The following is a 72089-nucleotide window of genomic DNA, read 5'->3' on the forward strand; positions in this document are numbered from 1 at the left end:
TGTGAATGTAGCCTAAGGCTAAGTTCACACTACTGTTCAAACCTCCGTTAAAAAAAAGTAAAGAACGAGGGTTTAACGTTTCAGTTAAAAATGTAAATTTTATGTCATCTGTTATGGTCAGTTAGCCAGGGATCCGTTATCCATGCGTTTCTTTGATGGAAAAAATGACGATGGCTAATTTTTCTCCATTTGGAAAAAAAACATGGCTAACGGATTCCTGCCAAACTGACCATAATGGATGGTTATGGCTCATTACACACTACCGTTCCTTCCCTCTATGTTAAAAAAGTAAAGAATGGAGTTTTAACAGAGGTGTAACGTATTAATTAAAAATCTCAACATCAGATTTTTTACTATGAGAACTGTCAATCTGTGGAATAGCCGAGCTCAGGCGCTGGGCACAGCAGGGACAGCGGAGAGCTTCAAGAAGGGTCTAGATGCCTTTTTACATCTAAATAACATTGATGGTTATGTTATATAGAATTGTTTCCCCTAAATCTCTTCTTCATCCAGTCCCTTCCCTTCCTTGGTTGAACTTGATGGACAAGTGTCTTTTTTTAACTGTATAAATTATGATACTATGATACTATATGATCAATGTAAATTTTATGTCGTCCGTTTAGGACGTGATTCGTTATCCGTGTGTTTTTTTGGACGGAAAAAATTAGGAATACCTACCAAACTGACCATAACGTATGAGATAAAATTTACATTGATGTTAAGGGGATTTTTAATTGATACAAAATCATGGATTCACCCAACTTTCCTCTTAGGTTATCTGCATGTAAATCCATAAAAAATACATGTGACAAATCGTAATCCGCTTCATGTGCTTTCCAGACATAATTTTCCAATTTCCTATTGAATGCTGGTTTTATATTCATGAAACTTAGTTTTTTTGTGCCCTGGGGGTGTGGCCACGTCTGCCGGTGCACCAGTTTTTTTCTTTTTATGATGCTTTTCTTAACAAGAGATGGTGTAAGCAGGGATGGGCACCACTGGATGGCACAGAAAGGGGGATATTACTACACCAGGGGGTACAGCCACGCCCCTATAGCACTTAGCAGTTAATTTGCATAGAGATAAAAATTGACTTTTCTCTTAATGATTAGGAATCAGGAAAGGTATGTCTGAAAAGTTTATAGAGTGTCTTATACGTTGCTGATTTTACTTCTAGGGTGATTCTGGAGCTGGTAAATTCCCTTTAAGAACACAGTGACCTCTTCTCCGGCACTAGGATGGACGCACAAAGTTATCTTGGAAGCTGATAGATGTTCCTGTCCAGTCATGAGCCATAGCACCTACTTCCCAGGCTCGAGGATTGCTGAACGGGCCACAAGGGTCAATTAGCTGTTGACTCTGAGCTGACCCCTGTGTAGTAATGTGGTCAGTGACATTCATCCTCATTGGCTATTGCTAATCCAAACTTAATTAAGGAGAAATGACCAAATGTCGATGATTTTGCTCAGACTGCTATTTTCCAGGTGTAAACAAAATTTTGTATGTTTTTGACCAAAGGGGGTCAATGAGAAATGCCATCTGGTATATCTTCTGTCCCATCTGCAGTCATATCAAATTATATCAAAAATCTAATATATTTAGTATAATTTTATATCATGACTAGAGATGAGAGGACCCGACGTTCAGGTTTGGATTCGGTGTTCAACCGCCTGACCCATACATATTACCGGATTGGAGTCGGAATAGTCGATCCTGCATATGGTCACCCATAACAATTAGGCATGGTGAGTTGTTAGTGGTGTCAATTTACTGGATTGGCTGTTCAGCCGTCAATCCGGCAATATGTCTAGGTCAGGTGACCAAAAGCCGAACCCGATCTTGAACGTCGGGTATTCTCATATCTAATCATGAGCCAAGTTTTATGATTTTTAGGTAAGGGCTTCAGTGTACAATGGATGCCATGTGCTACCCCTGTGCATACCTACGGAAACAGAAGTCAATGGCGTAAAGAAGAAGATGTGAAGAAGATCTCATTGGCTACATGGGTTTTCATTGGGGTGTCCACCAATCTGGCAATATGTACAGTTCAGGCGGACAAACCCTAATACCTGAACAACGGGTCTTCTCGTCTCTAATCATGAGCCAATTTTATGATATTAGGTAAGGGCCTCAGTGTATAATGGATGCCACAGATTATAGAGAGATTGCAGCAATTGATTTCTGAGACAATTCCCGTCTTGGATGCCACATGACCACTTTCTCATTGAAAAACTTGCCCTTGATCCAATATGGCAGCTTACAAAATGGCCACCATGTTGCAGACTTAGCTATAAGATATATACTCCCTCACTTGCTGGGGGATTCAGGTAGGTATTTATATTTTGTTTTTGAAATAAAAGGGGGTCCTGAGACTTTTGACCCCTGTAGAAGGTCTACACATAGCCCGGTTGTGCACACGTCGGTGCACGGCAGAGGAGTAAGGGTGACCCCTCTCCATAGGAGATAGCAGCGCACGGCCGTACATACGGAAAAAGATAGACCATGTTCTATCTTTTTCTTGTGTACCGCCACCTTGTGTCCATTGCCATCCCCGCGATGGTCCTGTGAATGGCCCCAAGCCTCACGAACTGCACATTTTCTGTAAGCAATTTTTCAATTGTAGCCACAAAGCAAAAAATTATTGTAGGAATTTTAAATTATATTCAAATTATAAATTTAAGTTTTTAATTCAAATTTTGTAAGTTGGAAAATTGAGAATTTCCACAGTGCATTACACATTGTACGGTCTGTTCCAGAGGTTCATGTGCTTGTGATTGTCTTGTACCTCATTGACTCGCTCAGGAGATATCTCTCTGTAGCCCAGAGTCGGGTTGTCTTCAGAGTTTGGTGCCCTCTACCCTGTAGTGTTACATTTTATCTGTAGAGTTTGTTTTCATATGTCTCAATGTTTTATGGCTGGGGAAGTGTAGTATCGGCTGTCCTGCACTTGTCCCATAATTCTCTCGAGTTTATGGTGGAAGAGGCTTCTCCATTAGAGTGTGGACTACATTTTCATGTATAGAGAGCAATTCAACGCCTTCAGTCTGAGGTTCTTATTTCCATCCTACATTTGATTGTGTCCTCCTGTCAGATCCAACATCTGAGAACTTATATTTGGAAAGGCATTGATACAATAGTGCATCTTTTTCCAAGGAAATATGCAAAGAAGTGTTCCAGAATATTTGCAATTCACAACAGAATGTGAATGGGGTTTAAGATCCCCTATGTTTGCAGAGGAGATCGCCTTCTTCCAGGTTGTATTGGGTTTTCCAGTTGTGTCCCAATTCAATTCACAACAAAATTATCTGCAATATCAGACACAACCTGTGGTCAAGGGTGGCGCTGTTTTTTTTTTTTAAGTAGCAATGGTTTCCTAGTTACATACTTGGTCCTGCCAATCCATAAGTGCCGAATCCCGGGTGGAACCAGCAGGCAGAGCAGCAATAAAAAAGTTATAGGGGGGGTTTATCCTGGCTTACAAGCCATGATTCAGTCGCAATCAGCCAGGAATTGTGACTACTCTGCCCTCTACCCCAGTTGGACAGGGAGGGGGCAGTGCTAAATCATGCAGTGGGCCAAAATGGGGTGTTCCTGCCCCACTCCTGCACAGTGCCTATAGTCTTCATCCCTTCAGGCATAGGGTGCAATTTTACTCTAGGTCAGACAATGGGGCACATTTACTTTCCCGGCCGACGCAGTTCACCTGAAGTGCGACCGGTATGCACTGTGCCGCGATTCACTAAGATCATGCGTACGATATCCTGCAAGTGTCGCTTCCCCGCTCAGGTCCAACGGAGTTCACCTTCTTCTTCCTGGTGCATGTAAGTGCATTGTCTTGCGACACAATTTGAATGTTAAATCCTGCGCTCAGTCCGAATCAGTCGGATCGTCTGATGGCCCGCCCCCCGATTTCTGTCGCACGAAAGCCAGCGCAGCTGCGCCAAAATCCGATTGCGTGCAACACAATCCCCTGCTGAATACCTGTCACTGTGGGACAAATCCCGAAAACGTTGGGAGGTCAGACGAAAATGCAATCCGCGGACCCTTAGTAAATAAGCCCCATTATATACATTGTCCCGCCGGAGGACAGGGGCACCATCATACGCCGGGGCACTTAGCTCCAGAGCATGATAAATGTGCCCCAAAGTTTTCATATTTTCCAATTTTTGCACAGTAAAAAGTCATTTTTTGATTTTGTGTTTATTCCGAGAGTTTCAATATTTTTTCTTGCTCATTACCATAACTTCATGGGGGCTCGTAAATTTTTTTTCTGGATTTTGGGAGGTGGGATACAAAAATATAAACTATGTGATAAACTATGCAAAGGAGCTCCTTTTTTTATATGCAAGAAGGAAAGAAAGGGGAGACTCTTATCCAATCTCCATTAAAGGGGATGTGCCATTGTAAAAACTTATCCACAGGACAGTAATAATAATAATTATTGTCAAAGAATAATAATAATAAATATTGTCAAATCGATCCCTGTACCCAATGGGGCTCACAATCTAATCAACCTACCAGTATGTTTTGGAGTGTGGGAGGAAACCAGAGGATCCAGCGGAAACCCAAGCAAACACGGAGAGAAAATACAAACTCTTTGCAGATGTTGACCTGGATGGGAAATCCAAGTTCCAAGCGCTGCAAGGCTGTAATGCTAACCACTGAGCCACTGTGCTGCCCATACACACAGGATAGGAAATAACCATCTAAACTTTGAGAGTTCATTTGCTGGGTCCCCGTGAGAACAGGGGCACAACGAACTACCAGTGTGTATTCTCGACCCGCCTATTCTTTAATGGGTTTGCGGAATCCCCTGAAGTCCCAGAGAAGTCAATAGATTGTCACCTGTCTAAAGCTGCAATACCAAACACAACCTGTATAGAGGTGGGGCGCTATTTGTGAAAAAATCCTATATAACCGCTATAATGTCTCCTACATAAATTGTATCTAGCTCATACATTGCCAAGTTTAAGACTGGGCAATAAAATAGTTTTTTTGCACTTTCACTCTAAATCTGCCATCTTTTATTGTAACATAAAGTGGATTTCCCACTGACCTCCTAGCTGAAGAATGTTTTGTAGAGGGAAAAAGTGCAGAGGCTTCAGAAAATCCGATCCTGACAGGACGGGAAGTATCCGGGGAGCAGATGCTGCGTGTCACTGTACACAGCACTTTATTATTTCATGTCTGGGCTGATATCATTGCATGGTACACGCTGGTGCAGGGGGGGTACACGCTGGTGCAGGGGGGGAACACGCTGGTGCAGGGAAGGGAGGGGTCCTTTGTCCTCATTAACTATTTTAATGCCACGAATAATGTAAATACTTAGCACATTTATTGGAATTCCATTAACGACCTCTCCAGACCTAAATTCTTAATAAGCAAATTCTTTCATTTCATTTACATCAAATTGCAGGGATTTTAGTTGGCTGCGTTGTCTAGTTTAGAAAATCCATATGTAGGTAGGTGAATTTAGGGTTAATATAGAGGGCCCCACATATAGATATAAATTTACAAAAGCACAGACTGGTAATTTCCACACAAATAATGCAATACTGTACTTAGCCTGCGGGGGCGCTGTAGGGAGGTTCATCACTCGCTATAGAATTCCCCTTGATTACATTTCATTGCTAGGAGATCTGGTAAGCGCACATACGATCTGGAGCCTATCCTACTAAACAATGGCGGCCTGTGCAGGAAAAGATTGGGGAAGGGTCTCTTTAACTAGGATAAGACCTACAGTAAAGAATTTAAAACAGCCCCCCTCCCCCTTATTAGAGAATTTTAATGTAGCTATAGATTGTACATGGAATTTACATAGTGTCTGCATGTTATAGAGCAGGAAGAGTTCAGAGGATTGTATGTGGTCTCATATCTGCAGGCAGCATGTTATAGAGCAGGAGGAGCTGAGCAGATTGTACATAGAGTCCTATCTGCAAGCAGCATGTTATAGAGTCGGAGGAGCTGAGCAGATTGTACATGAAAGTAGCATGTTATATAGCAAGTGAAGCTCAGTAGATTAAGAAATATTTTGGTGTAAATAATGCAGTAAAATGTATGGCTGTTCCTGCGCTATAATATGCTATAGCTGATGCTATGTGAAATCTGCTCAGCTCCTTTTGCACTATAACATGTTATCTGCAGATAGGACACTATGTACAATCTACTCAACTCTTCCTGCTCTATAATATGCTGCCTGCAGATAGGACACTATGTACAATCTACTCAACTCTTCCTGCTGTATAACATGCTGCATGGAGATAGGACACTATGTACAATCTGCTCAGCTCCTCCTGCTCTATAACATGCTGCGTGCAGATAGGACACTGTGTACAATCTGCTCAGCTCCTCCTGCTCTATAACATGCTGCCTGCAGATAAGAAACTATGTACAATCTGCTGAGCTCCTCCTGCTCTATAACATGCTGCCTGCAGATAAGACACTATGTACAATCTGCTCAGCTCCCCCTGCTCTATAACATGCTGCCTGGAGATAGGACACTATGTACAATCTGCTCAGCTCCTCCTGCTCTATAACATGCTGCGTGCAGATAGGACACTGTGTACAATCTGCTCAGCTCCTCCTGCTCTATAACATGCTACACTATATACTCAATATTCAGCATGCCGGGGTCACTGTGAGTATGTTTATGTCATTCTCTTATCCGGCTCCTCTAATCCTGTATAACATATACATTTATGAAGCGTTAATGGTCTGCGAATGATCCAGAAACCACGTCACAGAATCCATGAGGGCTTTTCTTGCCATGAGGAGTCGCGGTATCAGTCAGTATGAATGTTATCTCAGTGTCAGCAGCGGAGACAAAGGGAATACAGTGTCTTACTGATGCGAATATTAGAAATGAATTACTCCGAAAAGAATGTGCCGATAAGAAAAGGAAACAGAGAAATATGAAAGAATCACTTCAATGCCAAGGACCCAGAACAATTCCCAAATAAAAAGTAGGGAAAAACCACCAAAATCTGCACCTGGCATTAATCACCGTGATGGGAAAATCTGTATTTTGTCATTTAGTAATTCATCTATTCCCAAAATGTACAAATTTTAGGAGACCCATTAATGACCTCACAGCATGTGACATTGCCCATCCCCCATTCCCGACCTACAAGATGCAGAGTTCATCCAGGCTCCGATTCCCCTATATCCAGTATATGTTATACTGCTGTAATCATAGGCAGAGCTACAGGGGGGCAGCGGTATAAGGAGGGGTACAATATAGAGAGCAGGACCCTCAAGTTATGGCTCCTGCTGTAATAGGGTCACCCCAGCAGGCAAGAGAAAGGCAACGGAGCAATCCAAATGGACTGTAGTATTGTCATCCAACCTACAGATACATAACCTGCAAATAGGACACTAAATACAATCATCTAAACTCCTCCTGCTCTATAACATGCTGCCTGCAAATAGGAGACTATGTACATCTGCTCAGATCCTCCTGTTCTATAACATGCTGCCAGTAGATAGAACACTATGTACAATCTGCTCAGCTCCCCCTGCTCTATAACATGCTGCCTGCAGATAGGAGACTATATACAATCTGCTCAGCTCCTCCTGCTCTATAACATGCTGCCAGTAGATAGAACACTATGTACAATCTGCTCAGCTCCCCCTGCTCTATAACATGCTGCCTGCAGATAGGAGACTATATACAATCTGATCAGCTCCTCCTGCTCTATAACATGCTGCCTGCAGATTGGACACTATGTACAATCTGCTCAGCTCCTCCTGCTCTATAACATGCTGCCTGCAGATAAGACACTATATAAAATCTGCTCAGCTCCTCCTGCTCTATAACATGCTGTCTGCAGATAGGACACATATAAGCTGCTCAGCTCTTCCTGCTCTATAACATGCTGCCTGCAGTCAGGGCCAGCATTAGGGGGACGCAAACTGGGCATTTACCAGGGTCCCCTGTCCTAAAGGGCTTCTATCATCTTTTATCATCTATCTATATATAATCTACTTTTTATGTCTGCATCTATAGATCTATCATCTATCTATAAATCTATCTTATCTTTCATATTTCTCTTCTATCATCCATCTCCCTATCACCTGTCTCTCTCCTATACAATTTTCCTACAGTCTCATATTACAAATACTTACCTACTACTGTGTTTAACAGGGTTCCAATTATATAACATTAACATAATTATTATATTATATCACATGCTGCCTGCAGATAAGAAACTATGTACAATCTGCTGAGCTCCTCCTGGTCTATAACATGCTGCCTGCCAATAGGACACTATGTACAATCTGTCCAGCTCCTTCTGCTCTATAACATGCTGCCTGCAGATAAGAAACTATGTACAATCTGCTGAGCTCCTCCTGCTCTATAACATGCTGCCTGCAGATAAGAAACTATGTACAATCTGCTGAGCTCCTCCTGCTCTATAACATGCTGCCTGCAGATAGCACACTATATACAATCTGCAGAGCTCCTCCTGCTCTATAACATGTTCCCTGCATATTGGACACTAAGTACAATCTGCTCAGCTCCTCGTGCTCTATAACATGCTGCCTGCAGATAAGACACTATGTACAATCTGCTCAGCTCCTCCTGCTCTATAACATGCTGCCTGCAGATAAGACACTATGTACAATCTGCTCAGCTCCTCCTGCTCTATAACATGCTGCCTGCAGATAAGACACTATGTACAATCTGCTCAGCTCTTCTTGCTCTATAACAAGCTATAAATTGGTGCAATGTTTTCATATTACCATTCCCCGTAGACATTATTGTAAACAAATATTTTATTAGCAAAGAAAAAATTAGCAAGTGCTGCTTCCTTTGCCATTTTCCTGAGCGCTTGTATCTGGCAGTGAGTTACTATGTTGCGCTCTGGGTGTTCAGTCACGTAGGAAATTCTGCTTGAAACTGAACGTTTAATTTATGTTTTAATGCTCTGATTCATTATTTTCAGATTACGTCTCTTAGACACTGATCTGGTAACACAGACAGCTACTAAATTTCTCTTTTAATATTGAATATTGAGACCTCCTCATGCACATATTTCATAAATCTCCAGAAAGGTCGACCAATGGGTCGGAAAAACCCCTAATCTTTTAATGGAACACGGATACTTTTTGCTTACATTCCTGTAATAAGTGATGCTGCCTTCCTGTATCGCTTCTTCCGATACTCAGAGCCGTTACTATCTTATCTTTCTGCCAATTCCTGCAAGTAATAATAAAATTCTTGCTGAATAATATGTCGGTCATCTTTTCCATAGAGAGTGTTAGTCATTCTTTACTAAGGAATAGTAAAACACTTGCAGGGTTTATACGAGTTGGTACATGGGATTTTGTATAGAGAGAAGTTTAGCAGGGTTTTGTACAAAGTTGAGACCAGACACCAAAACTAAACCCCACAGAGGGCGCTACATATAGGTTGTTTTTGTCTCTGTGTTTTCCCTTTGGTGCAAGAAGGGAACGTTAACCAGTTGTCACCTACTGTCCGGGGAACGATGGGCAAGTAGGTAGGGAAAGCAGGAAAGGCTCAGAGTCTGTGTCTGCCCATTCCTTTTGCATCTAATTGTCCACTCTCAATTAGCAGCAGGAATGTTAGATTTTTAGAGGTTGACATTCACTTTATGGGGGTTATTTAGTATACGCCAGGGCTTATGAGGTGCGTTTATTTCTACTGCAGACCCTACCTAAAAATTTGCAGGCAGCAATGAGTGTGCATAAATACATACATGAAAATTTGTCGGTAGCAGCGAGTGCGCCCCCACTCCCCTCCAGCCATCCATCTCCCCGCCGACCACATCCCCCCTACTAACGATCTGTAACTAGTAACCTAGTAACTACCCATGTTCCCCTGGCCAATCATAGCCATGGCTAGTAGCTATGTCTGATTGGCTCTTTGGCTGCCAATCAGGCAATTTGTCTGGTTCCCAAACTTGAACTGAAACTTTTGGGTCCACTTATCTATGACCCAAAGTGCTGTCAATCTACTATCGAGAAAATCTAAAGGTCAGCAGGAATGTCCTAATATAGTCTGCCTGATGCAGTATAAAATAAAAGAATGGTGTGAAAGCAATAAATGGTTTCTTTTCTATCTTGTGAGGAGTCATGTGGGTGGAGTCACTCTTCTAAAATGTTGCTACATTTCCAACATTACTAAAAAGTCCATCTGCTGCAGATGTTTAAAAACAAATGTATCCTTACTCCTATGTAATTTTACACTATGTTTTCAGTGCTATCTCCTTTTCCCAAATTGGAAAAGGTTTTTTCATATTCCTTACCCAGAATTCCCAGTGCTACATGCATGGCTTATTGAGACTCCATACACCTAAACATGTGGTCACCATTATGATAATGAATCCCTTCCTGACCTACGTCCATGGCCTCTTATCGAGCCAAAAAGTTCCCTATATTATACTGATAACAGTGCTGTATACTGTTGGGATCGGTAGTACACTATAATATTAGTGGTTTGGGCGGTAGCCCGGGCCCAAGCCTTCTAGAGGGACTTGGACCACCCAAATCATTCACCAAATTTTATATTGACAAGGACCTTCACCCATGAAATCCTTGTACATCTGTTCCTGCTCTCAATACACAAGTACACAAGAGCCATTTCTGGACCTTTGAAGGTCCTCCAGATTGAAGGCAGCAGAAGGGACACATCCTTCATTCCCCAAGAATCTGATTCTAGGACCAGATGTAGGAAGTGATTCCAGACTTGTAGGGGCTATAATATTCATACAGCCCAGGGCCCATGGCAGTCTTAATCCACCCCTGGTTGGGAGCCAACTAGTTTGGATCTTATCCCATCTCATGTCACCAGCCGGGCACCAATGTGGGTGGAGCCATAGCACTAGAAAATGTATTTGCAAATTCCTTACCCAGAATCCCCAACAGATCATTTGTAGCCTTTAAGACCTCGCACATCTGAAAAGGAGGCCTTCAAAGGCCAAGAATGAATAGTGTTTGTTAGGTATGTTAGCTACACATGGTCAAACCTTGGGGAGGGTCACTATACCTTTTAGGATCAGCCCTTTAATAGGCCTCTCCTTGTAAAGACTGAAGGATGACATTTATTTGCTTCGTGTTTAGATTCCCTAATTGTTTTAATAGTCAGTTTAATTGTACAATTATCTTCCTCACCTACGACAGCCATGTCTGGGACCCAATTAGTGACCATCCCTCCAGGTCACCCCCTAACCCTAAGTGAAATAAAAAGAGTCTAGACACCGACTGAATAGAAAATAAACTTCTGCGCTCATTTCTCATTCTACAAATGTACTACATGTAAACAGGTGATAAAATTAAAGGAAACCCACCCCAGACAAGATCAGTCCAGAAGAAACACTGATTGGAGGATTTATAGACCCAACTAAATAAACCGTAGCCAATCCTGATAACAATGGTTAACCCGCCACTACTATAAATAAAGGGGCAACTTCAATGCTTCTGTATATTATAAAGACATGGCTTTGTCTAAACCAGCCTTGACCTCTGGCTCGCGGAGAGTATATTAACCATCTCCCAATCTTTTGTGTTCCTCGCTCTGTCAAGGAGAGTTGTCTTGACTTTGGTTGACTCTGATGGATGGTTTCTCGAGGAACTTGAGTTATCCTTGACTGGTTACAGATGGCCCCAGTAAAAAATGATTCCTTCAAGCACACGCAGGCTTTATCAGTTCTTAGAGTTCATCTGGGACCACACTTCCTCGTCACTAGTCGGAGACAGCAAGCCTTCTGTTTCACCCTCCATATCTCATATTGTCCTAATGAATTCTTCTAACACGCTGGAGGCCAGATAAATTTACTGATATTAATGCTTTTTGGCAGGGGCGGTGGTGGTGCACGGTTACAAGGATGCTTAGGCTTTGGCTTGAGGAGTCGTTCAGTACAAACGTATTTTTCGTGATTAAGTTACTGCATTATTGCGGTATTTTGGGGCTTAATTCATGAGGTGGGTCCAGATCGCAAGCATCGGCTTAGACAATGACCATTTATCAAATCGGGAAAACAGTTGTCTGTCGGCACTTAATATGTCGACTCGTTCCATGTTTAGAGCATCAAATGAATCTTCAGGTTTCCCAGAGGTATCTTGTTTTATAGTTAAAGGGGTTGTCTGGTCTGTAAAGAACTATTTTAAATACCCTTAATTTAGTCCTAAGTTTATCAATGGGATTGCCACAGTAGGACCTTCGACTAAGTAGAGTGGAAGGTCAGTTACTGAGACAATTTTGGGGCAGATTTACTAACCCGGTCCATTCGCGATCCAGCGGCGGGTTCTCCGACGCTGATTCGGGTCTTCTGGCGATTCACTAAGGTAGTGCGCCCGATGTCCACCAGGTGTCGCTACTGCGCTGAAGTCCGTCAGTGTTCACTGGAGTTCACCAAGCTATCCTGGGTGCAGGTAAGTGCGTGCCGAGCGACATATTTTTTTTAAAAAATACGGCAGTTTTTCCGAATCCGTCGGGTTTTCCGATGGCCACATCCCCCCCTCCCCGATTTCCGTCGCGTGCATGCCAAAAACCTGCATGCCGATGCGCCACAATCCGATCGTGTGCGCCAAAAACCTGGGGCAATTCGGTGCAAATCATAATTTTCAGGAAACCCGATGAAAAAACATGATTTGGGCCCTTAGTAAATGACCCCCAGTATGTTCTGGAGGTCCTAACATATCTATCAGTATGGCCCATGTAATGCTTCACTTCACCTGTGATGGCGCTGCAGGGAATCTGTCACAATGAACATGAAATCTGACCTGCAGACAACATGATACAGAGAAGGAAGAGTTGAATAGATGGATATATAGTTTCAAGAATTAGTTTGACATGTATTAATGCATTTATTATCTGGGCTTGGGAATCAAGTGCTTGGTCCTTCTCACTGAATGATTGTCTTCCTTGTATAATTGCACACTTAGATATACTTAGATACTTAGATATTGGTTGATCACTGAGTAGGACTAACTCCTAAACCCAAATTGACCAGGAATTATCTCAATCTATATCAGGAAATGGACTTTTTCCCACCAAACCATATATATCAATCTGCTCAGCTCCTCCTGCTCTATAACATTCAGCCTGCAGATAGGACACCATGTACAATTGTCTCAGCTCTTTCTGGTCTATAACAAGCTGCCTGCAGATAGGACACTTTGTACAATCTTCTTAGCTCCTCCTGCTCTATAACAAGCTGCCTGCAGATAGGACACCATGTACAATTGTATCAGCTCTTTCTGGTCTATAACAAGCTGCCTGCAGATAGGACACTATATACAATCTGCTCAGCTCCTCCTGCTCTATAACATGCTGCCTGCAGATAGGACACCATGTACAATTGTATCAGCTCCTTCTGCTCCATAACATGCTGCCTGCAGATAGGACACTATGTACAATCTGCTCAGCTCCTCCTGCTCTAGAACATGCTGCCTGAAGATAGGACACTATGTACAATCTGCTCAGCTCCTTCTGTTCTACAACATACTGCCTGCAGATAGGACACTATGCAGAATCTGCTCAGCTCCTCCTGCTCTATAACAAGCTGCCTGCAGATAGGACACTATGTACAATCTGCTCAGCTCCTCCTGCTCTATAACTTGCTGCCTGCAGATAGCACACTATATACAATCTGCTCAGCTCCTCCTGCTCTATAACATGCTGCCTGCAGATAGGACACTATGTACAATCTACTCAGCTCATCCTGCTCTATAACATGCTGCTTGCAGATAGGACACTACTTACAATCTGCTCAGCTCCTCCTGCTCTATAAAATGCTGCCTGCAGATAGGACACTATGTACAATCTGCTCAGCTCCTCCTGCTCTATAAAATGCTGCCTGTACATGCTCAGTACAGTTCTTTTTATGGTTAATCCACAAAAGTGAAATTTCAAGCATTTTACACTAAAATACGCATCTGTTCAACACATTAATGAAAGGGAAAAAAAAGAGTCCCGATCACAGACAACTTCAAACATAATTCGTCCCGACACAACAAACCGTGAATCTTTCGTGTTTGCTGCATTTCTGTGTCTCCCTTTGATGGATCTAATGAAGCTGCAGACACATATTTCCTGCACTTCCCGACTGTCGTCCTCCATTGCATCTACTCTCCATAAATCCTGTGATATTCCTGACCTCCACACAAGAAAATGCACAGCCTGACATTCTGCAAACATTTTGGGTTTGTGTCCTCTGAGCCTCTCCAGAGACCCTTTCCTCTTCGGCCTAGCGCAATGTGTGAAGCCTGACTGAAGTCTCTGGAGGTTTCCTGCTTTTCAACCAACCATATTATTCCAGGTCAGAATTTTGTTAGGTCCCAAATTCTAAATGTTTCTTTAAATTTCCATTTATCAATGTTCTATATTTACTGTAATTTTTTTTTATTTTTAGATATGTGCCTCACAATGACTTGCTAAATTTTAGATATTTATTTTGGTTGAGCCACTTTCCACATTATGGGCCCTCCTGCTGTTTTGGGGGTTCTCCCTTTTTATTATTAGTGAGGAGGTGAGAGAGAAGACTTTTTGATGTAAGACAAGTGGGGAGGGGGTCTACTGGTTTGGTGTATAGATACTACCAGACAGGGCCGGCGCTAGCACTGGGCATACCTGGGCAAGTGGCGGGGCCCAGAGCTGCTGGGGGGCCCACATAAGGCTGTACATAAGGAATCCATCGGGGTAATGGGGGGGGGGCTGTATCTAATTAATCCATAGGGTATGAGGGGGGCTTACTGCAAAGGGGTCCACTGAGGCTCTGGCGCCCAGGGGTCTACTGAAACATGGAGCAGACCCTGCTACCAGCTATCTAGGGATGCTTTCTGGGAAAATAATATACAAATTAGCTCACCACTCCTACCTTTCCTCCAGGGCTGCATTGCCCAGTCTATAAAATTTGTCAGTCTCATTTGGAGATATTGCCCCCATGAGCAGAATATACATATTTAACAGACCAGGATAGTGAAGTCGAGACTAATAAAGGGAAGGCAAAAGGTAGGATCATACAGTCTTCACCTCAATATCTGATTAAAAACATAGAACACATACATATCCTGATCCGGCCACATCACTCTAGTGTTTCCAGTTTCTAGAACTCGCCCAACTAGATGTTCCGGGGGCGCATAAGACTCACTCATAAGAAAATAACTGGCCAAAATAATGAAAGTGACATCTTGTAGTCAGAGGAATTGATTTCCATGGTCCAAGGAGGCTCGTCGTTGGATGAAGCAGGTCCTGGTACCCTGTGGAACCTCTGACCAGATACAGTACCAAAAAACAGTATCCAAAAGTAACCACAAGTATCATAGCAACTTGGGAACCGGTAGCTGGAGCAGGGTAAGGCCCTATTCACCTTGCTATGTGCTCGTCAGGACCGAATATAGGGTGAGCACACAGCCAGGTGGAAAGGGAGGGTGAGTGAGTGATCCTCCCCACTCCTTTCTCCATTGAAACCCACCGCCCACCTCGATCATGGTGCGGTGAGACACCGTGTGCTCACCACACTGTATCCAGGTGGCATAGACATCTATTGTGGCGGTGATCTGGCCCAATTATGACCATGTGAACAGGGCCTAAGTATGCTTTCTTTTTTCCATCTCCGAACCCCTTGCAGTTTTCCAGATTTCTAAAATCCTCCTTTAACCCTCAGCAGAGTTTTGCATGTAAACAAACCTCGTACATTGGAGCTTGTCTTCTTGTGACCACCCAAAGTAGAACTGGACAACTATGGAAAGAAAATCTCTGATCTCTGCCTTCCATTGCAATGAATGGGCATATTCTAGGTGGGAAATCCACTCCAAAAAACATTGTGGAAAATAACCTAAGGTTGCAGTGTAGAAAGGTCATCATGAAACCCTAGCCTCGGAAAGCAAATATTCCTAAAATCTTTTCGACTGGCATGATAATTCCTTTGTGATTATCCCTCCATGGGACACAATGAGCATAAATGACTTTTCCCTTAAAGGCAAAAAATTGACAGTACAACATTACCATTACGTCTCATTACATTTTAATACCATTTAAGCAGCATATTTACAATTTTTGGCCACAAAACCAGTGCAGCCATTACACAAATGTCAAACCGCTTCCAGGAATTGAACATGACCTTTTTTTATTCTCTGAAATACATGAACTTGGATATTTATCAGATAATGGTTCACAGAGAAGATTCTGGGGGGTTGCAGTTTTAGCATTCACCGTTAGACATTGACTTATTTCAGAGTTACGGTAATTCTAGTGCCATGGAAAACGGTAGCAAGCGTGTTTGGTCCCTAAGCATGTTTATCGGCAGACTGCCCACTTCTAGCTGTAAAATAAATTAAAGTCTACAAAAAATAATTCTTCAATGCACCATTTAAGAATAAAAATATAAAAACATCCCACGCACTCACACACCCTTACAACAGTAATATGGTGGACTCCTATATTGCCCCCTTTAAAGTCATACACACTCTTGTAGGTTGAGGGAACAAAGTGGGAGCCTAACCTCCTTCCAGTCATGGAGATTTCCAATCATGGAGCTTTTCAATCAAGAAGACTTCCAATCAGTTTTGGAATGGGGTTACTTTGGCCCACCACATAAAATTATCCTGGGGGCCTACCCTTCAACAGCCTCTAGTAAATAGACCCTAGAAGACTTCAATTAGGTTGTCTTCTGCTTGACTTCTGGGGTCCAGTATTGGGTTAGAGCCTGAGTGCACCAGAGGATCTTCTGGAACTTTGGTTGGCCAGTCCGACACTCCTTCCAATCATGAAGGGTTTCAATTATGGAGGCTTTGAGTTGCAATCTACCCATTTAAAATCATGAATGTAGAAGAGGACCTTTGTCCAACTTCAATTACATTACCCATGATAAAAAGTTACAAGATGTGAAAAAGTTGATGGGAGTTCCATCGAAAAATGTTGACAATGTGCAGTCTTGACGATGAGATGGAACAAGAAACTATGGTCCTTGGACAGTCTATATTTATGTTTATGTCCTGTTCAAGGTGGAAAATTTACAGGCAATATTTGGCTTTCAGACATTAGACCAACATTTAAAACCATATTACCAATATATTTCTTAGCTTAGGCTAGATGTTGAAGGAGGCTAAACTTGATCCTGTTTGTATATATATCATAGTCGGAAAGTGTGCAAAAATTTTGGACTGGCCAATTATCTTATCTGCAAGCGAGCCTCCTACCTCTCCTTTCCCAGATCAAGTTTGGAGAAAGCAGATATTTCAACACACTTCTTAGAGAAGGTAAACCTTCCTAAAGGTGTTTGGCATCAGCTTTTTCTTTATCGATACTTGCTTAGCTGCACCAAGCCTTATCGAGTTAGGAGGAACAGCAGTTGGCCACATTCTGGTTTGGCCTTGTTCTTTTCAGCTAATGAAGGTATATTGGCACCATATTGGGTTGTCCCCACTATAGAGGGAAAAGGGAGTAACCATCTGATCCTCTGATGGTTAACTTATGGAACCCTACCACCATGGACATTATAAGAAGTGGTTTCATGATTGGCCTCTGTTGACTTCATAAAGACTATGAGGGATGGTCTTTCCAGTCCCATACAAGAGGGTTGTAGACCTGGAGAATGGTGCTACATGCAGGGCTCTGAACCCAAATGAGATATGGACCTTGAAATGCAGTGGTGATGGCAGCCCGTCCAGCCTGTGACATTGTCTCAGGTGGGCCCAGGGAACCACCTCGTCGAGGGAGAAAGTGAACGTGATCCCGTAGTGTAGGAAAATGGCGCCATCTACCTACACTACAGGATCACGTTCACTATCATTCCCATACAAGTCATTGGAGTAGTGGTTGAGCATGTGCAGATCCCCATTCACTTGGAGACACTCATGGATCCATTATTAGAACCCCCCAAGATCAGACACTCTTCCACTGCAATTGGAGGGTAAAGTTCATTAATGGTAAAACCCTTTACGTTCAGCTATACTTCAACTAGCCTGATGGAATGGAGCCTCCTGTATTGCCACCTACACAACACATAATGGATGATTCAAATTTTTTAGATTATTAAGGTGCTGGTATTATTGCATGAAGTCGAACATCTCTGCAGGATAAACTATGAACAGGTATCAATGCTTTGCCCCCCTAAAGGAAAATCAGTAGCTCTGACACCTCACCACACAACAACACTACATCAATGTTACCATATAGATTTGTACTTCATGCTGCAGATTGTATTGCATCTCTGCAAGTTAAATAAGTAAAATAAGGTTTATATACAGCATAAGTATAGCCATTCAATTGATCAGTGTTGGTTCTCCATGTGAAGATCCACATTCAGTTTATGGGCCAAAGTGCCTCCAACTCATGAAGACACACCACTGCCTGAAGCCAGGTCTGTCGGCCACAATGCCTCTTCTTCATAAGTTTCTTAGATGTCCACTGGGTGGATGTGCTGGAAGCTTTATGTATAATACAGTAGATATATAAGTCCGGTTGACCTTAGCTCTCAGGACCTATAGAGCCAGCTGTAGTTTGGTCATATTTCTTTGATGCATGTTGTGATGTCGGACCAATTCATCAGACCTGGCAAACTTCTTCTGACAGCTAGGCCATCTGCAGCTGAAAGGTTTCTCACCTGTGAACATGGAAATGTCCAGTTATCATGGAGGATAATCTTCACATATTTATAATTCAGAACCCAAACTTGATACCAAGCAATACATATGGAATATCTACTACAGGGATAGAATCAGGAGCAGGACCATAGTTGGTGCAGAAGTAGAAGTTGCATCTGTTTTCTGATACTTTATAGTGTCTAAAGTTCCATCTTGTACTTGTGAGTCCCTATTGTTGAGATTGGTAATAGTGTCTCATAGATGGAATTCAGTTGACTAGCACCCAATCAGATACAATTGCTTCCAGTGTAGCTGCTACAACCTAATACATGGATGAAGATATTTTTTTATGAGGACTAGAACTAGACTAATAAAGTGCCCAATCCCTGACCTTATAAATATCAACACTGGGGTCCATCAGGTGTCCAGCATGGGACAACTTGCTAGACTATTTAAGTTGGAATCTCATTTCCCATGGAATCTCCAACACAGATATAAACAAAGCCTTAACTTATATCTAGATTATAGATGAGCGAATCGAAGATTAGGTACTTATTTGTCAATTTTTCAACAACAAATTGAACATTAACTTTTATCGATTCGCTTCAAACTAATATGTCAAAATGGCGGCTAGTTATGTTGATGATGGATGGTTTTGACAATTATCACAGAATTTAGCAATAGGGTTACCCTAATCTTAGCACTTAACACTTACCCTTATGTAAAACATTTTTAGAAAATTAATGAAACAATATAGAACCTTTTTTTATAATAAATGTGTTTTTTAGAGGACTAGAGGGGGTTGTATACCAATTTAAAGGAGTAGACTGATTTGATTTGGAATCTCAAACAAACCTAAATCGAATTGTTTGAAAACTTTGGCATTGCTTCAGTGACTTGAATCTATTATGATTCGCTCATCTCTAATTTAGATACAATCTACATAAAAAGTTTAAAAAACTTTGCAAAAACTTTGCATGAACATATGCCGCCTGCATGATTTTGCATAGCTTCATTGACAGTTTTGCGTACTACTGAAACCCATTTGATCAGCACACCCCTGCTGCTCTAAACTCTGGAGGAGTTTATTTTTACTCTGCAACATATAACTGTACAGTAATCCATGTAAGTAATGAACTTTGTAGAATGCAAATCACCAGAGATACAGAACAAGAAGGGGATGCTCATAGATTTTAACTCAACAGAATCTGTATATTTCTATGGATCAGTACAGGTTAGAAAAGAAAGTAACATCTTATATACCTATACAGTAATATAGTATGTTAGTATAAGGACAGTACATGAATAAATAAATGTGAATAAAGGTTTACGCACTTGTTTTACCTGTATGAGTCCTGGTGTGCGTCTTCAGGTGGTCAGACCGGGAGAACTTTCTCTCACATGTTTTACACTGGAAGGGTTTGACACCTGAGGACATAGAAAAGAATGCATTGTTATAGGTAAGTGTGGTACCCATAGAACTGGAAGTACATTTAGAATAGACCTATGGACAATAGTGCTCCCATAGTCACCACTACTAGTCATAATCCTATGATCCATGAACCAAATAATGGGGCAGATTTACTTACCCGGCCCATTCGCGATCCAGCGGTTCTCTGCGGTGGATTCGGGTCCGGCCGGGATTCACTAAGGTAGTTCCTCCGACGTCCACCAGGTGGCGCTGCTGCGCTGAATTCCGCTGAAATGCACTCAAGTACACCGGCCTATTCCTGGTGAAGGTAAGTGCAAGCTCCACGACACTTTTTGTCTTTTTAAATGCGGCGTTTTTTCCGAATCGGTCGGGTTTTCGTCGCGTGCATGCCAGCGGCGATGCGCCAAAATCCGATCGCGTGCGCCAAAATCCTGGGGCAATACAGGGAAAATCGACGCAAATCGCAAATATTCGGGTAACACGTCGGGAAAACGCGAATCGGGCCTTTAGTAAATGACCCCCAATGTGTCTCATGCACCTGGCAAAATAAATAGTCTTCAGCCATTGGAGGCAAAATTTTGATGGATCAATATGGATCTACAGATATACTCCATAGTTCAGAAAATGTAGTTTAGTTTTTTTGTATGAATACTGTGTATGACCGTAGACTAATGTAAATGGATAAAGATCTCACAGATGACCCAAAATGTAGCCCTTAAGCACATAATTTCTACTAAGGATCAAGTCTGGAGCTCGTTCTAAGAAGTTTGAGACCCATAGATCAGCCACTAACCTGTATGTCGCCTCTGGTGCCTTTTAAGTTGATCGGAACGGGAGAATCTCCTTTCGCAGTCTTTGAAGTCACATTGGTAAGGTTTCTCCCCTTTAGAGAAAATATGAAAGTATGTCGTGTTTAATAAGAATATACTATGGCCACAGAGTAAGACTGACCCTCCAGAGTAGCAGAGGATTCCCCAGTGGGCCCGGCTCTCCCCCATTGTCCCTTGGATCCCAGAAGACAAATCAATTTGATTGAGTGCTGGCCCCAGTATAAATTGGACTGGTGGGCCCTATCAACCCCAATCCACCAATGTAGACTAATACCTGCCATGATATAGTTATCGACATATGGTCATATGTATCTACAACATGGGACATCCCCCACCGAAGCTAAGGAGCATTATATTACCTGTGTGCTTTCTACTGTGCATCTGCAGATGGGACAACTTGAAGTATCTCTTGTTGCATCCCGGATACGCGCACATGAAGGGTCGCTTTTCATTCGCTTCGGATGTGGACCTCACTATGGTTGGGGTCACTCCCGGAACACGTCTTACGTCCTATAAGAACAAATATTGATGTAAAGTGAATTTCTCTAATTTTATTATGACTGTCCACAATATAAAGCTTATTACTTGTCTACAGGTTCGGTGTCTGATTGATGGGTGTCCTTATGATGGGACCATCTTATCACGAGAACAAAGTAGTTGGGTTCCATGCTTGAGTTGAAAGATAACAGAATACAGTATGTGCCGAAGATAGTTGAGTACAGAACTCAACTTGTGATCCAGTGACCAGAATTTAATTGAAGAGGTCAAAGTTTTGACTATGGATAAGCCCCTTTAAATCTGACGACCCTCAAAGTAAACGCACTTATGAATAGCTACCAGAATGTTTCCCTAAAATGTTAGGTTTTTTCTTTCTTTGGAACATAGGAATCTTTCCCAAATCCACAGCACTAGTTGACATGCCATAAGTTGGAGATAAGGGGTTTCATTTTTTTCACTGGTGAGTTAGTGGGGGATAATCCATTCCAACTACTTCCTGTGTGTCCCTAGCGTTAGAGGAGATTCCAGCGTAAACATAGACAGCTTGTTCTCAAAGGGGTTTTAATGTCTGATCGCAGGGGGTCCAACTGCCTGGACTGGAAGAATGGGAGACCACAAGACCCCTCTGCTGTCTAGTGATATGGACTTCCATCATTGGTTTGTCCTTAGAGGTCAGTGGAGCACAGGACCAGTTTTGGGCATCACAGGGCATATGGGACTTGTAGACCTGTGGCTAGAGAATACATATTATTAAAGGAAATCTGCTATCAAAATCCATCACGATAAACCAGGGACGCTTACGCATAGATCCAGGAATCATGACTGATATTCTTCTTACATTTGTCACCCATGGCCTCCTTCCTTCTAAAATCAATGTTTTCAATTATTCTAATGAGGCATAAGCGCTCTGGGGGGCATTAGCAGAGCCCCTCCATTCTGTAGCTCTCACTGTTTCCCCCTGCTCTCTCGGACTTTTCCCCCTCCCTCTGCCTTTTGTAATCTTACACAGTGAGAGGGGCAAGTGCTTCTGCACGGTGTAACAGACTGTGAATCTGCAGCACGGAGGTGCTCTGGTTACAACACCCTCCCCATAGCCTTTCTCGCTCATTAGCATAATTCTAAAAGTTGGTTATAGAATCTAGGAGACCATGGATAACAAATATAAGAAGATGACCACAGTCACAGTGCCTGGATCTATGAGTAAGTGTCGCTGGTTTTTAATGATGGATTTTGATGGTAGAAGGGGGTCTTCTGGGCCAAACCTACTAATAACCTATGCAGGGGATCTGTCAGGTCAGATGACCTGACACTGCGGGCCCCATAGCAGCCGCTACCCCTGTAGTTACCCCCCCTGTGTATATCACTTGTTTTCTCTTTTAAAATGCTATATTTACAATAAAGAAAGATACAAAAAAAAGTTTGTTCCAGAAAATACGAAGAAACAAAAAAGTTGATCCTCACATATTGATATTGATATAGATACACAATGTACTGCAAAACAAAGCCAAAGATTATAAAACTGCACAATCTGAACTCCTACATGGGGACTTGATATGATCCGTCGCCCTCGTTACAATGTTACAATGTATGGCGAGCTGTGACATCCAACCTGTGACCGGCTACTGATACAATATTGCGGGTAAGTACACAGAGGATCGATGACAGTGAGGATTTTCCTGTAAACAATCCCGCTGTGATGAATACGTCTTTATGATCCCAGATAGATTTATATATGAACTGCTCCAAACACGGATAATATTCCTAGACCTCCAATACAAGGAGAAATTCCTTCAGGATATTTTTTAGTAATCTGGAAATCTCATTCACTCAAAATATTCCTAAAACAACGTTCAATCTGAAATCACCCGATACACTGACACTTTGACGAAGCTAAAGCATGATGGGAAACAGAGGTCGTCACATGATCAGCGCGTGGCTAATATCAAGGGAGGATTGGAACGTGACCCGTCATTATAGAATAATGTTTGTAGTTGAAAAGAAAATTGACTGCATTGTAAGATGTGCACAATTCTATAGGATAAAGACAAAGGGGCAGCAATCAGTTTGGGACAAAAATCTGTTAACATTTTACTACAAAAAAACAGTTTCTAAGACAGAAGTGGGGTGGCCTCATGGAAAGGGAATGTATTATTCACATTATGCTAATGTGCCAAAAGTTTGCCAAATTGTTATGGCTTAAACTAAATCAACTAACATGAGGTGTAAAGACTTATAAGTGTTATAGAGCAGGAGGAGCTGAGCAGATTGTACATAGTGTCCTATCTGCAGGCAGCATGTTATAGTGCAGGAGGAGCAAAGCAGATTGTACATAGTGTCCTATCTGCAGGCAGCATGTTATAGAGCAGGAGGAGCTGTTCAGATTGTACATAGTGTCCTATATACAGGTAGCATGTTATAGAGCAAGAGTAGCTGAGCAGATTGTACATAGTGTCCTATATACAGGTAGCATGTTATAGAGCAAGAGGAGCTGAGAAGATTGTACTTAGTGTCCAATATGCAGGGAACATGTTATAGAGCAGGAGGAGCTCTGCAGATTGTATATAGTGTGCTATCCGCAGGCAGCATGTTATAAAGCAGGAGGAGCTGAGCAGATTGTACAGTGTCCTATCTGCAGGCAGAATGTTATAGAGAAGGAGGAGCTGTGCAAATTGTCCATAGTGTCCTACCTGCAGGCAGCATTTTATAGAGCAGGAGGAGATGAGCAGATTGTCCATAGTGTCCTATCTGCAAGCAGCATGTTATAGAGCAGGAGGAGCTGAGAAGATTGTACAAAGTGTCCTATCTGCATGCAGTATGTTATAGAGCAGGAGGAGCTGAGCAGATTGTGCATAGTGTCCTATCTGCAGGCAGCATGTTATAGAGCAGGAGGAGCTGAGAAGATTGTACAAAGTGTCCTATCTGCATGCAGTATGTTATAGAGCAGGAGGAGCTGAGCAAATTGTACATAGTGTCCTATCTGCAGGCAGCATGTTATAGAGCAGGAGGAGCAGAGCAGATTGTAGATAGCGTCCTATCTGCAGGCAGCATGTTATAGAGCAGGAGGAGCTGAGAAGATTGTACAAAGTGTCCTATCTGCATGCAGTATGTTATAGAGCAGGAGGAGCTGAGCAGATTGTGCATAGTGTCCTATCTGCAGGCAGCATGTTATAGAGCAGGAGGAGCTCTGCAGATTGTATATAGTGTGCTATCCGCAGGCAGCATGTTATAAAGCAGGAGGAGCTGAGCAGATTGTACAGTGTCCTATCTGCAGGCAGAATGTTATAGAGAAGGAGGAGCTGTGCAAATTGTCCATAGTGTCCTACCTGCAGGCAGCATTTTATAGAGCAGGAGGAGATGAGCAGATTGTCCATAGTGTCCTATCTGCAAGCAGCATGTTATAGAGCAGGAGGAGCTGAGAAGATTGTACAAAGTGTCCTATCTGCATGCAGTATGTTATAGAGCAGGAGGAGCTGAGCAGATTGTGCATAGTGTCCTATCTGCAGGCAGCATGTTATAGAGCAGGAGGAGCTGAGAAGATTGTACAAAGTGTCCTATCTGCATGCAGTATGTTATAGAGCAGGAGGAGCTGAGCAAATTGTACATAGTGTCCTATCTGCAGGCAGCATGTTATAGAGCAGGAGGAGCAGAGCAGATTGTAGATAGCGTCCTATCTGCAGGCAGCATGTTATAGAGCAGGAGGAGCTGAGAAGATTGTACAAAGTGTCCTATCTGCATGCAGTATGTTATAGAGCAGGAGGAGCTGAGCAGATTGTGCATAGTGTCCTATCTGCAGGCAGCATGTTATAGAGCAGGAGGAGCTGAGAAGATTGTACATAGTTACCTATCTGCAGGCAGCATGTTATAGAGCAGGAGGAGCTTTGCAGATTGTACATAGTTTCCTATCTGCAGGCAGCATGTTATAGAGCAGGAGGAGCTTTGCAGATTGTACATAGTTTACTATCTGCAGGCAGCATGTTATCCACCACATATCCCTTCTTACTTGTATGCCTCTGAACACTCCATGCGTGTGTATCCGGTACTGTCCCCCGCAGCTGTATAACATTGGCGCGCTGTGACTGTCATTTTCGTAGGTCGTTCCGTGGCTAGAAAAAGAAAAACAAACAGAATGTTCTTTGAGTTTTGCAAACAATAACTTTAGTAATTCTACATGTAATATGTTCTGACATTGACACAAAGAAACTTGTACTCAAGGATTGAGATGTGTAGCAATTTATTCCAGAACTGATTTCATCCAAATGTTATTTTTGTAAGTTTTTGAACGTCACAAAGAGCTCATTTTGTGTGATAAGACGGATCATTTCTATATTGGGTTTTCCTGTCAACGCAGTAGGAAATTCACAAAATTGATTTAAGACATAGGACAGATTACTGGGGTCTACCAAAAGCCCATACTCTGTGGCAGACTGGGTTTCCTTAGGCCCACCAGAGAAAGTCAATTTGGAGGCCCACTCTTTATTATCCCCCAGGAAATATACTCTAGCAGTCTCCAAATTGTGGTGTTTTCTGATGGACCTCTGGGGTTCGTTGGTTGGGTAGAGCCATGGCCCACCGGAGGATCCTCTGGTACTCTGGTGGGCCAGTCCGACACTGCAGCCGTTCTAGTATGTCACGACTACCGTAGGCAGGGCCGGATTAAAGGAGGGGCTCCTGGGGCTCGAGCCCCGGGGCCCCCACCACTTTCAATTTTTAAGGGCCCCCACCAGTTTCCGACAGTCAGCTGAGTCGCTGACTGTCTCTATGTGCGATGCGCAGCAGCCCGTGGCCGCCCACATCGCACAAAGGGGTCTAGGATGTCAGCTGTGTCAGTGAGACAAAGCTGCCATCACTGGGGGAGATCGCCGATGCACTGTTTTGGCGGCAGCAGGTTGTGATGGGATGCTGGCGGCAAGTGATGACATCACGCTGTTGGCGTCCGATCACTACATGCTGCTGCCAAAACAGTGCATCGGCAATCTCCAGCAATGGCAGCTGTGTCTTCAGTGGCCGACGGCTGCCTAAAGAGCAAGGAAAAACCTGCAGCGTCGTGGGATCACTGGAAGGGAAGGTGAGGCAAGTATGAAGTTTATCATTTTGTGGCCATTTTCTTCAGGGGACTGGCGGCTAAATTCTACAGGGGGCTGGTGGCTGTATACTACAGGGGGCTGGTGGCTGTATACTCCACGGGGCTGGTGGCTGTATACTACAGGGGGTTGCAGGCTAAATAGTACAGGGTCTGGCAGGCTATATACTACAGGGGGCTGGCAGGCTATATACATCCAAAAACATTGTTGGAAGGGCTCCCACCAGTTTGCGCCCAGGGGCCCCCACCACCCTTAATCCGGCTCTGACCGTAGATCACACCTACCATAAAACTATTTTGGTATTTGCCTTTGCAACAATTGGACCACATCCAGAATACCAATATGTGAGCCCATGGGCTCTTGTCCCTTCATTCCTCTTGTCCCAAAAGGAGCAATATGGCCCTATCACATGTTGCATTTTAGTTATAGATGTTCAGTGTGGATGTAAGGATGGAATATAATTGCATTATACATTAGAAACTTTGCCCCAAATTTGGCCACCAGTGATTGACAACTGGAGATGAGCGGACCCGATGGTTGGATTCGCAGTTTGGGTTTAGCCACCTGAGCTGGACATCTTGCCGGGTTTGTGGCTGAAGCAGCTAGTCATGGCTATGGAATCCCACTGGGAAATCATAGCCATGGCTAGTTGCTACCGGAGTCAATTTTAATTATTTAGGGGAGTCAATTTTAATTATTGGCAGTTGGCCGCCAATCTGGCAATATGTCCGGGTCAGGTGGCCGAACCCGAAATCTAACCTTACCATCAGCTCAGCTCTATTGACAACAAAATCCGAACCAGAATATCTGCAGCAGGAAATTTGCCACGTTGAAAATCTTACAGGTTGTTGCTGGCCCACAGGTTACAAGTCAAGACCCTGAACTAAGTACCACCTCAACCCCTGAATGAGTGGTAGATAGCTATTCATCATGTGATCCAGAATGGTATCTACCAGTATCTACCAGGGCCTAGCTTCTCAATCATTACGTGGAGCCCAAGTCACCAGTTATCTTGCTACTGCCCTTTGGGCATGTATTCCTAGATCCCTGACCTAGAAGAAACGAAGTTTAAGGCAAGAACCTGTAGGTAGGTTACTGATAGGCTCTGGAGATACATAACAGACCGGGTAAGGAAAGGGCTAGAAAGCAACTTAGTTCTAAATGACTTTGCTTTGGAATTTGCGCATGTGTGTGAGGCTGGGGTTCCTTGAGCCCACCAGATAAATAATCCTGGTGGCCAATTCTTCAGCAATAGACCCATCTAGTCTCCAAGTTAGGTCATTTTTTGCTATATCTCTAGACTCCAGTATTAGGTCACAGTCAGGGCCCATCGGAGGATCCTATGATTCCCTGGTGGGCCAGTCCGAGACTGGTGATATTTGGAATGGATTTTACTAGTAGCACTAGACATCTAAGGGTAACCCTAAGGAGGCAAGGTCATAGGAAATTATACAACTTTCTAATTATATATGGAGTAAAAAGAAATCACATAGGTAGAATTTAGAAAAAGGGGGAAGGGAATATAAGAAAGTCCTATATTACAGACGCACAAGGCTTATATTAATGGCCGCTGATACCAGACGAGCAGAACTGCACATTGTAACTCTCAGCCAAACAAAGACAGATAAAAATGTTGGCTTTACGTCTTGAAGATGAGGCCATGTCTCGGACTGATTTTCCACAGATTCTGCAGCTTTGGACTTAAAGGAAAGAACAGAAAGCTTTCATCTTCTCCTGCACGGCTGTACATCATCCATACAGATTCTCTTCCTTCATCCTGAAAACATGTTCAGGTCAGAAGTTTTTTCTTTTGCTGTGAACTTTTCCATGGGCTGCGTTCCATTCATTATAACGCTGAGGTTTCCCTATTATTTCTATTGTCTTCTATACATTAGCCGTTCCTTACAGATTAACTCCCATCCTCATCCTTTATGTGCAGAGTTCAGATATTGGTCAAGGTCGGTGCATTTCCTCTTTGACGTCCTTAGACAACCATAAAATACGTAGGAGGACTTAGAGTGAAATTCTACCTTTAAACTTTGACTAAATGATATACGTGCACACTTGGAGAAGCCAGGGATGCTTGTGTTTTTATTAGGAAGAAGGGGGATATGTGTTGTGGGACAGTCAGTGAGTATTCTCTTTGAATCTAATTTCCATCACATCTACTGATGAAGTAGAGTTGGTAGACCCCCCATAGACGGTAGGTGGACCATTGCTTGAAATTTGGTTGATGAGGTCAACTAAAAGGGTCTCTCCAGCACAAAAACTGAAAGTTCTATCACTTTAAAAAAAACAAAATCTTAAAGGGGTTTACCCATCATAACAACTTATCACCAATTCTCAGGATAGTGTTTTTCACTGTTGAAGTTGGGGACAATTTTACATACAATGGCTTACAGCATGGACAATGAATAAGACTCATAGAAGTGTCGAAATGCGTAGGTCAGCTATTACCATTCCTATGTGGCTGTATTTTAAATTCTTTGAGTGAAGAAGAACAATCAATTGCTTGCTTGATCTGTGCTGGTTGGGGACACTGTTGGATACACGCTTCATTAGATCGAACTATTAGAGGTATCCTATAAGTCAACGTCCGACCCTTGAATTGGCCTAGCAACACGAGAAATCAGAATCTTCTCCATATTAAGTTGAAACCCATATGATGACAGATATTTTGTGATCCTTCCTGCCTATGATTACACAGCAGTGTATTGTTTGATAGGTGCAGGGATCTCTGTAGTAGTCCTAATGAGTAGTGGCTGACCTACAGGTCTCGTTATGCCAAGAAAACCAATATCACCCTAGACATAAAGGGGGTAGTTTAAGATTTATTGTTATGCCCTATCCTACATATTAATGAGTAGAGTTCTGATTGGTCGGATTCCCCAGAATAGCGGTCTTGTTCATCTAATTTAATGGAGCTGGAAAATGGGGCCATCCATCATATAGTTAATGGTCCCTCCATTTAGAAGACAGTACAGAACTTTATCATTGTCATGATCAATGGAGTTCCGAGAAGTCACACCCCTAACCTATAAAATAAAATAAAAATTCTAGGTATATGATATAACGATCAATCCAGTGGACTGGTCATCAATATCAGACTGGCCTACTACACAGAGAATGGAGCAGTACAACCGGTTGTGTTCCCTGTATACTCAGACCTGATGATAATCATCGATCTGGTATTGATGGCCCGTCTTATGGTTAGGTCACCAAGAGCTTAAAAATTTAAAACCCCTTGGAATCTAAAGCCAACCAGACATAGTACATGATACACATAGAACACATCAAAATTAATTCGGGGAAGATTATGATGTGTATATCCCAGACTATTACAGCTCAGACTGTAATAGTATATTATAGGTGTTGGACAGATCTAAATGAGTTCTGACTCTAACATCTCCATGGGACATCAAGTGAAAAGTAAAGAGAATAAAACTATTGGGGGATTAGGCAGAGTCTTACCTCTTAAGTGATGTACCCAGGTTCATCTGATTCCATGTCATACATTCCAGCTGTGAGGTCATTTGGTAGAGGTTATCACTGGAAAAGCCCCAACATAAGACACTGGTTATTGTAATGTACAAAACAGACAAATAATATCTTAAGACATATTTGCCCTTTTTGCACCCATCTCATCTTTGACTCTATTTACTGAAAAACTTGAACCTGTGTGTGTGGAGTATTGGGTAGGATAAGAGGTCCTCTGGTGCTTGGTGGCATTCTGTCTCCAGTAGCTCGAATATACAAAAACACTCACTCCCTAATGGCTACAAGTAATGGTACAATACTTTTGGCTACATACCCTGTTGTGTGGCTCTTATTTACTCTAAGTATTAGGTTGGCAAGAGGTCCTTTGACCTCACTCACTAGTAGATGGCAGCATTTGTGGCTCTTTTGGTTGCAAGAGTAGGCCATCATTAGAAGATACCGTCAAGGTTCCACCAGAGGCGATAAAGAGCCCTATAGATTATTTTACTAAAGCGGCGTCAATGCTGGTGTCCAGGCGCCTATGTTGGGTTCTAACGCTTAGCTTTATTCAGGTGGGGCGGGAGCCTTCCCTTCTGTAGCATAGGGGTCAAAACCCTACAAATCAAAAACACAATCATTTTTCTAGTAAAGAGGTGATAACTATCTTGGTTTATTTAAGTAAAGAACCAATTATGAGACCCATCTGATTTAAAGATCAAGTATATTTTAAAAAGATTTTCAAAAATGTCAGAAAACTTCCTTAGGGCCGAGGGAAGTTCAGGGAGAAAAGCCCTAGTTATGATCCCTTGACACCCCATTGTGGCTACACTGGTTTGCTGACATGCCCCAATGGGCCAAAAATGTGACTGCTGGTCATGGGACTACCAAACAATTGCCCAATGACATCACCAAGGCCCCTGATTGGTTGCTGTGGTGCCGTGACTGGCAGGCAGTTTAATGAACCAATGGGAGCCATATAAGGTTATGTGTAATTTATACTTTTTATTTATCAAATGTGCCCTGAAAATTCTTGAAAAACCCCTTTTAAGTTAGGCTTATAGTTTACCTTCTTATAGTTTACCTCTCTGCACCTTAAAAAACGTACTTGAGTGCTCCACACTCGATAGAAATTTTTATTTATTTTTTTTTCAGAATTTATACTTTCAAGCTTTCATTTTAACTGGAGGAGAGTCTCTCTTTTTAACACATTTTAAAAAATTTTAAATAATATTTATACATATTCTTTAAATATTTTATATGTTTTTTATATTTACACTTTTAAGCTTTTGTTATAATCGAGAAAAAATCCTTTAAACGGAGTCTTTCTTTTTAACTCTTTTTTTTTTAAATCTATTTTTGTACTTATTTTTGGTAATGCAAATTTTATGTTTTAAAAAAACATAGAATACCATTCACAAATAAAGAGTACATCAAGAAGGTGAAATAATTCTCTCAAAAAGCAGGAAAAAAAGTCAAATAAAGTTATGGACGTAAAAGAGTTGTGTTTATTTGAAAATTCTTGGAATTCCTTGTAGGATCTGTCTCCCCCTTTTCTCAATTATAAGTAATGACAAGAGAACGCGCTGGTTACTTGGTTATTATTAAACAGACTGTGTAAATATATGACTTCAAATATTTCAACTCTTGAGGGAATCCTAGAATCGCATACATGTATAAGACTGGATGCAAGTCAGTGGTTTGGGTTATTATGAAGTGTGAATACTGCCCACATTTTGATGAGATAGACAGATAAATTTGAGATTTGTGCCTGACGTGTCCCCCTGCTTAAGCCACTATATATAGTATCCGGCCCAACTAATGTTTTCTAGAGAGCATTTAGATGTTCCAGAAGAGAATTGGGAGAATGTCATATGGTCAGATGAAACCAAAGAAGAACTGTTTGGTAGCAACACAAGTCGTTGAGTTTGGAGGAGAGTGAATGCTGAGTTGCCGGCACCATGACGAGGGGCCGGCAAAGGGACCAGGACGACTGAATGGGGCCATGTTTCTTGAGATTTTGAGTGCAAACCTCCTTCCATCAGTACTGGCATTGAGGATGAATCGTGCCTGAGTCTTTCAGCCTGACAATGATCTCAAGCCAAGCACACCACCAGGGCAACAAAGAAGGGGCTCCATAAGAAGCATTTTTTAAGGTCCTGGAGGGGCCTAGTCTCCAGATCTCAAGCCCAAAGAAAACCTTTGGAGGGAGTTGAAAGCCCAGCCACAGCCCCAAAACATCACTGCACTAGAGGAGATCTGCAAAAAGGAATGGGCCAACATACCAGCACCAGTGTGCGCCAACCTTGTGAAGACTTAAAGAAAACTTTTAACTTCCGTCATGGCCAACAAAGGAAATATAACAAAGTACTGAGATGAACTTGTTATTGAGCAAATACTTCTTTTCCACCATAATTTACATATATATTCTTTAAAAAAACAGACAATGTGATTTTCTGGATTTGTTTTCTCATTTTGTCTCTCATAGTTATGATTTCCATTACAGGCCTCTCGCATCTTTTTAAGTGGGAGAACTTTCACAATTGGTGGCTGGCTAAATACTTTTTTTCCCCACTGTGTTTCATGACTAAATTGTTGCTAAAAGCATGGCGGCTGCCCACTCGATGATATGTTGAGGTCAAATCTGATGACAAAGTCCCAAGCTTTATATAGAAGTAAAGCCTATCTATATTCATGTCTGCAGAAGGTTCTATTGGCATCTCCTAGGCTTCCACTCTAGAGATGTTATGAGGTGACATAAATGGTGGCTTCTGTTGTCAGATGCCGTTCAATCAAACATGGCTGCCAAGGCCCACAACTTGCTTTACCACGAAAATTTAAATTTCGAAATTTTGAATATTTGAAAGAGACAAAACTAAGCTCATAAGCTGGCTCCTCAGAAATTCGTCTTAGAGGAGCTGTCCAAAGGTGGAAAAACTTTTTTCCAAAAACAACGCCTCACCATGGTTTGGGCTGGTTTTGCAGCTCAGGTGTTTCAAAATAAATGGAGCTTAGTTGCAATAGCACTCACTACCCATGGTCACGAGAGGAGCTGTTTTGAGAAGAAAGCAGCCATGTTTTTCATTCTATGGACAATCTCTTTGATGTTGGAATACCCCTTTGTCCATCTTTATAACAATATGTCAGCCTGATATAGAAGAGAACGGGTGCACCATCTGGCCTGGCATGAGACTCACACAATATCCTTCCTATCAATTCTAGAAGAAGCAGCTCTCCTGCCGTTTCCCCGTCATCCCGTACTGGTCTGTACCATCACATTTAGCAATTCCACAAATTCTTCCTGTAACACGGTGTAATTAATATCTCTAAGACCAGTTTTTTTATTAGAAATACCAGCCCAGGACCCTGCAGCAGGAGAGCGCTGACAAGTCATTATTAACACGAGATGTTTCTTCTGGCTTTGGGTTCTGCTGGGCACTTGTCAACAGGTTATGTCATTTTTCTCTGTTTTGTCATTCATCTAAATGCAATACATATCATGGTGTTTCCTGGGTAGAGTAACACCCCCCACCCCCCCAAATAACCAACAGACTCAATTTAATTGGTCATTGCTCTTAAATACCATTAACAAGATACAAGGTTTTGTGGGCCCCACTAGTATCTCCCTAGGGTACAATGTGTCCATCACTCCCCAGATATGTCATGCTGCACAAAATATTTCTGAAATGCAACAAAAAGTAATAAATGTCCATTTGGGGCATGATAACTGCCCCATTACAGATTTTGAATAGGGGCCAAGGAACTTCAATCAACTTTTGGCAACTGTGGAAAAACTGAATCCATCTTAAAGTCAACATTCTCAGGTAGGTAAAGGTGCAGTCCTGGGACAGGGCTTGAATGTCCCTTTTTCCCAACTAGAAGTTGTATATAGATAGACAGAGGCGTAACTAGAAGCTGATGGGCCCCAGTGCAAAGTCTGTGCCAGGCCCCCAACTATAATGTATGGTTTACAATACTAGTCTTCTCATATGGGAAAGTGACACCATAAGGGCCCCATAAACCTCTTGGGCCCTGGTGCGACCGCAACCTCTACACCCCCTCAAGTTACGCCCCTGTAGATAGATATTCCAGAGCAGCACAGAGAGTGGGTATCATGACCCCCACAATGTAAGTATAAAAAAAAAACTGATGCTCTATGGGGTGGATTTCTCTCAGTCTGATGCATGTTTTTTGGTTGTAATTTGCAGAATTATTGCAACTTTTTCAGTCCACCAGGTAGCAATAAACCTGATTTCTGCCTATTTTGTCTTTGTATTTCTCCTGCTTCCAGATGTTTGCACCAGTTTTGCGCCAAAACACATTCCCCACCATGCTCAGGAAAGACAATGGAATGGGTTGCACGAACAATTGCGCTTCTTTAAAAATTTGCGCCTTAAAATCTATATTTGACACAGGTGATGGCAGATTTTCTCACAGCTATTTATAAGATTAAAGCTGAGCTCTGATTGGTTTCCCAGGACAATTCGAACAGTTTTACCTCAGATAGCTCTGATAGATTTTTCTGCACAGTATCAGAAGTAGCGTTGGGAATTCCGGCTCTTCTTTAGTGAGCTGGCTCATTATGCTCTGCTCACTAAGAAGAACCAACTCTTCTGGCTCCTGACCACTTCCCTATTAAATATATAATAGGGAGCCACAAGCCAGTCAGGCGCCCCGCAGCACTACACTTTTAACCTGATATTTTCAGGGTTAAAGGGGGCGTGGTGAGCCGTTTAGGGGCGAACGACCCATCACTGATCAGAAGAAAAAATGGAAAATGGAAAGAAATAAGATTAGAAATTAAAATAAAGAAGATGAAAATCTATAGATAGATAGATAGATAGATAGATAGATAGATAGATAGATATCCAAAGGAAAAAACAGCACTCCAACAGTCGACAATAAACAGTGGTGAATCCTTTATTCCATCGAAACTTGATGGAATAAAGGATTCACCACTGTTTATTGCCGCCTGTTGGAGTGCTGTTTGTTCCTATGGATATTTTTGGAGTACCTTTTGCCTGGTGCACCCACCATTTTGGATTTACTTTGTTTGTCCTGCTTGAACTTCATCCGTTTGTAGATAGATAGATAGACAGATAGATAGATAGATAGATAGATAGATAGATAGATAGAATAGGATATGATTTTGTGCCCCCCCCCCCCTCTCCCCCGACACTCTCCGAATCTATTAAGGTGGCTCCGGCCTCCTGATAAATCCCAGCTGGCAACTGCACCAGCGGGGTACTACTATACCAGGTATGACCTGGACTAGAATTGCGCCCTAGTCTGCGCCTGCAGTGCATGGCAACTGGCATAGAGGGCAAAGTAGTCACAATTCCCGGAAACTGTGACTAAATCATGGCTTCTACACCAGTATTCAGGCCTTACAAGCCATAATAAATCTTGCCCCAAAATATACAAGATGTATACAAGATAAGATATAGGTATATTCAAGATTAGAGCTAGATTAATAAATATATATATATATATATATATATATATATATATATATATGGATAGATAGATGTTAGATAGATTGATTGGCGGATATCTATCAGGGTTTTTACACTTGAAAAAAATGATTGTAATGACTAGCGAAACGCCAGTAAATGCGATTATTTTCTCCTCACGCCATCACCGCGCAAAGTGGGCATGAAGTTGGCGGGGCTGCGCCCATGCACTGTTTGGACAGTGTTTTCGTTCGACTGAAGGACAGGGCTTTGATCATACAATGGTGCTCTCCCCATTTATATCTGTAAATGATAATGGGGGAGATTTATTATCAAGTTTTTGAGGTAAAACTGTTCTAGTTGACCATGGAAACCAATCAGAGCTTAGTTTTAATCTTATAAACAGCTGTGGGGAAATGAAAGCTGAGCTCTGATTGGTTTCCATGTGCACATAGAACAGTTCTGCTCTAAGAGACTTATAAATAGCAAAATGGTCAATTTTCGTCTATTCATAAGCAGCTGCCGGATGATAGAAACTATGGAGGACATGGAGGGTTAATGTTAGGAATGTTCTGGGCTTCTGACAAGTGAAACCCTCCAGCAGTAGAAAGGTGACGACAGCTTTACTATACTGCATGATTTTTAAATGGGAGATCTGTGCTACCCATTGTTAGATGGAACAATTATCTGGGATCATCTGGGATAAGAAAAGACAGAAATAAATGAAGTGATTTGTATTGTTCTGTAAATTTGGAACTGAATGATGATTCCGAGTGGAACACATATAAGTCAGAGCTGAGAGGGTGACAGCTACACAAACCTGCAGAAACCATTAGTATCTAAAGCCACACATCACTGCCTATATTTTACTATGATAGATAGACAGATAGATAGTTGATAGATAGATAGATAGATAGATATGAGATAGATAGGTAAATAGATAGATATGAGATAGATAGATAGATAGATAGATAGATAGATAGATAGATAGATAGATATGAGATAGATATATAGATAGATAGATAGATAGATAGATAGATAGATGATAGATAGACAGATATGAGATAGATAGATAGATAGATAGATAGATAGATAGATAGATAGATAGACAGATATGAGATAGATAGATAGATAGATAGATAGATAGATAGATAGACAGATATGAGATAGATAGATAGATATGAGGTAGATAGATAGATAGATAGATAGATAGATAGATAGATAGATAGATATGGGATACATAGATAGATAGATAGATAGATAGATAGACAGGTGATAGACAGATATGAGATAGATAGATAGATAGATAGATAGATAGATAGATAGATAGATAGTTTATAGATATTCGATAGATAGACGATCTTAAGACATTCCCCAAATATGTTTAATATGAAAAGGGACCAGGCGGAAGAAATCCAGTGGAAAAGAATAGTGAGTACTTTGTGGGTATCACCTTTCCTTGTATATTTCCTTAATTCCGGGAGTGTGTAGGTAATTGACCCTTCACCTTATCATACTGAAACCTGCACAATAGATGTGACAAGTGTGTGCAAATATCATGTGATGAGGGTGCAATCTGACAAAACTTATCTCCCAGCATAAACTGTGGTGACAGCCCAGGAGCATGAAGTCATCTCTTAATGATCATGTTTTGACGGTGCTTACACGAGATATGCCTCAAAGAAGTCATATCTGTTATATGTCTATCAAGTTCAGCCAAAGGATGTGAAAGGGAAAGAACATGTCCATAGGGAAAGGATGGTGAAACAAGAAAAGTAAACAATTATATAGTTTAACATCTAATGTTTTTTGGAAGCCTACTGCTGTTCCTGCTGTGGTCAGTTCCCGAGGAAGTCTATTCCACAAATTAATATCTCTTACAATAAAGAACCAGTGAGGTGATTGCTCCAAAGATTTAGAGCTCTTACAGTAAAGAATCAGTTTTTGAGGTGACTACTTTACATTTTCAAAGTCCTTACACTAAAGAACTATTTACGGTAGATCACTTCTCCATAGATGGTGCTTAGAGCTTCAGTGTTAACTATTCCACAGATACATATCTCTTACAGTAAAGAACCAGCTTCTGAGGTGACTACTCCACAAACTCACGGCTCTTACACTAAACACCGCTTTCTGAGGGAACTAATTACCAGATTCTTAGCTCTTACAGTAAAGAACCACTTTCTGAGGTGAATACACAGTAAATAAACTGTTTCTGAGGTAACTACTGCACAGATTCCCAGCTCTTACGATAAGGACGACAATATAAGTTGACTACTTTCCAAATTCTTAACTCTCACAGTAAAGAAATACCATATATACTCGAGTATAAGCCTAGTTTTTCAGCACAAAAAAATTTGCTGAAACCCCAAACTCGGCTTATACTCAAGTAAAAAAAACTATATCAAAACTCACCTTTCCGGCTTCCCCCGCTGCTGGCTATATACTGGGGCAGGAGGCTGGCTATATACTGGGGGATATGGGCTGGCAGGCTATATACTGGGGGGCAGGTACTGGCTATATACTATGGGGCAGCGTCCGGCAGTCTATATAATGGAGAGGCTGTGACCAATGCATTTCCCACCCTCGGCTTATACTCGAGTCAATAGGTTTTCCCAGGTTTTTGTGGTAAAATTAGCAGCCTCAGCTTATACTTGGGTCGGCTTATACTCAAGTATATACAGTATTTTCTGAGGTGACGACTCCACAGATTCAACGCTTTTACAGTAAAGAACCACTTTATGAGGTGACTACTTCACAGATTCATAGCTATTGCAGTGGAGAACCAATTTCTGAAGTCCCTACTTCCCACATTCAAAATTCTAAGACTAAAGAATCACCTTGCTCCATAGATTGATGTTTTTAATGGCTCAGGAGGTAACTAGTCAACAGATGCACATCTCTTACAGCAAATAACCAACTCCTGAGGTAACTATGACACATACTCAAAGAACTAGCTTTCGAGATCAATTCTCTGTTCTTGCAGCTGCTGAGGGAACTTTTATACAAATAGATGCACATGTCTTACAGTAAAGAACCTCTTGAACTTCTTGACTCACTGCTCTCATGGCAAAGGACCTGCATCTGAGGTAGATACTGCACAGATTCACACCTCTTACTGTAAATACACTGAGCAATGCCATGTTCAATCATAAAAAAACTAACAAAAGCATGCCGGGTTGCCTTCTAGATGCTGGGGTTTCTGCCGGTTGGATCACTTGGCTACACTTGAACCTTATTATTCTACTCTGGAACATTTTGAAAGTCTGGCACTATGGTCACAGGCACCTCTGAGTATACCTAGGACATCATTGGATCCCCAATTTCTCTCAACCATATGGGATAAGTTGCACAAGTCCTACACAGTATACATCATAGGACAAAAGCCCCTCCAGCGGCAAAGCTCCCTTAAATCTATATCTTAAAGTCCCCTAGAAGCTACCTTGAAGGTAGACTCCCCCAAAAGCCCACAGTTAAAAGAAATCCTGTTATTCAATGCAAAACACAAATAACATATTCAAAAAATACAGCCTTAGGCTACATTCACACTGCCCTTGCCCGTCCGTACCGTACCATAGCGGGCAACGGCAGTGCACGGGGAGAGGAGGAGGAGGTGAGCGCAGCTCACCCCTGCCCCTCTCCATAGGGATACATGGTGCACGGGGCCGTATTACGGGAAAAGATAGGACATTTCTTTTTCCCGGGTACGGAACGGTACGGTGCCGCACGTGTGCGGCACCGTACCACTCCCGTAGGGCGCCGTGCGCCCATTGCCGTCTATGGGGGACGTATATCGGCAGTATATACGTCGGCCGTATATACGTCCCCCATACAGTAGTATGAATGTAGCCTTAGCATTTTCACACACAACTGTCGAGACCAGACCATATGGTCCAGCAATGAGCAACTCATCCATGTTCCTCCTACATAAATAATGATGGCCCATAGACATGTATGATCCCACCTATTGTGAGATAGATCTCAGATGGTGCTACGTTTGTAAATTTAGGCACAGCCATGGTCTCATGGGAGGCCCTGCCCCATGGCACCAACAACCAGTGGTCACGTTCATGCCTTATGACCAGGAGTCTTCTTCCTTCCACATATTACTTCTTTCTGTTATTGTAGAAAAAAATTGTTTCCATTCAGCTCAGTCTAAAAATAATCTGATATCAAACCCCGGCAACTACATTTCTAAATGCGTAGAAAGATTGAATGGGATTGATGTACTTTGGAGCCAAATGAAAGGAAACCAAGTCCAAGAGAAGAAGAGGAACTTTAAAGGAACTCAGTAGTAGATCATTTTGAGTTTGTCTTGGCCTGCAGAGCAAGGATGACGAGTTCTTGACCCCTGCAGTGGATGAAGCTTTAATCTACACTGCAACTCCCCCAATCTGCAAACCCTGGAAGTGTGTTCACTGCCAGAGAGGCCTGCAACAGGCTAGGTTCAACAGCTGCACACTAAGTGTATAGATAGTAGAGTCTACAAAAATCATAATAAAACTCAAAATGATGATTAATAATAATCCTTAATTAATATAAAATTTTATTGTATTTTTTAAAAATGTACATCCGATATTTCCATATGTAGATATATCACCCATGAAAGTACTATGTATTCAATAGGGAGGACCCTTTGTCATACCCTCACAACATAATCTTCAGGTTCCAATACTTTGCTTGGTAACAAGAGGCCTAATAGATATTGTAAACATATTATAAAAGTAGAGGCTCACATGATAGTAGAGGATCCTAGTGAAAATGTGTAAAAAAAAACCCTTTTAAATAAGAAAAAAAATAGGATAGTTATTGCGTTTATTTTTTATTTATTTTAAAGTTAAAAAAGTACTCATCTGGCAAAAAACAAGGGCTCAAAAATGTATTAAAAAAACAGAATACTGTAACACAAGAACCAAAATTACATTTCAAATAAAATAAATGAAATATAAAATAAACACAAATATTGGAACAAAAAATCTCGATAATTCATGGTTTTCCCAGCCCCAACCACTAATACAAACCTAGATATAAACATTACCCCCATGCATTATACCCTCAAAACGGTGCCATTAAAAATACTGCTAATCCCACAAAAACTTTTTCATAATAAGTTGATCCAAAATAAATTTACACCTTATTATTCTTAGTAGGCAAAGATGAAAATACTCTGTATTTCCAAACCAAAGTAGACAATGGACTCAACAGGTTAAGCTTGTGTTCACCGACCCGTAGTTTAATGTACTTCAGATTATTAATGGAATAAAGTTCCATTATCGAGGGATAATGTGGATATGCTATAAATGTCTATCACGGGTAAACCCCTTTAAAACATCACCAGAAGGAAGAGGTTTTAGACAACCATTTCCTCCAATGAGCAATGGCTCCATAGCAACAGATTTACTCCCTGACATTTTTATATAAAACTTTACATCCACTTTAAGTAATAGTTCTGGAATGACATTGAAGATAAATTCTGCTCAATTTTTTTGGAACAAATCCAGTACTTTTTTTTTTCGGTAGAAATGTCTCTCAATAGGTTGTCTGGTTCAGGCAACCCCTGTCCATACAATGGTATATAGAGAGCATCCCAGAGCCAAAAGGGAAAGGCAGCTCTTACTTTGGAGGACCACAAGCCCCAATCATGGGAATAACAGGCAGGCACACATCAGCTGAAACGAGCCAACTACATTCATAATGGAGTCTCAGAGGTGACTAAGATTAGGAGGGCAAGATACTGTCGTAGTGGAATGCAGAGTTTTAGAAGAAGTAAAAGAATCCCTGGGATAGAGTGATGGCCATTAACCATGATAATCCCCTTTGTATTCAATGGATTTAGTCATGGCAAACACAAGTCGTGGTAGGACTACTATAGGACCCTACGTTAACTTTTCAATGCATTTGGCACCGATGTAATACTTAGTGAACAAGTTGATGAGAAGCAAGTAACCAAAAACTGTTGTCTACAGATGGATGTCCCTTGCATGTTGTCTATTGTTCTTTAATGGGTCAGACATTGACTTACAGTACAGCTACCTTTAAAAGGTGGCACTAGAAAGATAATTTTCTTATTTCTCGCATGGAATTAATTAGGATTCTATTAAAGTAACCCATAAGTACCCCAAAACTTCTGTCTAGAGATGGATGTCTCCACCTCTGCATGGTGACTATTGTTCTTTAATGGGTCGGACATTGACTTACAGTATAGCTACCTCTAAAAAAGGGCACTGGAAAGACAATTTTCTTCCTTCTCGAGGAAAGCTCATTTGTATTTTTTTATGGTAAACCAAAAGTTACCAAAAACTGAGATGATGGGGCAGATGTGTATTTTTTTAGGTTTTTTTTAGTCTTTCCTAGTCCTGCTTGTGGTGTGCTCATTTTGGCATCTAACAAAATTTGCTAATTTCGACTGTCAATCTCAAAACTTTGTAGAAAGACAACTTTCTCCCTGCTTGAGGAGAGCTCATTTGCATTCTGTTTTGGTAAACTGTAGGGCAACAAAGAGATACAGGAGAAAGAGCTAAAAGTAAGTAAAACATTTAGGCATCTTTCAAAATTTGCTAAATTATACAGTTAGGCCTCATGCCCACGACTGTAAATGAGTGCTGTGAGCTAACCACCCCCACTTATCAATGTTCTACAGGTAGCAAGCAATAGCACATGGACCTTTGCTTGTAGCTTGGAAATTACACATGGTCGTGTCTATGTGGCCTTAGTTCTAGAGCTACTATAAAGGGTCTTAAGTCTACTCTAAGTCTACTTTACCTCTGCACTGCCTATACTCTATTTAGGCTTAGTTTACCCTGGGAAAATCGTGCAAAATTTTGGCACATTAGAACAACTTTTAGTTTGACTTAGACCACGCCCATTTCCTGTGATGCAACAGGAAGCCTCTTCACTTATATCATACAAGTTATAAAAGATCTAAAAAAAATGTAAACTAAAATATAAATATTCCTAATATTTTGTCAATGTATAGCCATGATGAGGAGTGGAAATATTTTAAAATCTATTTTTTTTTTATATACATTAAAACTATTCTATGAGTTGGAAAGAAGAGAAAATGTAGAAACGATTTCATGCCAAGGTAGAACTCTTCAATATTTATTGGAGATGGAGTCATCCTAGGGGAAATATGACTTAACTTTCCCTGCTGGTTGTATGGTGCGGTTTGTACCAGTCACCAGACAAGTCTTATCAGAGCGATACAGGACTGGATCCAAGTTCACCGAGAGTTGAGAAATGATTTCCTATTCACTGCTGAAATTGTTAGGAAAAGGGAATGTGATACTTTAAGTGTGTGTTGAACCTGCACTATATCTTTACTGCTCTTACATGGAAAGGTGGAAATTCTTCAAGATTAATTATGATTGAAAGCTTTTCAATAATATTTGGTGAAAAGGACATTTACCAGCAGAGGCCATTAAAGTCCAATTGATAGAACTGATAGATTTCCAAAATTGTGGGTTACTATAGATACACCCTGACATTATTATTCTTTTTTTTTTCATGAAATATTCCAAATAATTTCCAAAAAGTTTTTCATAGAAAAAATACTAAGCTCACAATATGCCTATTTATTAAGGTTTTTTTCATGGTTACATTGTGTTTTTTCAATTGGACCGTAGTAACAATTTGAAGAATAATTCTAAAATAATAATCTAAAAACTCGATACATTGAAATTCAAAAAAGGTAAAATTCTGAACTAAAAAATCTGAATAATCAAATAAGAAGATTAATTCTAATGTAAACCCATCAAACCCAGACTTCAGTTAGGAGTTTGGGTTCAGGTTTGGTTGTGCTCACCTCCTCCAATGTTAAAGGAAAACCTACAATCAAGGATCTACCTAATAAGGTGAATCCAGGGTCAGGTACCGGTAATATATGGCAAACATGTCCTTTTTTTTTTATAAAACTTTTAGTGGCCCAGAAATTAATAAAAATCTTTTCTGTACATGCGCAGTAGCTCCAGCTTTGGGGACGAGGTCACATTGCTGTGCAGAACTCCGGCTTTACAGACGATTGTGCGCAGCTGCTGCGCAGGCAAAGAAGTCATAGGAGGGATGCAATGAGGCTACTGGGGTGTAGTGTAGCCGCAGCTCCCCATCCATCGCATGGCTACCCCACGACCCAGTAGCCTCTCAAGTAAATTTGAATCTATGTAAGACAAGATTTTTATTAATTTCTGGGCCACTAACAGTTTTATATAAAAAAAAAAGAGACAGCCACCATGTTTTAAAGGAACCTTCCACCGGAGCTACCTTATTAGGTAGATCTATGATGGTAGGTTTCCTTTAATGCCCATGGTCAATGCTGGCACCGATCGTGGGTTTTACCTATTTAAATGCCACCATCAAAGCTGCAAGTGTGCCACCTTTTTGGGAAGGATCACCGCTCCTCTGTGACATTAGGGAGAATGATGTTCTTCCTCAAAATGGAAGTGCACATCAAAGTCTGCATGTTAGTGCCGGAGCCCACGTTGATTTAAAAAGCCGACTGTTTTTTCCGGCAATACTTAAACAGTTAACACTCACAATTAGTGCCAGTCCTGATTGCCGGTGTTATTGGGGGTTTGGCTCTGGGTTCGGAAGCTGAACAGATTTTCCAAGTTCCAAAATTTAACAGGTCCACTCATCACTATTCAAGATTTGATTAGTTGAAGCTTCACTGAATTTTTTAAAACATTTGTTTCGGGTCCAAATTAAATTAGTTTAAATAAATGTTGTTACCATTGTTGTGGGAACTGGTGTATAATCCCCTCTAGTCTTTTAAAACACTCGATTTTCTCATTCCTTCCAAGGGGATAAATTATCTTAGGTTTTTTTCTTTTTTATTTCTCTTATATTTGCGACTTTTTTGGTGCATTTACCTATTTGCGCCAAAATGTGTGACTTTTCCACTCGTCTAGAGAGTTAGACATGGAAGAATATTTCAGTGTTGCGCCTAATATATCTAAAAAATCCAGAAAAAAAAATCCCCCAAAAAAACAACAGCCACACATGCCCAATATATCACACTCTAAGATAAATTAAACAAGTCCAAAACCTAGAAAAAGCCCAAAAAAATACACTTAAAGATAAATGACTCCCTAAATGCTTTAGATTTAGGGTGAGCGTTAGGGTCTAGGTTAGGGTTAGCGTTAGGGGTAGAATTAGGTTTAGCCTTAACCAAATCTCGAAATAGACAAATCCATTTTGCTCATGTTGACTTGACTATATTTGAAGACCAATAAATGTTCTATTTTTAAGGCTAATTTCACACTACTGTTCCTTACCTCCGTTAAAAAAAGGTAAAAAATGGAGGTTTAACATATCATTTGTATATGTTAATGTAACTATTATGTCATCTGGTATGTTCCGCTTAGGTGTCATCCATGCGTTTTTTGGACAGGAAAATTAGGCAGGCTGTAGTACTTTTCCTCCGTTTGAAAAAAACACATGGATAACGGATCCATGACAAACTGACCATAACGGATGACGTAAAATTTACATTGATGTCACTGCGATTTTTAACTGATACGTTAAACCTCCGTTCCTTCACTTTTTTAATGGAGGTAAGGAATTTAGCCTTAGTTGAATCAAAAGCCTCTATTATGAATATAAAGTCAAAATTCTGACTTTTCATTTAAGAATTCAATTTAACTTTATTAAAATGTATCATTGATTTTAGGAGACGTGTTTTTAATGCAGCATTTTTTTTATCGCCGCGATGAATGCGCTTTAGCAGTTTTCAAGCTATTGGGGCAGATATCTTTAATGAAATCTGACATCTAGGCAGCATTAATGATGTTATAGGCAGAAAATGTGTGAAAGCTCTTAAAGTGGAAAACGGGTATTTGATATTTGGTATTTGAAATTTCGAGCACATGTTAGAAGCACATTAGACATTACTGATATCTGCTACTTCTTGACCAATGATTTACATCAAAGAATTTACAAAATGCCATTAGACATTTAAAAACTGTGTATTATGATGTCATGGGATCCAGGAGCACAAAGATGATGGCAATAAAACAACGGCACTAAAAAGAAACAAAGCCTGGATTTGTTGTCTAATGACAAATTTTAAGCCACACCCCTTTCCACTAAGCCAGCCCCATATTTATTCAGGCCACAGTCACTTGTAGAGATAGTTGGAAATATTGGACTGAAACTAAACATGTTTTTAGCCACGTTCTAGGCTGCAATATTGTTTTGGAAAGCAAACCACCGTCTGACAACTTTAACCTATTTCAGCCTACGATTTCCTGCAACTTTGCTACAAACATTTAAACATTGATTGTCCCTATTTGTAACGCTGATGTTTTTTCTTACAATGTATAAAAATCAACAGCTCTATGGGCATTGCCAGGTTCTGAAATTTTTTTGGGCCACATAGGGTTCTGGTCAATTCAAAGTCACTGGGGCCATTGTGGGGCAATACCAGACACGGTCTGTGGATAAGTGACCCTGTTCATGAAAAAAAGTAACTTTTGTAAATTGCAAGGTATATAAGAGGGATTATAACCACATGTGAACATATGGAATCTATTTTTCCAGACAAACTAATAATTTAGATGTACAGCAGGTCCCTGCATAATTATTATTGATGGTAAGGAATCGTGGATGTCAGTATAAAGAAATAAATGTCACACAAACACCATATATGTTCTCAGTGATCCAACGTATCACACAGAGTTGTTCTTACCTGTTGTATGGGGATCGGAGCAGGAGGGCCTGGCTGCCGGTACAGCTGTCAGTAGGGGTGTGGCAGCCATACACGGGGGGAGGTACCGAGTACTGCTGGTCTCCTGCAGGGAAATCACAACCAGTTACCATCATCCTCCGTACACCTCATCCTCCATCATCACCATGACATTTTACCCATCATCGTCTACATCAGTTACATCTACGTCTTCTGCACAAGGTCCACATGTAAAGTAGACAGCATGGAATTCTGATGACTGATGGACTGGACACAGCAAAATTTGATCACAGCTACTGGCGTCTTACAAGTGAGACACAATGTGATAACTGTCTACCAGTTTTCAGCTTAGAGAATAATTATCTACAGAATATTTTCAAACAAACATGCTCACACCATACTACCATGTGACCGTGATCCATTCATATGTCCCCAAATTCTTGGAAGAGAGAGGGAAAGAAAGAATAAGGCGGGAGGGAGGAAATGAAGGAAGGGAAGTTGAAAAGGAAAAGAAGGAACGAACGAAGGAAGGAAGGAAGGAAGGAAGGAAGGAAGAAGGGCAAAAGAGAAGAGGAAGGAAGGAAGAAGGAAAGAAGGAAGGGAAGAGGGAGGGTGGAAAAGGAAAGAAGAAGTGAGGTGGAATAAAGGAGGAAATGGAGGATGAAAGGAAACGAAGGAGGAGGGTAGAAATAAAAGTAATGAAGGCAAAAAGGAAGGGAGGAAGAAATGTAGTGAGGGCAGAATAAAAGAGAAAAGGAATGATGGATGGACGGACGGAAAGAAGGAAAGGGAGGGTGTAAAAGGAAAGAAGGAACAATGGCGGAAGAGAGGAAAGCTAGGAAGGAAGAAAACAAGGAAGGAAGGAAAGATGAATATTGGAAAGAAAGAAAGTGAAGAAGAAATGTAGGGATGGTGGGATAGAGGAGGAAAGGGAGGAAGGAAGAGAAGGTAGTGAGGAAGGAAGGGAGGGAAGAGGTAGGCTGGAACAGAAAGGAAGGAAGGAACAAAGAAAAGGAGGAAGAGGAAAGGGAGAAAGGAGGAGGGATGGAATTAAGGGAAGAATAAAGTAATTTACTGATTAATAGATGATGTATTTTGTCAATCATAGATAAAACATTGTTTATTGGGTCTCTTATTTTATAGATATGTCGAGTAATAAATTAATAGCTATTTACATAGTCCTATGGCTTGGCAGAGGAACAGCGATATTAAGCAAAATAGAAGAAATAACCTGTAAAGTATTAATATATTTTGTGTTTCATTGCTACGTCCTGACTGTGGCTAGAGAGCCATAAGGAGGATGATTGGTAGACATCACACTGTGTATACACATAGACCCGGCTTAGCAGTTATTCTCCAGCTATAGAGTCTGTTATGTTCCATGATGTGTCAGAGATGAGTTTGTCATTTATATTATTGCCCCTGGACCTGGAGGGTTGTAGTTATTACATAACGGTCCTGTCCCAAAGCATAACAGGACGAGGTAAACTACAGGGGTCACTACTGAGGTCATCTCAAAATAATTGTTCAAGAAAACCTATAAACCTATCCTAAACTTATTCTGCACTAGCTATGACACATGATTATAAGACTTGTTCTGTATGTAATGTATACAACATGTAGAATACACTTACCTAGGGAGGTTTGTTGGCCGATGGCGTCTTCATGTTTAAATGAGTGGTTGGTAAACTGCGACGTATGGTGAGATGGCGTGTGACCATAACTCGGGGTGCCATCGAAAGCCACCGCACTATAACCTGCAAGACATGACCAGTGTGACAATAGAGTCAGAGGTTATATATTAAATAGATGGATAGAAGATAAATACATAAATACAGAATATATATATATATATATATATATTCAAGAGATAGATAGATAGATAGATAGATAGATAGATAGATAGATAGATAGATAGATATGAGATAGATAGATAGATAGATAGATAGATATGAGATAGATAGATAGATAGATAGATAGATAGATATATAGATAATAGATATGAGATAGATAGATAGATAGATGGATAGATATGAGATAGATAGATAGATAGATAGATAGATAGATAGATAGATAATAGATATGAGATAGATAGATAGATGGATAGATATGAGATAGATAGATGGATAGATAGATATGAGATAGATGGATATGAGATAGATATGAGATAGATAGATAGATAGATAGATAGATAGATAGATAGATATGAGATAGATAGATAGATATGAGATAGATAGATAGATAGATATGAGATAGATAGATAGATAGATAGATAGATAGATATGAGATAGATAGATAGATAGATAGATAGATAGATAGATAGATAGATGATAGATAGATAGATATGAGACAGACAGATAGATAGAAGGTAAACACATAAATACAGAATATATATATATATATATATATATATATATATATATATATATATATATTCAAGAGATAGATAGATAGAAGATAGATACATAAATACAGAATATATACTGTATACAGTATATTAGAGAGATAGATGATAGATAGATAGATACAATATCCATAGACATCATGTTGACAGTTTAGGTAACAAAAAGATCACAATATAATGCGATGAAGGATGTAAAGGTATAATGCGGACGCATCGAATCAGTGATGTCAGAATCAATGGATTGATTAACCCAATGTGTGCCAATCTAACTCTGTCTGTTCACAATGGAGTTTATCCCATATTGGAGAAGATATAATCCATCATGATTTTGTTAAAAAAAAACTTACTGCAAAGAGACACAAATGTGCAAAAACATCCTAATGTGGTTCTTTTTTAAGCAGTTAAATGGATTTCCGAGAGCCATCTTCAATGAAAGGGCAAAGACGCCGAAATTTTGGCAAGGAATCTGCCGCACATATAGACCTATTCATCTAAATAACCACCAACTAGAATGATCAGTGATATGTGGTGCTGGGGCTTTGGAGAATTCCACATTCCCTGCAACATTATAGATAATTAATCCAATTCTATAGTAATGTCCTGCCAGGGTTATGGCTTTTCAGCTGTTTCAATACTACAACTACTACCCAGATGCTGGGAGTTGTAGTGTTTAAGTAGCCACAGTGAACACTACTCTGTAGGGTAATATGACATTGCTGAAGTCAGGGACATATTAAAGTCTCAAAAACAACCTAAAATATGTCAAAATAATATGTAAAAAATCCAGAAATGCCATAAAAACACATTTTTTTTTATATTTAAAAAACATTTATTTATTCACAAAAATTCTTCCTTTAACTTAACCAAGCAAAACCATTCCATAGATTTAAGTTTTCTTAAATATATAGATATATATATATATATATATATATATATCATATATTTATTATTTCATATATTTATTGTTCACATCTTGCAGAAATTTCATCTTCTTCAATCCACATTGTACATATAGTTAAGAATTTTTTCATAAATTTTTTTTTTTTTTTGCTTTAAATCTGCCTTGTGTGAATCTTCTCTAATCTTCCAGTACTGCTACTCCAAATATCTTCAATAGTTTAATGAATATCACTAACTGATTAATTTTTATTCATCTTAAATTTAAGACACATACAAAGAGGGACACACGTGATCTATAGGATGAGACTGGGTTGAAAGTATAAAATGTAAAAGTACAGATATATCGATGATGAAAACCCAATAATATTAGAAGAGTGGTTATTTTTTTAAAAGAGCAAATAATATAATAGATAAAAAAACGTGTTTTAAGATATTAAAAACAACTAAATATATTAGCATTTATACTAATAATAATTATTATTATTGTTATTATTACTATTGCATTGATCATCAATGGATTTTTTTTTTCATATAATTTAATTTAGACAGTAACAAATGTTTCTATTAATTAAAATAGAATTTGATATAATAGTATAATAGTATATAATAGTATAATAGTATAATAGTTGCACCTTCATTATTAATTATATAATGATCATTATTTGCATACAAAATTACTCTGCTGCTAATATAGTTTGCCTTGTTTTTAATTTTTAATTTTTTTTTATTTTTGCATTTTGCAGACTGTTTGCTTTTGTTTTTAACAAAAAAATAAAGTTATAAATAGCAGTTACCCCCCTAATGAGTGGAAAATTACTTAAGAACAAACATAACCTCTCAATATTTATACCAAACAAATCGAGTCAGCCCTTTCTCCAGCCCTGAGCTCATCCATCAGACCCCAGGACAGACACTTTCATTAATTACATGAAGGGGGGGGGCAGCTGCACTGATACAATGTTATAATAGAAAGTAAATGGGTTAATTACTATGGAATATTTTCTTTGCCCCCCCCCCCCACACACACACACACACACACTTATTGGAGAAGGATCTAGTATGATGGGACTGCACAAACTTCACCAAATAATCATTGATAGAAGAACTTTATATTACATTATTATAACTTTTATATGCTTCTTTTTGTCTGTAAAGGTTTTTCCATAATTTTCAGTAGAAACATTACATCTTGAAATATGTTTTTCTATAAAATTACTGTATGTAGTGTTATATCGATGTGTATGTACATACAAGATGGATACTTAAAATCCGGTATATATATATATATATAAAAATACATTAATATTATTGTTTAGCATTAAAAATAAAATTTTTAGTTAGAATTATATTTTTCCTTTACTTTAATATATCTATGTGCTATTGTATGTCTACCTTATTTGTTATTGTTCTCTTGTGTAATAGAAATAACTTATGAATTCTTTTTCATATATATATATATCATTTATTTTCAGTTCCTATTTATTAATTTGTTAATTTCATTTTCAATAATTATAATATATACATATATATTATTATATAATTTCATATAATTTCTTTCACTATATATATATATATATAATTTTTTTTTATTCATCCTTATCTGCCATTGTCCCTTTGTTTTAAATTATATATATATATATATATATATATATATATATATATATATTTATATATATATTTATATATAATATAATTTATATTTGTGATTTTTTTCGGTTCCTAAGTATTAATTTTCTCTTTTAATTTTCATATAATTATGACATATATATGTGTAATGTATTATGTATATATATACATATTAATCCTTGTTCTTTTGTCTTATTATATTTAATATATATATATATATATATATATATATATATATATATATATTAGATTTTTTTCTTTTTTTATTATTTTTTTTTATTATTATTATTTTTTTAATGGAATATTTTCCAGTAGCTCTCATGTTTTTTTACCCCAGCGTATTTATGTCAATTTTAGTGATGTTATTCCTATGTACTGGCATTGGGGGTGTAGTTTATTACTTTGATCCCCTCCTAATATAGATAGTGACTGGATATTACACTCTCTAAAATACTGGTTACAATGTGTCCAGATGATGGGTCTCATCTGTGACCTTGACAAGTCCATCTGAAAGGCAGAATGATGTTTTGGTCACATTTCCTGGTCCTTCCTGACCCAAATCCTCAGGAATGTGATAAGAGAACTGAGCAAATCCTCTGCTGATACCAAGTCCCATGTAAGAAGAGCTTTATCTCACCAGGGCTGAGGACAGGTGCTGGAAGCCACAAGGCTCCCAGCTGCGCCAGGACATGGAGGAGATGTCCACACTGCAACTCTACAAAGACTTGGCAAAATGTGACATTGTTCCATCAAGGTAAAAGCTTTCCCACGAATGAGACTAAGAATCCCAGTCCTACCCTTGTCCAGCTCCAGCCTGACACCATTACTATGAGCTGGGAGTATTCCATGGATTATAGTATATCAAATATTCAGGAAAACTTATTGGAATGGAGAGTGATGACTGTGTTACAGTATTCCAATTGTAGGTTACTATTCCTAATATTAGACAGAGAAATGGATAGAAAGATAGATGTAATAGAAAGAAAGTTATAGACATAAATATGAAATAGATAGATAATAGATAGATAGATAGATAGATAGATACATACATACATACATACATACATACATACATACATACATTCATACATACATATATAAATAGAAAAAGATAGATAGATGCAATAGACGGAGGCTATAACCAGACAGGTATGGATAAATGGGATGAAATAGATATAAATAGATATATGTAATAGACAGATGCTATAGACAGGTAGATATAATAGATATAAATAAATAAATAAATAGATGAAGAAAGATTCGATACAAAAGATTTAACACAATTTTAACAAGATTTCTGTTGTTTCAAATCTCATTTAAGGAAGAAAGGTCGATCGATAGCATAGATAATACAATGCTGCATGTTGTCAAACATATATCCATGCATATATTTCTCCAATAATAATGTCTAAAATATATCCATTAATCTGTATATCTAGTATCTGTTTATAGGTAATAGCTATGGTAAATATTTTTATTCTATTCCATATTTTTATATTTCTTTTTTTTTTCTTCCTAGAGAAAAAGTGATTGATATATAGAAAGATATGAGATAGATGGATAGATAGATATGAGGTAGATAGATAGATAGATAGATAGATAGATAGATATGGGATAGATAGATAGATAGATAGATAGATAGATAGATAGATAAATAGATAGATAGATAGATAGATAGATAGATAGATAGATAGATATGAGATAGATAGATAGATAGATAGATAGATATGAGATAGATAGATAGATAGATAGATAGATAGATAGATAGAAAGATATGAGATAGATAGATAAATAAATAGATAAATAGATAGATAATAAGAAAGATACATAGATGTGGGAAATGTAGATATGAGATATAGGTATGGCTGTTTAGTACTGTATGATACAGACTTTGTCACATAGAATAAATCTGATTTTTTGCACTTATTTATTCTATGCTATCCTTTTTGTTTTTCATGAATATAATATATATTTCTATAGGTCTATAATACATATGTCTGGGTGTTACTACAATACAATCCTATTTAGTACAAGGCAAATTACCGGAACACAGTGGAGACATTTCTTTGCGCTCTCCATGTGGATGCTCTTTAGGAGTCAGCACATTGTACATTACTACTGGATATCATATTCCAATAACCATACAAATGTTTGTAAATCCAGCCCTCCAGACACTGCAGTGATCCCATGTGTGTGCACTGAGATTACACAGGAGGGATAATCCTAATCCCCTTGTATACTCCTCTGTGCGCCTCCATTATGTAACAGGATAACAAGTCAGAGCGAACTTGAACCTGAACCATGTGCTGACACTGACCCAGGTACCAGAACCTTCTATAAGTGGACTGTAATATATACATTACTATTACATTACTTCATACAGACACGCACAAATTGAAGATAAAACTATTATGCACTCATATACTGTAGGTAGATAAAAAGATAGAAAGATAGATAATGGATGGATAGATAGATAAACAGGAGGTAGATAATAGATGGATAAATAGGTAAAGGTGAAGTAGAGTTTATTCCAAAATTGACGACGTTTTGGTGTGTAACCACCTTTCTCAAGTCTCAGGTTTCTATCTATCTATCTATCTATCTATCTATCTATCTCATATATATCCACATATCTATCCAAAAAATCCTCAGGCTACAGAAAGGTGGTAACACATCGAAACCCGTGGCCAGTTTTGGAATAAACTCTACTTCACTTTTACCTGTTTGGATTTGGAGTGCTTCTTCATTTTTGGATTTTTGGGATAGATGATATATAGATAAATAGATAGATAGATAAATAGATAGATGATATATAGATAAATAGATAGATATATAGATAGATAGATAGATAGATAGATAGATAGATAGATAGATAGAGATATTAACAAAAAAATAGGCAGCACAGTCCTTAATCCTTAATCCCCTTGCCCAAGAGTCCAGGTATACAATAATCCAAAGTAAGGCAGCACTCCAAAGTGTTAAAGAGTGATCTTTATTTCACTATGAGATATCATGCATATGCTGCAGAAAGGAGACTTTTGGGAAAATTTGGGAATATTTAGTATTTTAGTAAGAATGGGATTCAAATCCATTTGTTTCATTGTAACCACAGAAACGATAAAAGAGGGCTAGAATCATAAAGATAGATAGATAGTAGAAAGAGAGATAGATAGATCGATAGATACATAGATAGATATGATATGATATGTAAATAGATAACAACAGAATCTACAGCAGGAGTTTACTTTGCCCAATGAACTCTAAAACATTTGCTAAAATTAAAAAAAAAATACATTCAAAATAAATGTATAATCAAAAATCGAACAAACTATTTGGTTTATCTAAACTACTTCAGGAACATAAAAACTTTTCTGACACTGAAACTAATCAGATTAATTCTGCATTTTGACATGAACCCCAGGAGTACTTGATGTGTGTTTTTTTTGTTGCCAAAATATATTGGATTTACAACTTTCTATGGAAAACACATAAATAATGAATTAAAAAATTGATTTAGTTATTTATATGAAAAATTATTATATAATATATGAAAAGTACAAAATGAATTTTCCATGTATATAACATTGTGGTCATTGTGGGTGGTGTTCTGCTCTTACCTTGGTTTCGGATACTTTGCTGGTTCTCCAGGCAGTTGGACAGGTAAGGGGCATTGGTGAACATCCTGGGCTGCCCAGTGCTTGCCTGGCTGGGTGTGGGGGCACTGAATGCCCCATACCTGCAGGCTCCAGCAGCTGTGCCAGTGAACTGCCCTGAGAAGTGGACAGTGAAGGCACTGAGACACTGATCCTCATGGAGGTCCGGATTCCAGCTGGGTTCTTGCTTGATGAAAGAGTGTGGGGCTAGAGAAGAATATGGGGCACCTGGGGGGAAGTCCAGGACTGGTGCCCACTGCCCACTGCTGCTGACTGGCATGTTACAGCTGCTGTTCCCAGAGAGAGAGGAGACAGGGGGAAGCAGGGTATTCATGTCCCTCACATCAGACCCCATCTGGTCACTGCTGGGGTGCTGGAGTCCACAGCTGGAGGTGCAGATAATTCCTTGGTTGTCCCTGCTATGGCCAGAGTCCTGTGCAATGTGGGAGCTGCCTCTCCTAGTGTCTCCTACTTGCCAGGTCCCTAATGCTCTAATAGGGGCTTCTCCTCACTGGGAGGTGGAGTCCCAGCCCCATCTCCATTCATACACATCCCCTGCTATCCACAGCCACAGAGGAAAGAGGGAGGGGGGAGGAGGAGGAAGGGGGGCAGTTACCCCAATTATAACTAATGCAAGGGATGCCTGTGCCTCATAGAAGAGCTGCTAAAATAACAAGACTTCCCTGGGTGCTGCTGCTAGGAGGAATATGTGAGTATTCTGGAAGAAGGGGGAGATAGAGAGGGTTATATAATGATATCTAGGAGAGTATATAGAAATTCAGAGGCGGGTAGAAATAGATAGATAATAGATAAACAATTAGATAACTGATGGGATAGCTAGATTTATAGATATATATGAGATAGATAGATGAGAGATAGATAGATAGATAGATAGATAGATAGATAGATAGATAGATGGATAGATAGATAGATAATAAATAGATACATAATAGATCGATAGAAAGAAAGAAAGAAAGAAAGATGATAGATAGATGATAGATAGATATATACATAGATACATAATAGATCGATAGAAAGAAAGAAAGAAAGAAAGAAAGATAGATGATAGATAGATGATAGATAGATAGATAGATAGATAGATAGATAGATAGATAGATAGATAGATACATAGATACATAGATAGATAGATGAATAGATAATAGCTATAAACATGAAAATAGATATTACAGGAGTGAATATGTATAGAGAATTAGAAAAAAATAATATGTTTTATCATGTTTTATGTTTAGAACAGATGGATCGATTATAGACGGGAAGAAATTTTGATATATTAAAAAGCAAAAAATAGAATGTTGATATTTTTGGAGAGAAAGTTACAGATACAGAGGTTCTATATTGAAATGTGGAGTTATTCATGGACAGCAGATAGCCAGTTTTCTAGAAGATAGAGAGGTAGATTGATAAATAAAGAGATAATAGAGGCAGTTTTGATTGTATAATTTGTAACATTGATTATTATCATTATTATTGCTATGATATCTTGGAGCAATAGTATAAATAGCAGGTAATGTTCTGTATATGTAGATATCAGCTTTGCGTCTACCTAAACATACAAGATGCCCCCATGAGATAGGGATCTGTCTACTATCAATTAGCCGGAGTGACATGTCCTTAATTTCACATTATAAGATAATGAACTTTCACCTTCCCTCTATCACTTATCAGTGTCACTTGTTGCTGCACTTTCACACGCTCCTGGGGGTGGTGGTGCCCCCTGTGATCCAGTAACTACTGGGGTTTCTGTGCCCCCTGTAATCTAGTAGCAGCTCCTGGGGGTGGTGTGCCCCCTGTGATCCAGCAGCTCCTGGGGGTGATTGCCCCCTGTGATCCAGTAACTACTGGGGTTGTAGTGCCCCCTGGAATCTAGTAGCAGCTCCTGCGGGTGATGTTCCTCGTGTGTTCTAGTAGCAGCTCCTGGGGGTTGTAGTGTCTCCTATGATCTAGTAGCAGATCCTGGGGGATGTAGTGCCCCTTGTGATCCAGCAGCTCCTGGAGGTTCTGTGCCCCCTGTGAAGTCGAAGCTCTTGGTGGTGATGTTACTCGTGTGGTCCAGTAGCAGCTCCTGGGGTGTTGTACTCCCTATATTCCAGCAGCTTTTGGGGTGATGTGCCCCCTGTGACCCAGCAGCTCCTGAAGATGGCGTGTCTTCTATAATCCAACAGCTCATGGGGGTTGTAGGCCCTTTGTTATCCAGCAGCTCCTGGGGGTGTTGTGCCCCCTATATTCCAGCAGCTCCTGGGGGTGTTGTGCCCACTGTGATCCAGCAGCTCCTGGGGGTGTTGTGCCCACTGTGATCCAGCAGTTCCTGGGGGTGTTGTGCCCACTGTGATCAAGCAGCTTCTGCGGGTCTTGTGCCCCCTGTGATCCAGCAGCCCTGGGGGTGTTGTGCCCCCTATATTCCAGCAGTTCCTGGGGGTCTTGTGTCCACTGTGATTCAGCAGCTCCTGGGCGTGTTGTGCCACGGTGATCCAGCAGATTCTGGAGGTGTTGTGCCCCCTATATTCCAGCAGCTCCTGGGGGGGTTGTGCCCCCTATATTCCAGCAGCTCCTGGGGGTGTTGTGCCACGGTGATCCAGCAGCTCCTGCGGGTGTTCTGCCCCCTGTGATCCAGCAGCTCCTGGGGGTGCTGTGTCCCCTGTGATCCAGCAGTTCCTGGGGGTGTTGTGCCCCCTATATTCCAGCAGCTCCTGGGGGTGTTGTGCCCCCTATATTCCAGCAGCTCCTGGGGGTGTTGTGCCACGGTGATCCAGCAGCTCCTGGGGGTGTTGTGCCCCCTGTGATCCAGCAGATTCTGGAGGTGTTGTGCCCCCTATATTCCAGCAGCTCCTGGGGGTGTTGTGCCCCCTATATTCCAGCAGCTCCTGGGGGTGTTGTGCCCCCTGTGATCCAGCAGCTCCTGGGGGTGTTGTGCCCCCTATATTCCAGCAGCTCCTGGGGGTGTTGTGCCCCCTGTGATCCAGCAGATTCTGGAGGTGTTGTGCCCCCTATATTCCAGCAGCTCCTGGGGGTGTTGTGCCCCCTATATTCCAGCAGCTCCTGCGGGTGTTGTGCCCCCTGTGACCCAGCAGCTCCTGGGGGTGTTGTGCCCCTCTGAACAGAATCTTCTGGTGTTCTGTCCCCTGTGATCCAGTAGCTGCTCCTGGAAGTGGTGTCCCCTGTGATCCTCTATAACTGAAAATACAGAAGAGACATGAAGGAAGATTCAACGAGTGAAAACCGAGAAATGAGGAGTTTTATTTACAATTTTATTACTGATCAATTATTACTAATTAAAATCATCTACAACAACATCGGACGATTTTAAAGCTTTTTATTTTCAATTCTGAATGGAATAATTGAATGTTGTATCCTGTGAATATTGTTACTATATAATGCACAATCATAGGTCATACCTTTTCACATTTGTCCTTTGTAACATTTATAATATATATTACAAAGCGGAAGAATATTCCTGCCAAAAATTCGTTAAATATATACAAACAAATATTTATTCTCTAATTATATTTTACATTTGGGACATTTTTGATCCAATAGCAATTGATACATGATATATGTAACTACCGATATTGTGATGTGATATTATTATTATAATATTATGTTTTGAATGATTGCTCAACGTCTGTAATAACTTTGCGAGATCTAAAATATATAAATTAGTAGAACATTTTTTTCTGAATAAAATATAAAAAATGTATTATATTGAACACGAAATTAAATAAGAATTCTGTATTTATTTTATATAAAAATGATCTTCTCTTCCAGGACTGGAATGATGGCAAGTTCTCACAGGTTTAGGTTTTTAGGTGCTGGGAAGATAAAATTTGTATTTATTTGTTTATTATTATATCTATTTACCTGGATTGCAATCATGCCGAGTTATTGGATGTTGTACAATTTGTCTTCCTATTATCTCTGTCCATTTCTCCTTTTTGCTGTCTTCATCTCTTTCTGTATGTAACTAGCTTTATATGTATTGCATATCGATCCTCAGTCATTTCCTATCTATGTATCTATTTATATAATATCTATAATCTATCAATCTGTTATCTGTCTATTATCTATCATCTATCTGCTGATGGGTGGGTGTAATCTCTCAAAGTCCAAATGAAAACAAACACAAAAAGAGACAGAACTCCAAACACGGAGAAAGAAAAGTGTAGCTGTGGATGTTTTTCTATGTTGCACTTTTCATATTTCATGGCATTTTCTCCCATCAATTTAAGAATGATGGATATTTTGTCTGTCTTACTATCTTCTATATATGTATCTTTCTATCTATCGGTTCTGTATTTATCTTTCTATACATCTATTATCGATCTACCTGCATAGTATATATCTATCAGCTATAGTAAGTTTTTAATTCTTACTTTTATTTATCTATCAATTTATCTATAGATATATCTAATATCTATCTCATCTATTTCATATCTATCTATATATCTTTCTATCTATCTATCTATCTATCTATCTATCTATCTATCTATCATATATCAATGTATCTGTCTTTCTTTCAATATCTCTCTCTCTCTCTCTCTCTCTCATATCTATCTATCTATCTTGATTAATGTATATCTATCTATCTATCTATCTATCTATCTAATTTCTATCTATCTATCTATCTATCTATCTATCTATCTATCTATCTATCTGTCTATCTATCTATCTAGCTATCTTGATTAATGTATATCTATCTATCTATCAATCATCTATCTATCTATCTATCTATCTATCTATCTATCATATATCAATGTATCTGTCTTTCTTTCAATATATCTATCTTTCTCTCTCTCTCTCATATCTATCTATCCCATATCTATCTATCTATCTATCTATCTATCTATCTATCTTGATTAATGTATATCTATCTATCTATCTATCTATCTATCTATCTATCTAATTTCTATCTATCTATCTATCTATCTATCTATCTATCTATCTAATTTCTATCTAGCTCATGTATTTAATATCTATCTATCTATCTATCTATCTATCTATCTATCTATCTATCTATCTCTAGACTTGATTTCCTTCTCCCTTCCTTTCCTCCTGTATCTTCCACATGCCGGGCAGGTAATGAAGAGAAGCCCTTGGTGTCTGTGTATTTGGGTGGGCTTCTCCCCCTCCTCAGTATAATTCTATGAGGCCAGTGGTCGGTAATCAATGACTGGTGTCATACAGGGCTGTAGTGGAGACAATTTTTCGGTCAATTAAGCAGCTTCTGGCACTGATGTCATATCAAGCAGGAATGACCCCCTGTGATAATTGGCAGACACCTTTACCTCCATTTCCTCGTATTGAAACTCCACAAGGTCACTGGACCAAAAATAGAGGCAGTATTGTGTGGAGCTGTCCTCTTCAGGGCCCTGGAGGTCAAGGTCACTGGGGCCACAGAAAACCTCCAGGTACAGGTTTGGGGATCAATGGGGGATAGGAAGAAGAAGCCACAGGACATGTCCCCACAATACTGGAGAGAAGTTACAGACAAGTCTCTTATATACATCACTTATATCACATACACTCTGGAGTGTATTCGTATATACATGAGTATGTTCTATCTAGAAATATACCAGCTCTATCTACAATGGGGCAGATGTATCAGCTGTGGTGTGTAATATAAAGCATAACTTAGACCTATATACACTAGTTGTGTCTCTGGCAGATAAGGGGTTGTGGACTTTCAGCATATAAATGATATGGTTTGTGTAAGGAAAATTTTCCAAAATATTTCCTGTATTAATTCCTCAAAGTTTTCTAGATCTCTGCTTGCTGTCATTATAAAGGAAGCTTTATTGTTTGCTTCCTGTGGATAAACACCAGTCAGGTGATGTCACACAGGTGCACGGCTCGTTATATCCCTGGTCATGTGATGTCACACAGGTGCACGGCTCGTTATATCCCTGGTCATGTGATGTCACACAGGCGCACGGCTCGTTATATCCCTGGTCATGTGATGTCACACAGGTGCACGGCTTGTTATATCCCTGGTCATGTGATGTCACACAGGTGCACGGCTCGTTATATCCCTGGTCATGTGATGTCACACAGGTGCACGGCTCGTTATATCCCTGGTCATGTGATGTCACGCGGGTGCACGGCTCGTTATATCCCTGGACATGTTATGTCACCCAGGTGCACGGCTTGTTATATCCCTGGTCATGTGATGTCACACAGGTGCACGGCTCATTATATCCCTGGTCATGTGATGTCACACAGGTGCGCGGCTTGTTATATCCCTGGTTATGTGATGTCACACAGGTGCACGGCTCGTTATATCCCTGGTCATGTGATGTCACGCGGGTGCACGGCTCGTTATATCCCTGGACATGTTATGTCACCCAGGTGCACGGCTTGTTATATCCCTGGTCATGTGATGTCACACAGGTGCACGGCTCGTTATTTCCCTGGTCATGTGATGTCACACAGGTGCATGGCTCGTTATATCCCTGGTCATGTGATGTCACACAGGTGCACGGCTCGTTATTTCCCTGGTCATGTGATGTCACACAGGTGCACGGCTTGTTATATCCCTGGTCATGTGATGTCACACAGGTGCACGGCTCGTTATTTCCCTGGTCATGTGATGTCACACAGGTGCCCGGCTCGTTATATCCCTGGTCATGTTATGAATGGCTCGTTATACAACACAGCTCTTAATACTCTCTGTGATATAATGAGCCGTGCACCTGTGTGACATCAAATAACCAAAGACCAATCACAATGAAGATTTCCATAGAATAAAAGCAAGCAGAGATTTAGAAAACATCGAAGAATTGATACAGAAATTATATTGGATGATTGTATAACTTTTACTTAAGCAAACAATATCAATTACGTGTTGGAAGTGGACAACCCCAGTATGATCAGGTGGGTAAATGGGTCTTGCCATAGGAGGGTATATAAAGGTTTCTAGAGGGCAAATTGAACAGTCAGTTACCCCTAGAAGTGATAGTAGGACACCCCTGATCGTGTGATGATGTGGGGAGCCATGGTATAGGAGAGTGAATCACCCCTGGAAGTGGAAGGAATACACACTGCCCCCTGCTTGTGTGATGATGTGGGGGGCCATGGTATAGGACAGTGGTGGCGAACCTATGGAATGGGTGCCAGAGGTGGCACTCGGAGCCCTTTCTGTTGGCACTCAGGCCATCATCCCAATTTCACCAAACAGGACCACATTCACCAAATCTTCCTGCAGTCCCAGGCAACTTAAGGGATTTATTTTAAAGCAACACTTCATTGGCTGTTTGAAACCGCAGGAAAATTGAGAAGGTGTAGACAGAACTGCATTGTCTTCTGAGATCATCCTGCTGGACCAATCATTCTTCCTGGAGAGAAGCTACTACGATGGTCTGAATTTGCCCACCTTCTTTCAACTGTATTGGCGGCCTCAGGCGGCCGATACAATTGGATGATGTTGAAGAACAGTTAGCAATAAGTTACTGCTTGAAATGCCATGTTGGCACTTCATGGTAAATAAGTGGATTTTGGTTGTAGTTTGGGCACTCGGTCTCTGAAAGGTTCGCCATCACTGGTCTAGGATAAGTAGTCACCCTTGTAGTTATAGGAGAACACACTGTCCCCTGCTGGTGTGATGATTATGTGGGGAGCCATGGCGTAAGACAGCCAGTAAGCCCTAATAGTGATAGGAGCACACATTGCCCCCTGCTAGATTGATTATGTGGGGGCCATGTCATAGGACAGCCACCCCTATAAGTGATAGGAGGATACACTGCCCCCTGCTGGATTGATTGTTTGGGGGCCATGACATAGGACAGTCACCCCTAGTAGTGACAGGAGGACACACCGCCCCCTGCTGGATTGATTGTGTGGGGGCCATGGCATAGGACAGTCACCCCTAATAGGAGGACACACTGCCTCTGTTGGTGGGTTGATGTGGGGAACTATGGGATAGGACAGTCACCCCTAGTGATATGTACACAACACCATGTGGCCATATGTCTTCATGGTCACGGCTTCCAGCTTACATAAAGGAAATCACATGATTAAATGAAGGGTATCACAACCACCAGTTGGATATTGAGGACCTATTTATATAGGATAGGTCATCAATCTTTGTAGCACAGTAACCCCTTCATTGCATTTAGGGTCACTAAAAAATACATCCTTTTAAAATCATTTTACAGTGTATTAGTTGACTATTATTGGGGTATGTCAGACTACAGGTGTATATTGGGCCATGACTTCTGCCTCCAGTTCTTCCTCCAGTCTATCATCTGTCATCTAGGAAATAGACTGGAAGGATTTGTGTTTCCTTTCACAATTGGTGCCGCACTTCTGCCTACAATCAGCTCCATAAATCTTACAGGCACCTATAGATATCTGTTCACACTGATTAGTCATAACACAGGGGGATCTGTCTCGTCTCAAGAGTGCGAGTCCACCAGAGGGATCCTCTTCTGGTCCTCACATGAGCATATATCACGCCGCCTCTCAGGACTTGTACATGACTTTGGGATATACAAACCTGAAAAGTAACTAAAAGGAGTAAGATAGAAGATACTACACACTAGATAAGCACAACACTACCTACAATACGGAGATGAAGCCTGGCTTTCCTACACAGGGGCTGGGAGATGGTGGACAAGCCCTGAAATTGAGACATCAAGTGGGCTTGGAGAGGTTCAAGGGGGCACAGTCAGCAGTGGAGTGGGGCATTATTGCCCTGTTCCTGCGCACAAATTTTAGACTGAGCCCCGTTGAAGGACAAATGTGCCCCTGTAGTTTCTGCCCTGTATCTAACTACCCTGGGCAAGTCAGAGAGGTTGGTTGGTTCCCCTCACATTACCCTACAAGCTCAGACATTACTGCCCCGGACGTCCCCTCCAACCACTGATGGGGAGTGACTGATCGGCCTCCTCCAACCATTGGAAGGTACCAGGACATTGGACTTGAAGTCACAATGCCCACCAGTCCCAACAGCTTTACACAAACTTTACTAGGGTAAGTTCTATAGGGATCGTGTACTTACCCTAGCAAAGTTTTGTAATGGTGGTCAACCCCTTTAAAGTCTGCTTACATGGACACTGAGCATTTAGGAGCTTAAAGGGTTTTTTTTTGCTGATCGGTGTGGATCTCTCGAAAACAAGGGGTCTGATGGGGTCCAACGTACCTCAGTCGGACTCCTCATCGCTCCATGAGAGTAATGGAGCAGACAGCCGTGCATGACCGTTCTGCTTCATTCATCTCTATGGAGCTGACGGAGATTGGTGATTGTGGTGCCCGTCAATTTCCGTCTGGTCCATTGAGACATACGGAGCAGAACGGTCATACGTGGCCGTCTGTTCCATTAATCTCCCGGAGTGAGGAGGGGTCCTACTGAGGTATGTGGGACCCCATCGGGCCCCTCATTTTCATGATCTGTGGAGGTCTCATCACTGGGATCCCCACCGATCAGCAAATTAGAATACGTGGGAAAACCCCTTTAAGTCATTGCACTTCCCTTTACTGAGCATCCTCTGACACAATGAGGTGTACTAACTATGGCAGCGCAGTAGTTGTCTGATGCCCATGTTCATCAAGGTGTTTCCCCCGGGGATGTCACTGCCCATATATGGACAGTGACATCGCTGGGGACCTCCCACAGTGTACGCTCAGTAGAGACCGGGGGATGGATGAAATACTTTACATCCATTCCTCTTTTTGAAAATTGGAAGTAAAAAAAAACATTTAGCAAAAAATCCTGTACTGTATACGATGCAGTGTAAAATCTAAGTGTCATGTTGTGTTTTGCATAAAATTTTACTTGAATAAAATAAAAGTTATGTTTTAGTAGAATAAAAATCCACCACTTTTCCGCTCCTCCCTCCTTCACTGTTCCATTTAAGATACTTCATTGTTCTGGGGAGGGCAAGAATGGCAAGATATATGATCACAGGAATGTGGGGAGACTCCACCAGTACTCAAAGTCCAGCTACAATCCTGGAATATGAAAGCATTCTTCACAGTCCTGCTGCTACTAACAACACATACAGTGGCGTGGTTACACAGATCTTCAGGGACAGTACCTAACACTGCAGTACCTACAGTCAAAACTTCATATAGACTTCGCTTTATGGGGACCTACAAGATTATTTGTACTTGTTATCCAGTGGTCAAAAAGATAAAAGCTGATACTTTTTATTGGATAACTAAAAAAGATGATGGCAATTGCAAGCTTTTGTGACTATACCCAATGCCTGATGAAGAGACCGAGAGTAGTTTCTGTATCAATTCATCTTTTTCTAGATCTCTGCTTGCTGTCCTGCTATAGAAATCTTCAATGTTTACTTCCAGTGGATAGAAATCTATCCATGGTGATGTGATGGACATGCAGGTGCACAGGTCATAAGAGTTGTAATAAGAGTTGTGTAATAATTATGGTGCATGCACCTGTGTGACATCACATGACCAAGGAAAGATTTCTATTCACTGGAAGTAAACATGAAAGCTTTCTATACAAGGACAGCAAGCAGAGATCTAGAAAACTGTGAGGAATTGATACAGAAAGCATATTGAAAAATTGGATAACTTTTCCTTACACAAACCATATCAATTATTTGCTGAAAGTGGACAACCCCTTTAACTATCACGGTCTATCTATATTAAAAACGATTTCTACATATCTGTTTCCTAATGACTTGTAAAAGTTACAACATCTGTTATTGTAGGCAGTTTTTTCCAATGGGTAAAAAAAGTACTGCAGCCCGGTTATTTTTATGTAAAAAAACATACGGATAAAGGATCCCTGCCAGAACAGAACATAATGGATGACACAAAAATTTACATTGATGTCAAAAGGATTTTTAACTGATACGTTAAACTTCCGTTTTTTACCTTTTTTAACGGCGGTAAGGAACGGAGGTTTAAATGAAAGTGTGAACTGAGGCAAACGTTGGCTTCCCTTCTAATTTGCCTTCCACTATGAAATGTCAGAATTCTATATTGCTGACAAAACAGACAGAAGATCACTGAGATGTCCTTACACGACTGCTAAGATTTCAGAGATTACATAGAAGTCTATTGAGAGGAAAGGGGGAGTAGTCACAGCAGCTAGGTCTCTTCCCAACAGAACCAACAGGGTTACAAACCGCACAGTTGAGAGCTGCTGGGAATTGATATGTACACACACTAGAGTGCTGATTTGTTGTGGGAGATTTATGTCTAATGGCAACCAATGAGAGCTCAGCTTTCATTTCCCCTCAGCTGTTTATAAAATGAAAGCTGAGCTCTTATTGGTTTCCATGCGCAACTAGAACAGTTCTACCCCAGAAACTTATGATAAATCTCCCCCTATGAAGGAGATTTATCAGAAGGGTCTGAGTGCAGAACTGTTCTAGTTACTCATGATAACCAATCAGAGCTCAGCTTTCATTTCCCCGCAGCTGTTTATAAAATTAAAGCTGAGCTCTGATTGGTTTTCATGGACAACTAGAACAGTTTTACCTCAGACACTTCTGATAAATCTCCCCCATTTTGTCTAAAGTACAAACACAACTTTCCTAACTCATCTCTGTTCCATCTCGTGTATTTTTGGTCACGGTTAGTTCTACACAACAGTCATGAACCCGGCCTTCCATCGTGAGCAACTTCTCAATTATTTTTTTTCCCTGCACACACGTCATTCCCAAGAAAATCCAGTTAACTCTTTCCAAGCCCGATAAGGCGACCGAAATCCAGCTAGAACACAATAGAAGCAGAAGTTCATATATTATCCCTAGATCAGAAGGAGTGTGCACGTAGGGAGTGAGTCTCCCACTGCCCCCTACTTTAAACTTTGGCATATTGTCATCAACATCTGAAGAGCGTAGAGTTGGATCCTGTTAGGCCCTTCTCCGCTGGGGGATTTGAATCACTCTCCGCCTGTCTATATTGTACTTCCTCTGTAACCTTACAAGCAATGTACAACTGTAAAAACAGGCAGGAGACCAGCGATCTGTCAGGGCCGTGAAGGAACTTAGCAAAGTAATAAATAGTCCCTATGACCTCCCGGTGGCCTTTACTAGAACCAAACTATGCACATACTCCATCCTACGGTGAACGTTATTGGATCTAAAAATTCCAACAAGTATCCGAGAGAAAAATGAAGACGGGATTAATGAACACACAAGGCTCATTATCCAACGCTACATGGTGCGGGCCCAATAGCCGCTGTGTTCTCCAGATCCGTCTTGAGGCGTCAAGGAAAAAATTTTGGACCTCTTAAAAAACAAAAAGTTAATATGTTGTTAGATGGAGGTTATGGTATGTGCTCACCCGTCTCTCACATAAATCATGGCACTGCTAGGGTGATTGGGGATGGGCGCTTATGGCACCATTGTCTACTCGGGATGAATGATGTGTTTTATGTGGAAGGTCCATTATCAGCTGGGCTTCTTTGATGTTCTTTTTTTATCCTGAGGACCTAGAGATAAAGACCAGAGGGGGAAAAAAAAAATGGTAAAGTTTACGGGGCGAGGAAAGAAAACAGCACCTTGCATGGGAAGAGTCAAGGATCTGCCTCGTTTCAATAAGATTCCAGGTTCTTTTCAAACTTTAGAAGAAGTTTTTAGAAGTTTACATAGTGGTGGAGGGGGGGAGGGCAGGGGATATACATTCTTTATATACTGACTAATATACAACACATAACAAGTGAGAAGGTAAATGTATTAACACTGCAGAATATTGATATGTTAATATTCAAAAGTTTTCATTCCCTTCAACTTTTTGAAAGTTGTCCAACTTTTTGAAAGTTTCTTTGTCTCATCGGAAGAGTTGATAGACAATGTTCGGTTTACATTTATTACAATTATTTTTTTTTTCTATAGTAGAAAAAGTTTTTAGGATCGATTGGAATGGTATGGGGTCTGACTCCTCCCCCTACTCAATGATCAGCTGATTGAAGGGGTTGAGACAGTCCTGGAAATAACACAGCTCTGTACACTGTGCAGTGACCCAGAATGATACCGCAGCTCTCTCCTCTTCACAACTCAAGTCCTTTGACATTTGACCTTACCGATCTGAAATCGACGACCTAACCTAAGTATAATAGAAAATACTCCACCTCTAGTGGATTCTAATATAGTCAGGCCCAACCCTTCCAGGGGGCCCATGGCCACCCAATGCACCTACCACATTTTATACTAAGATCTTTTACTTCACCCATGAAATCCTGTTCCTGGTCTCCATACACATGTACACAAAAGCCATTTCAGGACCTTTGTCATATGTGAAAAGTTGGCGGCTGTGCTTTTTTCTATGCCAGGCCCTGCTTGGTGTAGAATAAACGCTGCGCGGCCACCTACCCCAATACATCCAGAGGCGGTATCCAGTTGCGAATATGCAGCAGCACGAGGGCCGGAGTATGATAAATATGCCCCCATGTGCCTCTGATTTCATGACAATTTGCCTTTATTAACTATATCAGTGGTGGCGAACCTATGGCACGGGTGCCAGAGGTGGCACTCAGAGCCCTCTATATGGGCACCCGTGCCATCACCCCAGGGCAGGGTTCGCCAGACAAGACTCAAGGTCTCTTGCAATCACAGGCAGCCCAGGACCCTAGAAGGAGGCTACAAAAATGATCCAAACTTCTTCTCCTTCTTTCTACTGTATTGGTGTCCTCAGGTGCCTATACAATTTAAACCGGTGACTGGGCAGGGAGTAATAAGTTACTGCTTAAATTGTCTCATCGGCACTTTGCGAAAAATATGTCGGTTTTGGTTGTAGTTTGGGCACTCGGTGTCTAAAAGGTTTGCCGCCACTGAACTATATGATGCCATAAACATGTATTTATTATTTATAATAATAATTATTATTATTACAGGAGTAAAAGATAAGTATAGGAAGTAATTTAAGGAATCTGCCAGCGCTTTGACCATACAGAGCTACAGACAGCGATGGCCCTAGAGATCTGTCTGTATAATGATAACTTTGTGTGTGTTCTTAGTGGCAGCAGGACTGTGTGAAATGTGCTCACATTCAAAGATTTTAGTCGGAGATGAGGGGAGGGGCTGAAGTCCCTAGTCCTCCAAGTCCAGCTACAATCCTGGAATATAAATGCATTTTTCACAGTCCTACAGCTAGTAAAGCACACAAAAAAAATCTCTCCTGGGACAATACATAACACCGACTGCTGTTTTGCATGATAGATTTGCCTTTAAAGAGGGACTTTAATATATTATTTGAAGCAGTCTTAACATTTTGGAACATATTTACACCTCTAAATTTCCATAATGAACATAAGGGTGTTTTCTTGTAATTTCTTTCCTGCTGAAATCCCAGCAAAAAAACATGTTTTCTGTCTTACGTAAAGGAAACCTACCATTTGATTTGATGCATTATGAAGCAAACATACCTTGAGAATGCTGTAGCTACACTGATGTAGACACATATCTTGGTTAACCCCTGTGCTGAGCGGTTTTGCTAATAAAACAGATATAACATTATGATAATGAAGCTCTGTGGCTTCTATGGCTGCTCCAGTGCAGAGTTTTTCTCTGCAGCAGATGATGATGCAAACAGCCTTCCCCCTGCCAGACAGAATAATCAATTGCTGCACCAACCCCCAGCTGCTGTGTATGAGTGATCCAGCTCAGGTTGATTAGTGCTTGACTAGTAATGCTTAGTCATGCTTTACTTAGCTGCCATTTGTAATTCCAAGCTCCTGTGTGTAATGTGTTACATGCTGACCCAGCTTTTCCAAGGTCCTGAATGTTATAATTGCTTTTTCAACAAAACCACTCAGTTTAGGGATTAACCAAGATATGATCTTGCATCAGTGTAGCTACAGCATTCTCAAGGTATGTCTGCTTCATACATAATGCATCATATCAAATGGTAGGTTTCCTTTAACTCCGTAGATTTTTCTTTAGTCCTGTGTGTTAAAAAATATACAAAAGCAAAAAAAGATTAGAAAAAAAAAGCAAAAAATGGGTGAATTTTTTAATTGTTTTTTTTTTTTTTTAAATATTGTTTAACAACCCCGGCAGACTTGACCATTGCATTAGTAGATTGCTTTTTCCCTAGCCTACTGGACTACTGTACTGCTTTCTATGGCACTATTACACTATAACTATTGAACTGATGAATTAACTGCATGGACTGTGATTGGAAACAGATAATAGACACAGTGGAAATATTTATGATCTGGTTTAATTCTGATGTACCATAATACTCAACTATTTAGGGGTTGGAGCATCCTAAAGGGGTTTAGCCACTGATAAGAAAGTTTACCAGTAACTATAATAGGGTCACCTATATCATACTTACCTTAGTAAAGATTCTCTATAGGAGCCATGAGTGACCCGATGGCAGCAGGTCACCTGTGACGTCCCGTATCCTGCTGGCTTCCGGCAGGCCAAGTAGTCATTACTGTATGCACCTCCCCAACGGATATCCTCGGAAAACCCCTCTAACCAGTACTAGGGGTGTGTGACCAAAGCTTCCACAAACTACATAGAAAATGGTTTCATATTAGTGGTCAACTTTTTTAATAATTCTAGCACATCTAATGCCAGTACTAACAGTGGGGTTCAAAATGATGTTTTTAATAAATCAGCTCCATAATATCTATATCAGAGATGTGTCATATAAAAATGCATCAACACCATGTGTTGCCCTCACATGGCCTGAACAGGTTACTGAAGGTAAAAAGTGAAGGTTTCTATTGGATGTCAGCAAGCAGAGATCTGCAAGCGATTGGCTGCTTTTCAATAAATCTCTTCCATTAGACATGTCTCTGCATGTATATGTACCTGTGTCTTTGCCTCCTTTGATTGCTTCAGCCTTTCCATGTTCTCCCCATACTGCCCTCTGCATATATACACATATTCCTCTCTCTAACTGCTCTAGGCTCATCCTTACAGAGCCTCCCACTGTATCTTTCTTCTCAAAGTCTTTCCACAATGACCGACACACAGGAAGTGGGAGGGAAGAGGGAACAGGATGAGTCATAACTTTTCTGCTGCAGCTCCTCCTATTCAGCAGTGCTCAGGCATGTAAACAAAGAATCACGGAAAGTCTCCAGACAGCACTAAAGTAATTTGCAGGACTGCTGAATCACTTTAAAAACATTCAGGGATTCTCAACTAGGCAGTAAAGGCACATGGGAAACTTATGTCAAAGAGTGGCCAACCCTATTAAATATGACAATAAATGAACACATTTTCAAAATTTGTCTCGATTTATCAGATTCTGTTTTTCTGCTATAGCTGGCCCTATAGTTCATACTGTATCCCTGTTGGTCTATGATGGTAGGTCATCCAGTGGTTTTCTGATTTTCTGAGTTATGATTCCTCCGCTTTATGCGCTAAACAGAGAACCTCATATTCCCACCTCAGATCGGAGTCGGAACATTAGGTGGTTTATTTGTGGCTCCTTCTATTATTTCACCGTAAATCTTCTCAATTCTGGAACTCATTACACAGAGGATACGTCTCAATTTGTTCTGCATTAATGCCACAGCCAGGGCTACAACCAGAGATGAGTCTCAGCTTCATGAAGTTGATGAACTGAGACTCGTACAGGCTAAATAACCATCTGGAATTTCAGTCTGAGGTTACAGGGAAGAGCCCCTGACCCCACATTCAACTTTTCCAAGAGAAAAACCAGCACCGAACATACAAGACTGCACCTGTAGGAAGATGGAAGACAAAACACACAAGTTATGGTTGTATTATAGAATCTGGAATTATCCGAAATATTCATAAAAAAAAAAAAAAAAAGAATATCCATGAGGATAATAATAATAATAGTAATCACAATACTAACAACAACATCAATAATAATAATAATATAAATAAAAACAAAAACATTAATAACAATAATAATACAAATTTAGATCATATTGATCAGCATTATTTTGATAATTATACCAATAATTAAAGTCATAATAAAACATATGTAAAATTGTGATCTTTATTTTATTATTTTTATTTTATTATTTTTATTATTATTATTATTTATGTATTATTTTTTGCCGTTTTAATATGTATTATTTTTAGGATTTGGTTTGAGTTACAAATATTAATAACTAATAATATTGAAATAGTTTAATTCAGTTTTTATATTGCTGATATTTTACTTTCATTATTAGTAACAATTAAAGTGATTAAAAAAACTATTATTACAGGCAGTCCCCGAGTTACATACAAGATAGGGTCTGTAGGTTTGTTCTTAAGTTGAATTTGTATGTAAGTCGGAACTGTATATTTTATCATTGTAATCCCAGCAAAAACTTTTTTGGTCTCTGTGACAATTGGGTTTTAAAATTGTTGGGTTGTCATAAGAATCAATATTAACACTAAAGCTTCATTACAGACACCTGTGATAACTGTTACAGCTGATTATTGTAGCCTGGGACTAAAGTACAGGAAATTATCAATATCCAGAGGTCCGTTTGTAACTAGGGGTCGTCTGTAAGTCGAGTGTTCTTAAGTAGGGGACCGCCTGTATTATAATATCATGAAATTACTGTGTTCTTTATTATCTTGTGTTATTCATATTTATTTT

At 40.2% G+C, this 72089-nt stretch overlaps 1 protein-coding gene across 3 annotated transcripts; it reads right to left on the reverse strand.

The window, feature by feature from the left end:
• Positions 1 to 15972: 15972 nt before the first annotated feature.
• On the reverse strand, positions 15973 to 55110 carry WT1 (WT1 transcription factor). Of its 3 annotated transcripts, none has more exons than XM_072118603.1 (9): positions 54546 to 55110; positions 47633 to 47755; positions 46002 to 46104; positions 29862 to 29939; positions 25310 to 25412; positions 21171 to 21321; positions 20775 to 20864; positions 19894 to 19977; positions 15973 to 18569 (listed from the first exon to the last, which is right to left on the reverse strand). In XM_072118603.1, exons 1-9 carry the CDS (start codon positions 54934 to 54936, stop codon positions 18448 to 18450), a joined length of 1245 nt encoding a protein of 414 aa, XP_071974704.1. In that variant the 5' UTR covers positions 54937 to 55110; the 3' UTR covers positions 15973 to 18447. The 3 variants fall into 3 exon arrangements, with proteins under 3 accessions (XP_071974704.1, XP_071974703.1, XP_071974705.1); XM_072118602.1 differs by having other exon boundaries at positions 19885 to 19977; XM_072118604.1 differs by lacking the exon at positions 29862 to 29939 and having other exon boundaries at positions 19885 to 19977.
• Between the last annotated feature and the right edge of the window lie 16979 nt (positions 55111 to 72089).

Source organism: Engystomops pustulosus, chromosome 7, assembly GCF_040894005.1.
Source record: "Engystomops pustulosus chromosome 7, aEngPut4.maternal, whole genome shotgun sequence".
NCBI classification, from domain to species: Eukaryota; Metazoa; Chordata; class Amphibia; order Anura; family Leptodactylidae; genus Engystomops; species Engystomops pustulosus.

What these genes read in the sequence shown, in the direction of transcription:
- WT1 (XM_072118602.1), bottom strand. Translation starts at nt 54,936, where the DNA reads ATGGGGTCTGATGTGAGGGACATGAATACCCTGCTTCCCCCTGTCTCC. An exon ending in CTGGGTACATCACTTAAGAG is followed by an intron (nt 25,413 to 29,861) that starts GTAAGACTCTGC and finishes TTCTTTTTCTAG; the next exon opens with CCACGGAACGACCTACGAAA. An exon ending in GACTCATACAGGTAAAACAA is followed by an intron (nt 18,570 to 19,884) that starts GTGCGTAAACCT and finishes CCATGTTCACAG; the next exon opens with GTGAGAAACCTTTCAGCTGC.